Raw genomic sequence first — 72,089 nt, forward strand, 5'->3', positions numbered from 1 at the left:
TTGCTGAACAGAATAAAAGTGAAGCTCAGATGCAATTAAACTCTAACTGCTTCTTACTCACTCCTGAGTGTCACTTGTTGTCAACATGGAACAGAACCGTGTCTCCCCTTGCTTCTCCCATCAATGGTGTCTGCAGCCAGGGTGAATCTGTCCAGTCAGCACAGTGCTATGTAGGATGTGGGGAGCTCAGTCACTTCTGCTTTATGTGAACCTGGGGGCTGGCCAGTTGGAGTGGGGCCCCCAGGAGCACAGAGATCAACCTGCAGAGACAGCAGGAGACCTGCGCACACCCCCAGGCAGCAGCTCCTCCAGAGCCCAGGAGAGAGGACCTGGCCATGTGCCAGCATGGACAGCGGAACTGCTCTGCTGCACATGGCTGTAAGTCATTACTGAGAAGTGAGTAACACTGAAAAGATTGATGGTTCTCCCTGTGTGTTTTTATCTCTGTCCCCCTTTCCTCATTATGAATTAAGGGTGTTGGTATGGATCAGGTAACATCAAGGCTGGTGAGCAACTCTCAGTCACTCACCAACTTGTAAGTGGGAAACAGTTCACACTGTAGTTCAGCAGAAAAAATTCTTATCATTGACATGAAATTCACATGACATAAAGTTCACCTTTATGACAGTTCATGGTTATAAATGTAGTGATATTTACTACATTACCAAGTTGTAGAACATCCAACTACAACTTGTTCCCAGATACATTTATTGCTTCAGATGAACCATCTAATCTGTTACACATGGTCTTACAGACACTAGAAAACTCTAGTTATATTCTGTACCTCTGAAATTATATATTTGTGAAATTTCATATAAATAAAATCATTCAATTATGTTCTGGCTTGACTTTCCCTAACTTTTTCAAAATCAGTCCACCCTGTACAGGCATAGTTTGTACATTCCTTAGGATGAGGGACATTCTGTAACGTGTACATTCCACAGATCTTTAAATCAGCATGTCCATCTGTGAACTTATTTCTCCTCAGTCTGGTGATATAATGTGATTGATTTATTGTGTATCATAAGTTTGGCCATTTGGTCATCTCTGGTATACACTCTGCACTCTATGTGATTATGATGAAGAACTGTGTCAGATTTGCCTGGCTGTGACCAAAATACCTGGTTAAAAAACAAACAAACAAACAACAACAACAACAAAAAAACAAAACCCACAATAAACAAAACCAACCCAGATTTGGGAAAGCATATTTTGTCTCAGGGGTTCAGAGTTTTAGTCTATTTTTGGCCAATTTCATGACTTTGTGCCCATGGTGGGGGCACATTGAGGACGAACACAGCAGAGGGAAGATGCTCAGAAAATGGCTCCAGGAAAGCAAAGACAGGAAAGGATAATGAGGGTTAGAGTAGGGTTAGATGAAAGCTATCAGGGATTAATCCCAGTGGGCCACTTTTTCCAGCAATGTCCCAAATGCCTAAATCTACTACCCAGTAAATACATTCAAATTAAGGTGGATTGATTAGGTTGCTGCTCTCATAATCTTATCATTCTACCTTTGAAAATTCCTGCCTCAATCCAGGAACTTTTTGAGACACCTCACATCCCATCCATAATGTTTCAACCCAAGACCTTCAAAAGTCATGTCCATTTCACATTGCAAAATGAATTTAGCCCATCTCCAAATGTCTGTTTGTCTAAACAACTCCAGCTTTATCCTAAAGTTTGAGCCAAAAATATCACCTAAATCTGAAGGTGAAATCTTGGTTGTGAGCCCCCATAAAAATCAAAAGCAAGTTACATGCATCAATATCCACTGTAGAACATAAACCTTCTTTTTCCAAAAGGACTTAGTAGGGTTGTGGAAAGAATGGGTGGGGTAGAGGAAATACAAAACCAGCTGAGAAAACAACTCCATCTGTAATTCCTCATGTAGTAGCTAGGACTCTTGACTTAAGACAATATTTCCAAAATGTCTGGTAATTCCTGCCCTTTGGTCTTTCCAGTTGCAGAGCACAGGGTCTCTCTTTGCCTTTTCTTGGCAGAGAGTTTATGCTATTGGTAACTATTAATTTCTTGGGATTCCACGCCATCTTTGGCTTCACATTTACAGCTTCACCTATTCACCCTGTCAGGGGGAGCTTGCAGGGCCTCAGACTATGCTACAGTTTACTTGGGTTACCAAGCCTTTCTTTGAATTGATGGTGGAAGGCATTAATTTGAGCACCCTGCATTCCTGCAGAACTGGCACAATGTAAATGATGCTAAAGTCTAATGCCTCCTCACACCATAGTTGGGTGCCCAAAATTATTACAATGGTGGTTTCTGAATGTCTTCCTTGCTTAGCCTGGTAAAACAACTTTTTGTGCCCTCTGTGCAAACAGGGTGGCCACAAGACACTTCTCAAGGGAATATTCCTTTCTACATTCTTGAGTGTGCAATAGGTATGGTCCTACAAATTTATTAGATGCTCTCAGCTCCTTTCCTATTGAAGAGGTATGAAATACTTCACATCTCTTTAGGGCCTGCAGTCAGTTTACAACCACTCAGTTTTTGGATCCAACTTTTAAAATGATGTCTTTAGAATTCTGATCAAATCTAGCTTTTAACTCTACTGATACAAACAGTGATTCCTTGCAGTTGATATAATATTCTAAAGTCATTGATATAAGTATTCTAAAGGATTTATGAAGGTGGAAAAAGTCAGATGGTTCTGGCATAACTCTCAGTTGTGAATATTATCTTAAAAGTCTCTATAGAATAAGTTACTACATTGCCTTGTTGATTGCTAAACTTTCATTATACTTCTAACTCTATACTGGGCTCAGGCTCGGTCTTCTGCAACTTTCATCCCACAGACACTGACACTCATAACCATGGGAGATGGTGATGTGCATCAGGTTTGTGATTGTCTCATGGTGGTGGTGTGCTGCTTGCACTGGGAACTCCCTGAGCAAATACACAGTTGAAGATCCCCCTGTTGCTAGGGTGACACTCTGCCTATGAAAAATCAGGGCAAAGGCTCAGAGTTATCAGTCTGAACCTTGAAACTGAGATAATATCTCCCAGGGATAGGGGATTCTGAGCATAGATAACAACAACCACAATGTCTCATCGGTGCTGGGAGCCTCACACCTGCCTGCTTTGTTGAAACTTTCTCACAAATAACCTTTGGATGATAAAACCTATAAAATAAATGTGCTGAGCCAGCTCGGGGTCACTAATCTCAACCAGAAATGAGTGTCCCACCTGATCCTGGCATTCTCTCTAAAGGTTTTTGGGTGTTTTTAAAAAATCTCTGGTCATCCCTGTCTGGTATCTGAATTAATGGCCATGGAGGTGGCAGCACATAGTCACACAAAAAGCTCTAACAAGTACTCTTAAATATTGTGTCCTTATTAGAGTAAACCTAATATTTTATGAAAACTGGCTAAATAAATAGACCTAATATTTCAGAAAAGTTGGCTATCCAAAATATATCTGTGACATAATGATATTACTATAAAAATATGCTCCTTGGCTCATGACTAATACTCAAAGTAAATTTTTTTTTTACCAACTTCTGCATATATTCCATACCACACCAATTGATGGGACTTTGCATTATTTCACACACAATGTGAGCTATAATAAAGTCCTTTTATCAAAATTTCTTTCTTCATCTCCTTTGACTCAAGGTTTTTCAAATAAAATATAAGATAAATATCCAAAAATGTACCCCAGAGGACGTGTCTCAATAGGACTGGTGGTTGCAATTCAATTTCTTTTCAACTTTATCTGTTAAATTTAAACTTCATTTATGTGGCCACCTCAACTCATGAGAAACACATAAATTTAGATTCAGGAAGCCATAGTTGAAGAGGAAATGCATGTAAAGGTGGAGTTTGCAGAATTTATCTGGGGTTCTCTGAAGGTCTTTTCCTCTAGCAGGAGACATTGGAGCAGTGAGAACCAGAAGACATGGACATAGTGTGTTGGTGGAGCCTCAACTCTGGTGGATCATATCAGAGGATGTCAAGCCTTCCCGCATCAGGCAGCACTGAGGTGCTCGTTGGCGCCTGCTGCAAGTATTCCCTTGTCTGAAAATTTAAGAAATGCCTTTATTAATCAATAACATACATATAGGCTTTTATATTGTCATAGGTAATAAATTCATTTTTATTTTTAATCCACATTTTCCTATTAGTGTTTTGGTGAACAAAATTGATTGTTTAGAATTTGGAATTGAATATACTGATTGTTTTTTGGTATAAATATTTTATTCTCATTTTGTTATATCAGTACTCCTAGGTACCTTGATATTGAGCCTATATCAGTCATAATTAACGATTAACAAAGCACATGCCAATGAGCACACTAAAATGTTTGGAGTGAAATAACTCATGTGAGATTATGAGCTGCCACAAACTGGGCACAGGGGTGCACACCTGAAATCCCACACATGAGGAGGCTGATGAACAATGATCACAGGTTTGAAGCAAGCCTCTGAAACTCCTGGAGTCCCTAAGCAACTTAGCAACACCCTATTTTCTGTGATACATTTTGGCACATTAGAAAGAAATCACTGTGTGAGTCTTGAAGTAGGACTCTAAGTTTATTAAATGGAGGGTAGGAATGGCAGATAGAAAGGCAGCTCTGCATCCTTCAACCTTTTGCAGAAGGTAGGGTACATTTTTATAGCCCCAAAGTACAAGCTACCAGTAAGTCAAAACCATAGTAACATGGGGAGTGAGTCAGAATTACCCAGTTTAGGGTACAGTACACAGCCCAAGAAAAATAGGAACTAAAATGAGAACAACTTACATATGTATTTCCTAATAATATGCTGTGAAAGAATAATTGAAACTTTTTTAGTCTTATTTGTTGTCACACACGCTGTGCTTGGCAGGAGGTGGGTCACATAAGCAAGTTTTCTCATGTGAGAAGCATTTTTCATATGCAATGGAGTCTCAGGGTAAAATGGAGTTTGTCTGGTCACGGCATGTATAGTTTGTCCCACAATAAAAACAGAAAAAAGTCTAGGATGCAGCCTAAGTTCAGTCCTGCCGAGCACAACAACAGCTACAACAACCAAAATGATGGCCAGAAATGTATCTAGAGGTTTACTTTACAAATTCCAAAAAACAGAGAAATTTTCAAGTTTACATGGGTCAGACAGTGAGGCTAGACAATTCCTGGCCACTTTTTCATAATGATCAGGTATTACTCATTACCATAGTTATTATAGAAGTAAGATGTGTTGGAGGAAAACCCTTAGAAAAATTACCTGCAACTCAGCCCCGAGTTTGTGTCCCCCATACTAGACCATCGTAGACATAATAAAAGATTGGCAGCCATAACAGCCAGGGGAGCCCAAGGTGCTCTTCCCCAGTGGATGGATTTTACTATTGGTTCATAATGGATGTAACATTTGCTCTGTCTTTTCTTAATGGAAAAGGAGTATCTTCCTTTTTTTATATAAGTTAAATGGAAAAAAGTATCATTGTGGTTCTCTCTACATTTTTTATTACAAAGTTTTAAGGATTTGATTTATATATATTTTCAAAGTAATTAAATTGACACAATTTTGTATCACAGTTTGGCAGCAGATTATGTGACTGTACATTATCTTCATGTTTTATTTGTAAATATTTCCTCTGAGACAGAAATTGATGAAACTTTAATATATATCACCAGAAATTTTTTCAGAAAATATATTGGATCAATTTCATATACTAAAAAGGATTGATAAAATTAAACTTTTATGAAGGATCTGTGGCAATAATAAGGTAAATTTAAAAAATATGCTATAAAATAACTGAGATTTTAGTGAGGTGATAATAGGGTAGGCAAGGTAGAAGAGCATTTGATCTCATTTAACGCCACTCAATGAAATGAGGATAATGCTGAAAAAGCATCTTTATCATTTCCTTGAGAACAACTGTCTTTGCATCACTCTCTCACAGTTTCCTTTACCTGTTTGTACCTGAGACTTTATGTAAGATGCTTTAAGAAGAGAGAAACACTGGTGTCAAAGGCAGAGAACTGTGTCCTGGACTGTGTCAGAGGTCACTGAAGGCTATCTTTAGACAAATATGAAGGGACTGAGGAAAACTGAAAACACGAAGATGTGAGGGGTGCAGGTGGAGCAGGCCTCCCTGACTCTCTGGGGGGAAATTTCCGTACCGTAGAAAATATGAGAATATATGACATGGCAATAAAAGTAAAGCAACCACCACCAACTGCCATAGCAGAGACAAAAAGAAGGACCATGTTGCTGGTGGTGTCAGAGCAGGAGAGCCACAGCAGAGAGGGGACATCACAGAAGAACTGAGGGACCACATTTGATGGCAGAAGGACAGCCGGAATATGTTCCCAGTGTACACACCTGCATACAGCAGACAACTGAGCAGGGAAGCCAGGGTCCATGAGGACACAAATCTGAGGGTTCATAATAAGGGGGTACTGGAGGGGCTGGCAGATGGCCACCTAGCAGACCCAGGCCATGATGGTGAGAAACAGAAGTTCAACACAAGCACAGAAAATGACCGAGAAGATTGTGTTGCTCAGCCAGGCACTGAAATGGCCCTGTTGCCAGTGAGAGAGTTGACACAGGCATTGGGGACAGTGATCGAAATTTTTTCCCTAACAAGGTACCCAGGTAGGTCTGTGGGAATATTGTGAAATAAAGAAAACTCAGATTACAGCTATCAGGAGAGCCCTGTGGGAGAAATTCAGTAACCATGGTGGCATTCGATATTTAGTGGAAATTCTGGTTGTCTGTGAAGATAAAGAGAGAAGAAAGAGGAAGCAAAATTATGATTAACACCAGTACTTGGGCCTGGGTCTGTAGTTCAGTGGTAGAGCACTTGAATAGAACGTGTGAGCCACTGGGATCGAATCTTAGCACTGCATATAAATAAAATAATAAATAATATATAAATGTTCATAGACAACTGAAACATATTTGAAAAATAAAACAGTTAGTTTACACATTCATGTCCAACATGTTTTCTTGTACTTTTCAGTAGCTTTCCCTGCAGAGGAAGGTACTCTTGGTTTTCTGATGTGTTTACTCATTTCTGAGCAGAGTGCACCTCCCAGTTCAGGTGTGGAGGTCTGCAGCCCAGGGTCTGGGCCTGATCTGCAGAAATTGTCTTCAGCTCCCCATCAGGCCTCCATGACCTCCTGAGACTCCATGCAGAGCACTCCATGATTGACCCCTCCTCTTCCCCATGAACATGGGTGTCACCATGCATTCTTTTTGTTCTCAATTTTCGTCACCTCCATTTTATCTCATTAATATAATTGTGCAAGTTATTTTCTCATTTTTTCCACATGTAATAATTCTAATCATGTTTGTTTTATAATTTTTTTTAGGTAGGAAATGATTCATAATTTTGGAGTATTTATTCTCATGAACAAAAATAAAGTTCTCATGAGGAAAGTTCTCCACCACATTTTCCCATTCGAAGCTCACAGGTCTGGTGTTACAGTAAACTGAAGTGACCTGACTGCACCTGGCTTTTCTGCAGTCCTCTACTCTCCCTGCTGCTCCCCAGGACATGAGTGGTGCTGTCTCATGGTCACACACCATCAGACAGGCACCTGTTCCTGTTCGCACTGGGGCTCTCTTTTCTTCTCCAACAGATCAGAGTAAGGTCTTCAAAGACTCCTGCTGACATTTTCCTAAACTTCTACATTTACCCTGTTGTGTTTTTATTTCATGTTCAGCACCATGAAGTTAAAGATTCCTTTGTCTAAAAATTAATTTGCCTTAGTCTTGACACCTTATATTATATTTCTTTCTTCCTTTTTATTTTAAATAGCTTTATTTTGTTTATTCAATTTATTTATTTGTTTATTCAATGTATTTGTTCAATTTGTTTATTTATTTCAATATCTTTATTTTGTTTATTTTTTTATGTGTTGTTGAGGATTAAACCCAATTCCTCACATGTGCGAGGCAAGCACTCTGCCACTGAGCCACAACCCAGGTCTATATTGTTTCTTCACAATTTCATAATCATACAAAAATACTGACTCAATACAATGAAAGGAAGATTTCACTTATAGTTCAACACTTCTGTAACAGCTCAGACCACTTCAATCCCAGGTCACCTCCATCATCATCTCCTCAGGACTCTGCTATCCTGGGTCCTCCTCAGCACCTTGACAGGTTAAACACACTCACCCTTAGTAAAATGACCTTCCTGATAAGGCTGCCTGGACTTCTCTGGAAATGTGTGTGTCTCCCAGGATAGATGTTGCATGGCCAGACACAGGTAGGGTGCTGCTCTTGCACACTGTGGGTGAAGTTCAAGGGATCCTACTCAGCCTATGAAGTAGGACAAAATATATAATCTTGAAAAGGACACACAGTGATAAAGATAAGAAACCACAGCAGAACATTCAAGAAACATGAGATAGCATAAAAAGACCAAATTTAATAGTAATTGGGATTGAAGATGCATAGAGTTCCAAACCAAAGGAATAAATGATCTATTTAATGAAATAATGTTAGAAAGCTTTCCAAACATGAAGAATGAATTGGAAATCAAAATTCAAGAAGCCTACAGAATGCCAAATGTACAAAATCACAAAAGATCCACACCAAGTCACATTATAATAAAAATGCCCAACACACAGATTAAGGAGAGAATTTTAAAAGCCATGAGAATCAGATTACATATAGGGGGAAACCATTTAGGATAACTGCAGATTTTTAAACAGAAACCCTAAACGCTAGAAAATCCTGGAACAACATATATCAAGCTCTTAAAGAAAATGGATGTCAACGAAGAATCTTGTATCCAGCAATATTAAGCTTTGTATTTGATGAAGAAATAAAAACTTTCCATGATAAACAAAAATTAAAAGAATTTATAGTTAGAAAACTGGCCTACAAGATATCCTTCAAAACATTTTCCATGAAGAGGAAACAAACAAACAAACAAAAAAACAATGAAATCAGCAGAGGGAGATACTACCCTAAAGGAAAAACTAATCGAAGAAGAAACTCAAGTCAAGTTAAATTAAAAAAAAAAAAAAAAAAAAAAAAAAAAAAACAGATAAAGATGGCTGGGAATACAAAACATGTCTCAATAATAACCCTGAATGTCAATGGCTTAAACTCACCAATCAAAAGACATAGTCTAGAAAACTGGATTAAAAAAAAAAAAAAAAAAAAAAAAAAACCCAGCAATATGCTGCCTCTATGAGACTCATCTGATAGAAAAAGACATCCACAGACTGAAGATGAAAGGTTGGGAAAAATCATACCACTCAAATGGACTGCGGAAGCAAGCAGGGGTTTCTATCCTCATATCAAATAAAGTAGACTTCAAGCTTCAAAGTTAATCAAAAGGGAAAAAGATGGAAATTACTTACTGCTCAAGTGAACCATACCAACAAGCCATAACAATCATAAATATATATTCCCCAAACAATGGAGCAGCTATGTTCCTCAAACAAATTTTTCTCGAATTCAAGAGTCAAATTGACTGAAACATGATAATCTTGGGCAACTGTAACACACCTCTCTCATACCTGGATAGATCTTCCAAACAAAAAATGAATAAAAAACTATAGATCTCAATAATACAATTAATAACTTTGACTTAAGTGATATATATAGAATATTTCAACCCGCATCAAGTGGATAAACCTTCTTCTCAGCAGCACATGGATGCTTCTCTAAAATAGACCAAATAATATGCCACAAAGCAACTCTTAGCAAATACAAAAGTGTAGAGATACTACCCTGCATTTTATCAGATCATAATGGAATGAAATTGGAAATCAATGACAAAATAAAAATTCTTCCAACACCTGGACTGAACAATATGCTACTGAATGAACAATGGGTTGCAGAAGACATAAAGGAGGAAATTTAAAAATTTCTAGAGGTAGATGAGAACATAGACACAACATATTCAAATCTCTGGGAAACTATGAAGGCAGCACTAAGAGGAAAGTTCATTGCAAGGAGTTCATTCCTTAAAAGAAGAAAAAGTCAACAAATGAATGACCTCACACTACATCTCAAAGCCCTAGAAAAAGAAGAACAAATCAACACCAAAAGCAGTAGAAGAGAAGAAATAACCAAAATTAGAGCTGAAATCAATGAAATCAAAGCAAAAGAAACAACTAAAAAAACTGACAAAACAAAAAGTTGGTGCTTTGAAAAAATAAATAAAATTGACAGACCCTTAGTTATGCTAATGAGGAGAAGGAGAAAGAAAACTCAAATTACCAGCATATGTGATGAAAAAGGTAATATCACAACTGATACTACAGAAATACAAAGGATAATTAGAAATTATTTTGAAAACATATACTCCAATAAAGTAGAAGATATTGAAGGCATTGGCAAATTCCTTAAGTCATACAATCTGCCTAGAATGAACCAGGATGATATACACAATTTGAACAGACCAATATCAAGTGACGAAATGGAAGACACCATCAGAATTCTACTTCCAACCAAGAAAAGCCTAGGACTGCATGGATACATAGCAAAATTCTACAAGACCTTTAAGGAAGAAGTAACACCAATACTCTTCAATTTATTTCACTAAATAGAAGAAAGAGAGAGCACTCCCATACTGATTCTATTATGCCAATATCATCCTGATTACAAAACCAGGCAAAGATACATCATAGAAAGAAAACTGTAGACCAATATCTCTAATGAGCATAGATGCAAACATTTTCAATAAAATTCTGGCAAATAAAATACAAAAACGTGTCAAAAATATTGTACACCAAGATCAAGTGGGAATTCATCCCAGGGATACAATGTTGGTACAACATGTGAAAATCAATAAATGTAATTCATCACATCAATAGACTTAAAGATAAGAATCATATGATCATGTCATTAGATGTAGAAAAAGCATTTGACAAAATACAGCACCCCTTCATGTTCAAAATACCAGGGAAACTAGGGATAACAGGAACATATCCCAACATCATAAAGGCTATCTATGCTAAGCCCCAGGCCAACATCATTCTAAATGGAGAAAATTGAAGGCATTGCCTCTAAAAACTGAAACAAGACAGGGATGCCCTCTTTCACCACTTCTATTTAATATAGTTCTTGAAACATTGGCCAGAGCAATTAGACAGATGAAAACAATTAAAGAGTTACATGGGAAAACAAAAACTCAAATGGGCACTAATTGCTGAAAATATGATTTTATACCTAGAAGATCCAAAAAGCTCCACCAGAAAACTTCTAGAACTAGTAAATGAATTCAGCAAAGTAGCAGGATATAAAATCAACACTCATAAATTAAAGGCATTTCTGTATATCAGTGACAAATACTCTGAGAGGGAAGTAAGGAAAACTACCCCATTTACAATAGCCTCAAAAAACAAAAATACTTGGCAATCAATTTAAAGAACAAGGTGAAAGATCTATACAATGAAAACTATAGAACGCTAAAGAAAAAAATCAAAGAAGACCTTATTAGATGGAAAAATCTACCTTGCTCTTAGATAGGCAGAATTAATATTATCAAAATTACCATACTACCAAAAGCACTATACAGATTTAATGCAATTCCAATCAAAATCCCAATGGTATTCCTCATTAGAATAGAAAAAGCAATCATGAAATTCATTTGTACAAATAAGAGACCCAGAATAGCTAGAGCAATGCTTAGCAGGAAGAATGAAGCAGGTGGCATTGCTATATCAGACCTTTGACAAAATACAGCCTAAAACTATACTACAGAGCAATAGTAAAAAAAACAGCATAGTATTGGCACCAAAACAGATTGGTAGACCAATGGTACAGAATAGAGGACACAGAGACTAACCCACAAAATTACAACTATATTAGACAAAGGTGCCAAAAACATGCATTAGAGAAAAGATAGCCTCTTCAAAATATGGTGCTGGGAAAACTGAAAATTTATACACAACAAAAAGAAATTAAATCTCTATCTCTCACCATCAAAAAAAACTTTAAAAAAGTTCAAAACTTCAACTCAATGTGGATCAAGGACCTAGGAATTAAACCACAGACCCTGCGCCTTATAGAAGAAAAAGTAGGCCCTAATCTTCATCATGTGGGATTCGGCCCCAAATTCCTTAAGAAGACTCCTATAGTGCAAGAATTAAAACCAAGAAACAATAAATGGGATGGATTCAAACTAAAGAGTTTCTTCTCAGCAAAAGAAACAATCTTTGAGGTGAATAGAGAGCCTACATCTTGGGAGCAAATTTTTACCCCTCTTACATCAGATAGAGCACTAATCTCTAGGATATATAAAGAACTCAAAAAGCTAAACACGAAAAAGCAAATAATCTAATTAATAAAAGGGCCAAGGACCTGAGCAGATACTTGTCACAAAATGATATACAATTAATGAACACATTTATGAAAAAATGTTCATTACTGCTAGGAATTAGAGAAATGCAAATCAAAACTACTCTAAGATTTCAGCTCTCTCCTTTAATAATGGCAGCTATTATGCATACAAACAACAATAAGTGTTGGGGAGCATGTGGAGGAAAAGGCACACTCATACATTGATAGCGGGATTGCAAATTGGTGCAGCAGATATGGAAAGTAGTGTGGAGATTCCTTGGAAAACTTGGAATGGAACCGCCATTTAACCCAGCTATCCCTCTTTTCAGTCTATACCCACAGGTCTTAAAAATAGCCTACTACAGGGGCACAGTCATATCAATGTTTATAGCAGCACAATTTACAATAGCTAAACTGTGGAACCAGCCTAGATGCCCTTCAGTAGATGAATGTATAAAAAATGGAGCTTATGTACACAATGGAATATAACTCAGCAGTAAACGAGAATAAATTCATGACATTTGCAGATAAATGGAAGGCATTGGAGAAGATAATGGTAAGTGAAGTTAGTCAATTCCAAAAAAAACAAATGCCGAGTGTTTCCTCTGACATAAGGAGACTGACTCATAGTGGGTAGGGAGGGGAGCATGGGAGGAAAAGAAAAACTTTACATAGGACAGAGGGATGGGAGGGGAAGGGAGGGAGCAGGGTGTTAGCAAGGATGGCGGGATGTGATGGACATCATTATATAAAGTACATGTATGAAGACATGAATAGGCATGAACATACATTATATATTACCAGAGATATGAAAAAATGTGCTCTATATGTGTAATAAGAATTATAATGCATTCTGCTGTCATTTATATAAAAAATATAAAATGTGTTCTATATGTGCAGTAGAGATCGTAATGCATTCTGCTGTCATATATAACAAACTAAATTTAAAAAAAAAATAATAAAACACTACCAACAACAAAAACAACAAAATGACTATCACAAATAAAGATAGAGGTTTACATTACAAATTTGAGAAAAGTGAAGAAATGTAAGAGTTGGCATGGCCCAGACACATGTGCCAGACAACTATCGTTTATTTCTCCATGATTATTAGGATAAGTCATTAGCACAACACTACAGGAGTAAGATGTGTGGAAGACAAACCATCAGAAAGCTGACCTCAATTCATAGACATAATCAAAGACTGGCCCCTGTCATGGCCAAAGAAGCACAGGTTGCTGTTCCCTGTGGAAAGTTGTCAATGTTGGGACACAGGGTGCATTAACCATTGCCACTCTTTACTTCACAGAAAGGAGTCTCTTTTTTTTGCCTGGTTCAGATGGAGAAAATGTTACTGTGAAATTCTTTACATTTTGGCTATAACTTCTTTAAGATTTGATTTTTTATATATTTTAAAATAAGTAAATTGACAAATTATGTATCACAGTGTTTACAAGTAGGTTCTACACTATTCTGAATAAAAGCAAATTATATAAGAATAAGCAATCTCCAGATTTGATAGGTTTTCCTTGGTGACAGTATTTAATATAGGTAATTGACATATGGGATGATTCTTTAAAATATATAACCACAAATGATTTCAGCAAATATATTGAATTATATATAATCATTAAACGATGCATTGATGAAATTACACAATCTATGAAGGAAACCTTGAAATGATATGGTAAGTTACAGAAATATACTTTACAAAATAACTCAGCTTCTAATAATGCAATAGAAAGGTAGACAGACAGAGTAACTTGTAAAGTTCGAATATGAAGAGGATTGTATCCAATTAAGAACCATGATCAATGAAATTAGGATGATGCTGAATGGCATCTTTATAATTTCCCTGACAACAACTGTCGTTGCATTACTCTCCTCACAGCTTCCTTTACCTGTTTGTTTCTGAGACTGTGGAGGAGAGGATTCAGGAAGGGAGGAACTATGGTGTAAAAGGCACACAGAACCATGTCTTGGAGGGTGTCAGAGGTTGCTGAGGACCTCTGGAACACACCTGAGCCAGAACTGAGGAAAATGGACACCACGAGAATGTGATGGGTGCAGGTGGAGAAGACTTTCCCTGGGGCTCTGGTGGGAAATTTCAACACAGCAGAAAATATGTGAATGTATGACATGGCAATAAAAAGAAAGCAACCACCACAAATGACCACAGCAGAGACAAGAATAAGAAACTTGTTGCTGGTGGTGTCAGAGCAGGAGAACCTCAGCAGAGAGCGGATGTCACAGAAGAACTTATGGACCACATTTGACTGGCAGAAGGACAGCCAGAATGTGTTCCCAGTGTGCACACCTGAATACAGCACACCACTGAGCAGGGAAGCCAAGGTCATTCGGACACAAAACTGAGGGTTCACTGGAGGGGCTGGCAGATGGCCACATAGCAGTCCCAGGCCATGATGGAGAGAATCAAAATCTCTACCTATGCAAAAAAAGGACCAAGAAGATCTGTGTTGCACAAGCAGTCACTGAAATGACCCAGTTGATAGTGAGAGAGTTGACAAAGGCATTGGGGACAGTGATGGAAATGAAACCCATGTCCAATATGGACAGGTTCCTGAGGAAAAAGTACATGGGCATATGCAGATTCTGTTCAGCAGTGGTGACCATGATGATGAGAAGGTTCCCTAACAAGGTACCCAGGTAGGTCATTGGGAATACTGTGAAATAGAGGAAACTCAGATCCCAGCCCTCAGGAGAGCCCAGGAGGAGAAATTCAGTTACCATGGTGGCATTGGCCATTTGCTGGAAATTCTGGTTGCCTGGTAAGATAAATAGATGAGAGAGGAAGGAAAAAATAATTAATACAATTATTTTACATATAATATTTTACATATGTCCAGAGTGTTTTCTTGTATTTCTCATTAGCTTTCCCTGCAGAGGGAAGGTCACTCTTCTTTTTCTGATATTTTTAATCATTTTTAAGCATAGTGCATCTCCCAGTGCAGGTGTGGAGGCCTGCAGCCCATGGTCTACGTGTGGCCTTCAGGGCTTGTCTTCAGTTTCCCCATCAAGGCTCCTCTGACCTCCTGAGACTCTTAAGCAGAGCACTAGCAAGTATTGGTCACCTTCTCTCCTGTTTGATCACCTGTGTGACAATGCATTCTTTAATTCTCTGTAATTTTATTACCTCATTGTCTTCCATAAATGCATTTTCACCACTTTTTTGGCCTTTGTATCCACACTAAATAATTCAAATTATAATTTATAAATATTTTTGTAAGAATGGTGTCAGAGACTTTATCATCATGAACATGAAAACTCACACATGCTTAGCCAGACCTGTTTCAGCTCCCCCAGGGGCTATTTTTCTCTCCAGTAGATCAGTGTAAGGACTTTAGAGGCTGACATTCCACTAAACTTCTACTTTTTACCTTAATATGTTTTTACTCAGTGCTCAGCACCATGAAGTTGAAGATTCCTTTGTTTAGACAATCATTGTTCCTTTTCTTTTTGATACCTCCCCTTATATACCAATCTTCTTAAAGTTATCATAAGTGTACAGAAAGTTACTGACTGCATACCGTACAAGGAATGTTTTGCTCATAGTTATAGCACTCCTGCAGCATCTCAGACTGGTTCAATCCTTTGTCACCAAAATCATTATCTCCTCAGCCCTCTGCAACCTGAGTCCATCTCAGCACCTTGCCAGGGTAACCACACTCACCCTTAGAAAAGAGACCTTCCTGCTGAGCCTGCCTGGGCTCCTCTGAAAATGTATGTGTCCCCCAAGGTCATTGGTGGGTGGCCAGACATGTGAACATTATTGTTAATTTCACAGTGTGGGTGAAGTTAAGGTGTCCTACTTAATCTACTTGCAATCTTTTGCTAGCCCCATCCCCCATTATTCCCTGACACAAACCTGAACTCACACTTCAGTGACTTTCTTGTTCACACCATACCCTGGAACTTGTTGACAGAGCCCCTTTTCTACCAAGCCATAACTGATTTAATTGTCCCCATTAGTATATACTGCTCTTTAAAGAGACTAAAATGTAACTTTTCTCTGAAACCCTGTCTTAGTCTTTAATTTTTCTTATATTTTTCTGTTAGTGTTAGAAGTCGACATGTTATTTTACCTTTTAGTAAATCGATGCGTACTAATCACTCAAATCACTGGTATAAATTCCTTGATTTTGGACCTTGTATCATTCATCTTTTTATTGTCTTAGTAGCAAGTAAGTGACTTCATGCATAGTAGTTAATAAAAATGCAATGTAGCACAATTGACTAACTGCTAATATGAACTAAGTTTCTTGATTCCACTAATTTACAAGTGAGTACTTCTAAATCAGTGATGTCCTTTCTTCACTTCTGTAAGAAATACAGTATGTGTTCATTTGAAATAACATAGCCCCACTTCTGTGCAGAAAGAAGATTTTTTTCAAAGCAGGCAATCTTGACAAATATTTACTAATGGTTTATAATATGGCAAAATCTGCTGCAGATACTGAGTTTTAGTAAAAGATTGTCTTTTAAAAAACATGATTTGAGTACTGTGAAGGAAAAAACATAATATGGTACATATATAAAAATTCAAATTAATATGAAAAATTCTGTATGTGATATATGATGAGACTAACTAATAAGGAAATCTGCCAGACTTTTTACATTTTAAACTGGATTCCAGGAGCTATAGGAGCTCCTGTTGATCACCCCAGGACATCCTGTCACATACAGATGGGATGTCAACATGGGTTCAAATCTAGAAGTGCATAAAACTACAGAGACATTTTCTTTCTTTATTATTGTTTTCTACACTAAGCCAAATACTGCCTTTCCTTCTCCAATAGAACTCATCAAATTCTCCACAAACCAGTTTGAGGCTTAACTTACTCGATGTCCTCCTTTGTGTGATTTAGCTATGGTTTGATAAATTCTTCTGAATTTGTCTTTCTTTTTTTTTATATATCAATCTTCAAAAACTTCCATTTATGGAGCACCAATCCAAAGTCATGTAAAAATACAATAAAATAAATGCACAAAGCACCGCCTAATTTTTACAGAGAGCCTCAGATAATTTCAGTAGATTCTAAAGATAGGATGACTTTTTGAACCTGGATTTTTAAAATAAAATTATGGCTTAGATTGCATAGATTGGCCTTAATATTTTGGTGTGATTCAATTCTACATTCTCATTTAAGGAGCAAAAATGCCTATAGAGAATTCTCTCATAAAGACAATAAGATGCAGGTATAAATAACAGAAAGGGTTGGTAAAAGTGAGAGTCAGCACAATGTTTGTGAGGAGAACTAGCATTTTTTAACTCCAGGAACATGAAGAGGGACTGCCCAGGTGCTTTCTCTGTAAGTGGTAAAAGCTGAGAGTTTTCTCTTTTTAATTTCTCTTGATAGTGTTTCAAATAATGAATTACAAAATAAAAAGAGCACTTCAAAACTGCAAATATTATTTGGTTTGGAAGACACAAGAATAAATTATTTTATAAATTATATTTTCCATATTAGGAATTATTGATTAGTGTCTCTGATAAGTCATTAAAAATGCTGAGGTACATATATTCTGAAAATAAAAAATATGCTTCCAAATGTTACGCAACTTTATTTTTATATTTATACCACTGGACACACACACCCTCATAGTCATACGTAACATATATTTAGTATAAAAAATTAAGACTATAATTGAAAGCTTGGGTATGGTGGTGCATGCCTATAATCCCAGCAGCACAGGGAGCTGAGACAGGAAGATTTCAAGTTCAAAGCTAGCCTCAGCAACTTGTCAAGACCCTGTCTCAGAATAAATGTTCAAAAGGGCTGGGATGTTGCTCAATGATTAGGCAGCCCTGGGTTCAATCCCTGACACCAAACAAACAAAGAAATAATTGAAAACATGTATTTGTGAACAAAAGAAAGGAGTGAGATTAATGGTCAAAATATTTCAATGAATCTTGCCTACTACATTAAATATATTTCCCACAGTTATTGACTTATGTGCATGTGTATCAGCTATATAAAATCATTCCTCTCTACCTCTTTATCCTATACCATGTTTTGCATTTTATTCTTGTTGTCTTAATGTGAATATTTTTATTAGTCTTCTATGGAATTTCTATGCAAACTACTTTGGGTGTTATCTAAGTGTACTAAAAGTTAAAGTAATCCGAAGAAAAGAATTTTAAACCAACAAGAAGCAACACAAAGAACTATTACACACTTTACTTCCATACACCATGCAGATGTCCCCAAGGTCCCGGTGTTCCTATTGAAGCCATGGCAATCACAGCAAACACCATAATGCAGTTATAAGGACCTCTGTGCTTCCTGTGTTCTTCTCAGAATTCACCAAACCCTTCCTGGGCTAGCTGACTCTTTGGATGAAATTGCAATTTTCACAGCAGAATAATTATGAATCTTAGATGCATTTGGACTCTAAATGCCAAGTCCTCACTACTGAATGTCTCCTATTCTCCATGATGGTTCAGAACCACATCTCTCCTTGGCTTCTCCCATCCACTGTGTCTGCAGCCAGGGTGGATCTGTCCAGTCAGCCCACTGCCATGTAGGATGTTGGGAGCTTGGTCACCACTGCTTTTTGTGAGCATGGTGCCTAGCCAGTGGGAGCAGGGCTCCTGGGAACCCAGAGCTCAGCCTGCAGAGACAGCAGGAGGCCTGAGCACACCACCAGGCAGTGGAACCTGCAGAGCCCAGGAGAGAGGACCTGGCCATGTGCCAGCATGGACAGTGGATGACACACGGGAATTCCTCTGCTGGGCATTGACTTTAGTCGTTATTGAGAAACTAATGACACTGAGGAGAGACTGATGGTGCTCACTGTGTGTTTTCATCTCTGCCCTCCTTCACCTCAGTGTCAGTGGTAGGTCTTTGTATGGATTAGTTAACATTAAGTGTGGTGGACAGCTGTACCAACCTGTAAGAGGAAAACATCTAAAACTACCTCTAGTTCAGCAGCAAAAAAAAAATCATATCATTAAGATGAAATCCACATGATATAAAATTAACCTTTGTAACAGTTTATGGTTCTCAAGTCAGTGTGAGTTATCACACTGCATAATTGTATGATTTCCAGCTACATCTTTTTCCATAATACTTTTTACTTCAAATTGACCACCTAACATATTACACACATTTTCTATATTATCCCTAATTGCAATCACTGGAAAACCCTAAATGTATTCTGTATCTTTGAATTTACATATTTGTGAAATTTCATATAAATAAAGTCACTCAGTATATGATGTGTATTCTGGCTGAAGTGAGCATAACATCATTGAAATTAGTCGACCTTGTAGTATGCATCATTTGTTCATTTCTGGAAGATTAAGGACAAACGATTATTTGCATATGCCAGAAATATTTTAATCAACATATCTATTTGTGGACATATTTTTTATTCTCTAGTATAATTTGTCTGATTTGTTTGGTTATCTTATGTTTTGCCGTACTTGACTTCTCTGGTAAACACTCTACACTCTCTATGATTATGTTTAGAAACTGTTTCAGTGAGCTTTGCATTGCTGTGACAAAAGTACCTGAACAAAAACAAAATACCACCAGGAACTGTGGTGCATGCATATCATCCCAACAGCTGCTGAGGCAGGAGAATTGCAAGTTCAAGAGAGAAGATAAGAGGGGAGGGGAGGGGGGATAGTAGAGGATAGGAAAGGTAGCAGAATACAACAGTTACTAATAGGGCATTATGTAAAAATGTGGATGTGTAACCGATGTGATTCTGCAATCTGTATTTGGGGTAAAACTGGGAGTTCATAACAACTTGAATCTAATGTATGAAATATGATATGTCAAGAGCTTTGTAATGTTTTGAACAACCAATTTAAAAAAAGGCAGTCTCAGCAACAGCAAGGCACTAAGCAACTCAGTGAGGCCCTGTCTCCAACATATGCCTCAGTCGTTGAATGAGCCTCAGTTCAATCCCCAGTACTGCAAAAAGAAAGAAAAAATATCCTTAGATGATCTCAGCCACTTTCCTGCTGTCTCTGTGTGAATTGCTTAGCATGTCTTTACATGCTGGTATCTATTACAATTACAACTTCCTTGGCCCTAGTTTTTTAAACAATCCCTTTAAAACTCTGATCCAAATTGGTTTTTAACTCTACTAATATAAACAACTGCTTTTTTTTTTTTACAATGCAATATATCTCTGGTATTAATGTAAATATTCTAAAGTCTTTATAAAACTTAGAAAATTCTGAATATTCTGGCATAATAGTCTCAGTCAGGAATATTACCATAAAACACACTATAGAATAAGTTACTACATTTTCTTGTTGGTTGCTAAACTCTCATCAAATTTCTAACTATATGTTGTTCTAAGTCTTTTTTCTTCTGAAGTTTTGATTCTCAAAGCACTGAAAAAACATAATCACAATAAAGGCTCTAGCAAGTACTCTTAAATATTGTTTCCTTAAAGGGTAGAGTTAATATTTCAGAAGAGCTCTCTTTCCAATAGATATCTTTCACATAATTTGTATTACTATAAAAATCTATTTCTTTGTTCATGACTAATACACAAATAAAATATTTTTGCTCAATTCTGCAGAAATTTTATACCATTCTCATGCACCTGGAGGGTTTTGTGTTATTTGACACAAAATTTGAGATATCACAAAGTCCTTATACCAATGTTTCCTTTTATTTGTATATTTGCTACCAGATCTTATGATACAAAACATCTTAAAACAGGTGTTAAATATTCAATATCTTTCATCAAGAGGTATACATTTCAATAGAACAGTTGTTTGCTTCTTAGTTTGAATACATGCCACTTGTTGATTCTTAATTTTCCTTCTTGAGCTTTATGAGTCTTGTTAAGGAAGTCCAGTGCTAAGCTGACATGATAAAAATTTGGGCCAACTTTTAGAATGGAGTCAAACTTTATTTCTTTTCTCAGAAAAGAAATAAACAATAACATGAAAAGACATCCTACAGAATGAGAGAAAATCTTTACCACATTCAACTCAGGTAGAGCGCTAATCTCCAGGATATATAAAGAACTCAAAAAACTTAACTCAAAAAATGAGAGGAGAAACCCACAAATAATCCATTTAATCAATGGACTAAATAACTGAACATACACTGTACAAGAAGAAGAAATACAACTGATCAACAAATATATGAAAAATGTTCAACATCTGTAGCAATTAGAGAAAAAAAATTAAAACTACTCTAAGATTTTATCTCATTCCAATCAGAATGGCAATTATCAAGAATACAAATAAGCATTGGCAAGGAGATGGGTAAAAAGGTGCACTTATATATTGCAGGTGGGACTGAAAATTGGTGCAAACCCTCTAGAAAACAGTATGGAGATTCCACAGAAAATTTAGAATGGAACCACTGAAAAGAATCTCAAAAGAGACATAGAAACAAGGTGGAAGAGTTACTCTTTGTCCAAGTGGCCACATTTATCTATATCAATAGGTTACATTAGGTCGTTAGTACCACAACCACATTATTATTTGGAGTATCAGTAAGATTGCTTATTCTGCAGTTACATTTCATAGTTACAATATGCAATGTCAGGAGCTTTGTGCAGCTCTCCAGAAAGTCTGTTTTCTGAAGTTACTCTTAGGTGGGCAGTCCCACAAGCATGCTTGATAAAAAATTGTAGTTATCTAGCCAAGAAATTCTTCTATTCCCAGGAGCTATGTGCCTAAGATCAAGATGGAAACCCTCAGGGAAGAGCATTGCTATAGTGGTCAGGCATCCCCATGTCTATAACATAGAAGTTTTCCAGCAGCCAGGCATTCTGCACCTTTTCACAGAAACTTCCTAACCACCAAATGTGCCACAGTCATGAAGTTTATCAGAGACCCAATCTCAAATGTAAATCTCCTACAAACCACCACTTGACCCAGCTATCCCACTCTTTGGTTTATATTCAAAGGACAATGTCAGCAAACTTTGTGACACAACCACATCAATATTTTTGGCAGCTCAATTCACAATAGCTGAACTATGGAACCAACCTAACTGCCCTTCAACAGATGAATGGATAAAAGAAATATGGTATATATAAAGGGAATATTACTCAGCATTAAAGAAGAATGAAATTATGACATTTTCAGGTGAATGGACGAAGCTGCAGAATATCATGCTGATGGAAATACACCAATTCCTAAAAACCAAAAGCCCAATGTTTTCTCTGATACACAGATGCTGATCTGTAATGGTGGATGGGCTAGAGAAGAATTCAGAAACTTTAAATTGGACAGAGGGGAGTGAGGGTAGGGAAGTGTGGGCTGGGAAGACAGTGGAATGAGGACATTTTTATTATATATACATGTGTGATTGCACCACACATGACTCTGCCTCATGTACAGCCAGATGATGAGAAGTTGTGCTCCAATTATGCTCAATGTTTCAAAATGCCTTCTGCTGCCATGTGAAACTGATTAATTAGGACAAATAAAAAATACCATCTGTACAAAAAAGAACTGGTGTTTATAATTTAATTTCTTTCCAACTTTTTACATTAAATTTATAATTAATTTAAGTAGCCCTCTCATCTATGTAAAATGTCCAGTAACACTCACTAGGATTCAGTAAGCTATAGTTGTAGATGAAATGCATGTAAAGGTGGAGTGTACAGAATTTATCTGGGGTTCTTTGAAGATCTTTCTGTTCTAGCAGGGAACATTGGGGAAGTGAGAACCAAAATCCATGGGACACAGTGTGGGGATGGTTGGATCCTGTTAAGCAATTCAAGGCTTCCTGCAGCAGTCAGTGCTGGGGTGCTCATCTGCTCCTACCACAAGAATTCCCTTGCCTAAAAACTTTAATAAGTCTATTCATCAATTAATCATATATGTTTATTATTTTGTATTTTCTTAGGTAAAAGTACATTTATGTATTTCTCCATATATTCATATTAGTGTAATGGTGAACAAATTTTTTTCCAGAATTTGTAATTTAAAATCTTGAATGTGATATTATATAAATATTTTTTTCTCACTGTGTTATATAAGTAAACCTAAATAAAATTGTCCTTCAGCATATGTCATTTATTATTGATAATTTCAAAGTATATGCCAGTGAGGGCACTAGAATACTTGGGGAGAAATAACTTGTGGGAGGTGATGAAAGAGTGCCACAAGACAGGTGTGGTGGTGCAAGCCTGCAATCATAGTGCCTCAGGAGGCTAAGGCAGGAGGATCAGAGGTTCCAAGACAGCATTAACAAGGGAGCAAGATCTGAAACCACTTAGCAAGACCCCATTGTAAGTAAAACCCAAAAAAAGGACTGGGTATGAGACCTTAAGTACAATCTTTGGTTAAAACGAATAATCATCATCATCATCATCATCATCATCATCAGAGCAAATACACTTCCATAAGGTTTCAGGGAACAAGTACAGACAGATGTACTTTAAGAAAGAAGTACAGTAAACTGGGGGGAATTTTATAGTTGACCCAATCAGAAATTTAGGCCAAGAAATAATGGTCATTAGCATAATGGCACATTAGCATAGATGTCACAGAAGTAAGATGTGTGGGAGGTAAACCATAGAGCTGACCTGCAATTCATGCTGCATGCTTTGTCCCTCACACTGAGTCACTCATGGATATAATAAAAGACTGGCAGCTGCCACCACCAGGAAAGCACTAGGTGCTCTTTCTAGTGGATGGATTTGACTGTTGGAACACAGGGTGTGGTAAACAGGGCTCTCTGTTTATTCATGGACAAGGAATTACTCTTCTCATGTTCCAAATAGATTGGTTATAACCCCTTTAGTATTGAATTATTGCATATATTCAAAGTAGTTAAATTGATACAGTTAGGTACCACAGTGCTTAGAATTTTGCTTGACACTTCTCTGAATAATAGCATATTATGTGAGTGTAAGTTTTCTTCAGATTTGATTGGTAAGTTTTCCTCTGTGACAATACTTGATACAGGTACTGCAATGTATTTGATGAATCTTTAATGTATGCCTCCACAAATGATTTCAACAAATAAATTATATTTACTCATTAAAAGACACATTGATTAAATTACACATTTTATAAAGGATCCATATTCACACAAAGTGACATTAAAGTAGGCAATTTAACTTGTATCACCCAGATATGAAGAGCATTTGCCCTAATCTTGAACTTTACTCAGACAAATTAGGATGATGCTGAAATGCATCTTTATCACTTCCCTGAGAATAACTGTCTTTGTATTACTCTCCCCACAGCTTCCTTTACCTGCTTGTTCCTGAGACTGTAGATGAGAGGATTCAGGAAGGGAGGAACCATGGTGTAAAAAGCAGAGAGAACCATGTCCTGGAGGGTGTCAGAGGTTGCTGAGGACCTCAGGTACACAGCTGTGCCAGAACTGAGGAACACAGAAAACACGAGGATGTGAGGAGTGCAGGTGGAGAAGGCCTTCGCTGACTTCCCAGGGGGAAATTTCAGCACAGCAGAAAATATGCGAATATATGACATGGCAATAAATGTAAAGCAACCACCACAAATCAGCACAGCAGAGACAAGAAGGAGGACCAGGTTACTGGTGATGTCTGAGCAGGACAGCCTCAGCAGAGAGGGGACATCACAGAAGAATTGATGGACCACGTTTGACTCGCAGAAGGATAGCCGGAATGTGTTCCCAGTGTGCACACCTGCATACAGCAGACCACTGAGCAGGGAAGCCAGGACCAGGCGAACACAAAACTTGGGGTTCATGATGAGCGGGTACTGGAGGGGCTGGCAGATGGCCACGTAGCGGCCCCAGGCCATGATGGTGAGAAATAGCATCTCCACATATGCACAAAAAATGACCAAGAAGATCTGTGTTGCACAGCCAGCCACTGAAATGGCCCTATTGCCAGTGAGAGAGTTGACACAGGCATTGGGGACAGTGATGGAAATGAAGCCCATGTCCAAGATGGACAGATTCCTGAGAAAGAAGTACATGGGTGTGTGCAGGTTCAGGTCACCAGTGGTGACAGTGACAATGAGAAGGTTCCCTAACAAGGTACCCAGGTATGTCATTGGGAATACTGTGAAATAGAGGAAACTCAGATCCCAGCCCTCAGGAGAGCCCAGGAGGAGAAATTCAGTTACCATGGTTGCATTGGCCATTTGCTGGAAATTCTGGTTGTCTGAGAAGATAAAGAGATAAGAGAGAGGAAGGAAAAAAAAAACAACATGATGAATACAATTACTTGGGGCTGGTATTGTTGCTCAGTCATAGAGTACTTGTCTAGCATGTGTTAAAAAACATCCATTGATGATTTGAAAAAAATGCAATTACTTTGTATATTCTTTTTCATAGTATTTTTCATGTATTTGGCAATTGCTTTCCCTGTAGAGGAAGATCACTCTTGGTTTTCTGATATATTTACTCATTTTGAGCAGAGTGCACCTCCCAGTGCAGGTATGGAGGTCTGCAGCCCAGGGTCTGGACCTGACCTGCAGGGCTTGTCCACAGCTCCCCATAAGGCCTCCCCTGACCTTCTGAGATTCCTGTGTAAAGAATTTCTAGGGGTTTCCCTGTAGGGCATAATGTAATCTGGGGCATGTTGCATCAGAAAAGAGGAAACTTAACTTGCTGGCTGCACCCACTTCCCAGGCCTGGGGCCACATGTGGCTAAGAGAGTACCTAGCTATTAGCCAGAAGGCATTGCCCTGGGTTAGGATGAAGAATGGAACCACCTCTAGGATAGGCTCAGAACCCCTCTGCCCTCATGGATATTACTGCCTGTAGGATGGGTGTAGATGTAAATTCTCCCCACCTGTTGACCTTTATCCTGATTGGCTCCTGTACATTATATTAGCTGTGTATGTTTTCACATTAAAGGAGATCCTGCTTTGACAGTTCTCCCTGGTATGTCTGATTGTCCTCCAGAGAGGGAGGGCTGGTTGTGGGCGGCCAGTCAACCTTTACCTTTCTTGGCCTGTCCTGATCGGGGTGTGCACCCCCAATCTCTCCCACAGGTCAGGAGGGAATGGGGGGCTAAAAACCCCGACATTTCCCTCTTATCCTGCATGGCCACCTGTCTGATAGTGCATTCTTTAATATTCTCAGATTTATTTACCTTTAATTTATTCCAAAAATATAATTTCCACATTATTTTGCTATTGTATTCACACTTAATAATGCAAATAATAATTACTTTCTACTTTTTTTAATATATAGGAAACTGTTCATAATGGTGGAGAATATATCTCCATGAACAAGAAAAAATTGGGCTCATTTGGAAAGCATCTCAAGAATTCACTTTCCCACTCAGGCTCACAGGTCCAGTGTTGTGAAAACTGAGGTGACCTGACTGCACTTGGACTTGCCTGCAGTCCCCCACTCTCTCTGCTGCTCCCCCAGGACATGCATGGCTGTCTTATGGCCAAACGACCTCAGCCAGACCAGTCCCAGCCTCCCTGAGGCTCTTTCCTCTCCAACTGAGCAGCATAAGTTCTTTTCAACCTCTAGGTCCCAGCCCAGCTGACACTGACCTAAATTTCTACCTTTACCTTGTTCTGTTTTCATGTTCAGCACCATGAAGTTGAAGCGTCTTTTGTCCAAAACATAATTTGCCTTAGTCTTGGTGACACCTTCTATAATATTGCTTTCTTATCAATGTCACAATCCCACAAACTGAAACTGGCTGTAAACACTAAAAGGAAGGTTTGGCTCATAGTTTCAACATTTCTACAGCAGTCCAGTCCAATTCACTCCTGAGTCACCTACATCTTCATCTCCTCAGCCCTCTGCAAACCGGGTCCACCTCAGCACATTGCCAGGTTAACAACACAGGCTCTTAGAAAAAAGTCTTCCTTCTCATCCTGCCTGGGCTCCTCTGCAAGTCTGTGTGTCTCCCAGGGCAATAGGTGGGTGGTCAGACTCAGGTAGGTTGTTGTTAATTTGGTGGTGAGTGTGAAGTTCAAGGGGTCAGTCTACCTGCAATCTGTTCCTCCTGACACACACCTGACATTCAGCCTGAGGGACCCTCTTGTTCACTGCTGACTTTTTTTTACTGTGATGTATTAATTTCTTTTTTCCCCTTAGTAGGTATTGGGCTTTAAAGGAGACTCTACTGGAATCTTTCCTCTGAAACCTTCTTCAAAATCTCTAATATTTCTTCCAAATTTGTTGAGTGTTAGAAATCAACATGGTATACAACATTTCAGCTAATCAATATACATTCATCACCCCAAGTCTCTGGTGCAAATTCCTTGATTTGGGACCTTGTATTATCCATAATTTTACCTTTCAGTAGCAGTGCATGACTTCCTGCGCAGTGGTTAACTACCTAGCACGTGGTGGCATAGTTCAGACCACTCACTTAGACTAGTTTTCTTTATGCCACTGATTTACAGATGAAGAGCTCCCAAGCAGGCTCTGCTCCTTCTGCACTGCTGTGGCACACACAGTGCAAGGTAGTGTGATGTCAAGTTCACTTACAAATCGAGATGTCTTTAAAGCCGTACTCGCCCAACAAATATTACTAAGGACATAAATATGGTAACAGGTATTTCAGTCCTTGAGGATTTGAAAAGATGAAAAATATTGGTACTTTAAAATAAATTGATTACCATTAGAGGACAAATATAATAACACAATATATAAGGTGTAAATATATATGACAAATTGAGAATGTGATGGGTGATGAGATAATTCCATATTAAAAACCTAGCAACTTTTTCTCCTTCGGTACTGACTTCTGGGCACTTCATGGGTGATTGCTGACCAATCCCAGGAATTTGTGTAAAATATTAGTTGGAAAATCAACTATCTGTTAGGATTTGGAAGCTGGAGTAGAACCACTTGAGGCATTTTCTTTGTTTCACTTTTTTTATACTAAACCATTTACTGTCTTTGTTTTTGCAACAGAATTTAGTAATTTCTCTAGTAAGTAGTTTGAATTACTTCTACTTAATTGATGTCCTTTTTTGCTTATGTGGTTTAACTACAACTTGAAAACTTCTCTACGTTTAACTTAATTTTCTCATGGATGAATCTCCTAGAAAACTTCAGACTATGGATGTGATACAGTAAATACATGAATCATTACCTAACTCTGATAGGTCCTCAGAGTATTCCTGCAGATCTTAAAAATATGAATACTTTATGAACCCAGATTTTGTGAAATAAGAAATTGGCTTTAATTTTTGCAGTTTGACCTCCATAATTTTAGAGTGTTCAGAACTACATTCTCCTTTAATGGGTGAAAATTGCTTATTGAATATTCTCTTAGAAAATCCAAAAGGTGGGGCATAAAGAAAAACAAGATTAGATACTTTGAGGGTACAAAAATAAGTATAATGAAATATTAGCATATGCTTAATGCCAGAAGTATGTAGAGAGACTGTTCCAAGTGCTTCCCTCTGTAACTGGGGACAGCTGACATTTTTTTTTTCCTTTTGTTACCTCTCTTGATAGTGCTTAAAATAAAGAAGTGCACGGATTGCAAGTAAAAATGCAAAACATTTCTTTTATTTTTTGGCTCATAATATATTTTTTAAAATTTTTTAGTTTGTTCTAATTAGTTATACATGGCAGCAGAATGCATTTTGGCACATTATACACAAATTGAGCACAACTTCTCCTTCCTCTGGCTGAACATGGTGCAGAGTCATACTAGTAGTGTAATCATACATGTATAGTGGGTAATAATGTCTGTCTCATTCCACCATCCTTCTGATCCCCACATTGCCTCCCCTTCTTTCACTTTCCTGTGCACAATCCATTTATTTCTTGGGTTGTAAGAGACAGGAAATTATCATTTTCTAAATTACATTTTTCTGTATTAGCAGTTATGGATTAATGCTATTGATCAGCCATTGGGGAATGCTGAGAGGCACTTATCATATGCTGAGCTAGATAATGAGCTTCCAAAGGCTGCACCACTGTATTTTTATATTATTTACACTGGACACACAATCCTCATCACACCTGATATAACTTTAGTATAAAATGTGAAAAATTATTGAAAGGATATCATAATTGTCATCATGACAGAAAGGTGAATTTGGTGAATTCAAAATGCTTCAATGACAATTTCATAGTATATTAGAAGTTTTATTTTAAATGCTACTGAAAAATAAGAATGTCATTTGCTAAATGAATTCAACTATTTGGCAATTTTCTTTCCTGTCATGATACAAATGTTTTCCTGGTCATCTCTCTTATCTGTGCAGATAATTTTGTGCATTTTCTAAGTGTGTGGTCAGTAAAATAATTTGAAAAGAATAATTTTAAACCAACAAAAGGCAGTATGAAGAGCGATCACATTATATACTTGCAAACAGCATTCATAAGTCCACAGCACTCCAGTTACACTAATATGTACACAGCAAATAACTATAGTGTTTACAAGACTTCTCTGTGCCTGTTATTCTTGCACAATTAACCAAGCATTTATTGAGATACCTCAAAATATGCATGTGATTGTAATTTGCTGAGCAGAATCAAAATTAGGCTCAAATGAGCTTGGACTCTAACTTCCAAGTACTCACTCTTGAGTGTCGCCCGTTCTCCACCTGGGATCAGAACCCTGTCTCTCCTTGGCATCTCCCATCCACTGTGTCTGCAGCCAGATGGACAAGTCCAGCCAGTTCTGTACCATGTGGGATGTGGGAACCTCAGTCATCTCTGCTTTATGTGAACTTGGTGCCTGGCCAGTGGTAGCAGGACCCTTGGGAGCCTAGAGCTAAGCCTGCAGAGACAGCAGGAGGCCTGAGCACACCACCAGGCAACAGCACCTACAGAGCCCAGGATAGAGGACCTGGCCATGTGCCAAGGTGGACAGTGGATGACACAGTGGAACTCCTCTGCTGAGCATCACCCTAAGTCATTATTGAAAATTGAGTAACACTGAGGAGATACTGATGGTGTTCACTGTGTGTTTTAATCTCTGCCCTCATCAATGTGAGGGAGGGGTGTTTACAGGGATCAGTTAACATTAAGGGTGGTGGGCAACTCTCACTCATCAACCTGTAAGTGGGAAACCTCTAACAGTGTCTGCATTTCAGCAGCAACATTTCTTATCCTTGAGATAAAATTCACATGATTTAAAGTTAACTTTGGCAAGAGTTAATGGTTATCAATTCAGTGTTATATACTATATTTAAAAATTGCACAATACCCAACTCCATCTTGTTACAAAATATTTGTATTTCTTCAAATGAACCATCTAATCCATTACACACAATATCTCTGCTTATCATTAATTAGAGTCACTGGAAACCACTGTGTATAATCTCCATTTTTTAATTTATATGTCCCAGACATTTTGTTTGACTCAAATAATTCAATATGTCCTGTTTTTATGATGTGGATTCAGCCTGATGTTTTCAAAATTAATTTACATTGTAGCATTTATCACTATTTCATTTTTAAGGAATGAATAACCGTCCACTATATGTATATACCAGCATTTTAAAAATCCATGCATCCACTGATAGATGTTTTGCCCTTCACTGTGGTAACATGAGGTGGGATTTGTTGGTAATCTTCTATAGGGGCTTCTTTGTATCCTGGGAGAGATTCCACATGAAGGTGTTCTATAATCCATCTGATATGCTGCTGGATTGGCTTTGCTAGGTTTTGTAGAGAATGTTGGCCTATGTTCTGATCAGAGTTATTATCTTGTGGTCTTCTCATTTCAATATGGCCTTTTCCATATTGTCTTTAGCTACTCATCCCCCACCTTGTACCTGTCCTAAAGGAAAAATAAGGAAGAAAATAAATCTGTATTGATCCAGAAAAAGAGAGAACAAACAAAGACCCTGTATCTACAGGCATTAGGAATGATGGCCACCTTGGTCTTTAGGCCACTAGGTCTGTGAGATTGAAAGACCCAATGAGGAGGGATGTCACTGTATGGTCCCAGGGGGCTCCAAGACTAGGAAAAGAGTACAATGTAAATGGCTTCATCTGCAGTAGAGACAACATTATTTATTACGTCTATGCACCTTATTTGACTTTGAGTCTCATGGACAATGAAAGGAAGGAAAATGTCCAAGAACAGGATTCAGTATTTGACTTGGTCACCATTGTACAGCTAGAGGGTGATCCTACATTCTTGAAAATTCAAAAGTTACAAAGTAATCTTTAACCTTTTGTACTCATATTGGTACAGACCAAACTAAGGCCCAGAGCCCAGCACAGGGAAGGAACACTGATTATGATGAGCCACAGAGGGAAGCATGCTGAAGGAGGGTCACAGAGTGAATCATGAGCATCGTCCCCTTGTCTCACTCATGATCTTCAGCAGACCCTGGCCAAGGCCAGCAGGCTCCACTCCTTTATGAACATTTTACCTGAGACTAGTGAACAGGACCTGGTATTGGTCATCAGAACAATGTAGCTTCTAAAATAAGACCAATCTCAGGTGTACTGGTGATCAGTGTAGTTTTCACAAGTTAACTATCATTTCTAGTATAACCTTTCCTACATCTAGGAAGAAAGTACAGAATATAAAAACCATTATGAAAGAATACCAAGTCATATGCCTAGAAACAAGTTTAATGGAGAAAGAATGATGTGGATGAACAAACTTCTCTTCAATCCATCAGCAGTGTTCCACAGGTGAGGGATCCCAGATAAAAAGGACTCCTCTGTTTTTATATTTATAAGAAGGAATGATCAAGAAATCAGGAAAGAAAGTTAAGACTAATGAAGAAGAAAAATAGGCTTCTTGGAGGCCCAGAGGGGTCTAGGGGTCACAGTGCTGACCTCCCTGCAGGCCATGGGGTGAGAGGAGCACTCCTGCCATGGAATCCTGTTCATCTTGTCCTTGGACTGTCCATGGACTATTGGAATTGTGTTTCCTCCCGTCCCTCAGGACCTCGGAGAGGTCAGCAGCATCGTTCAGGGCAGAGCCAGCCACAGACTCCTCATGAGCTCAACATTCATCAAGCACTCTCCAGAGTGGGGCAAGTGAGGTGGAGACCTGCCCCTTCTAGGCATGGTGGCCTCTGTGGAGGTGGGAGGTCTGTGCTTAGGGCTGGAGCAAATCCAGTTGTCTTGTGGGCTGTTTCCTTAGAGGGGTGCATTGAGTCTCTAATCTACAGCAAGCACAGTGTGAAAACAGGGTTTTCTGCAGCAGAGGCTGGAGCAATACTGAACCTGGTAGCCAATGGCAGCCTGTCTGCTCCATGCACCTCCCTGAGCATGCTCAGAATCATGTCTACCATGCACTGCATGCATGGTCAATGGTTTGTGTGTCAAGTTTTTGAGTCCTCAAGAGACCTCCTGGCTGCTCTCCCAAGAGTTTCTATTTGAATTTATAAAAATTTATTTATTATTTATATTTTTGCCTGGGATAAAATGTATTATTGCAAAAATGTGGATGTTGTTTTCATAGCTCAGAAGGTAGTCTCATATATGTAGTAATTCTTAAATATGTTACTGCTTTCTCTTTTTCTATAGTTCAACCTAATGTCATTTTATTTAGGATGAATAGAAATAATAGTGTAGATCACAAAATTATTATATTAAAGCATTCATGGGTCTTAATTGATACCAGGGTAGGCAGTGTAACCTGTAAAGGCCAGATTTGAAGACTTCATCTAATTATAAATCTTAACAGTAAAATTAGGCTAATGCTAAAATGCATCTTTATCGTCTCCCTGAGAACAACTGTCTTTGCATTACTATCCCCACAGCTTCCTTTACCTGCTTGTTCCTGATTCTGTAGATGAGAGGATTCAGGAAGGGAGGAACCATGGTGTAAAAGGCAGAGATAACCATGTCCTGGAGGTTGTCAGAGGTTGCTGAAAGCCTCAGGTACATACCTGTGATGGAATTGAGTAAGACGGACACCATGAGGATGTGAGGGGTGCAGGTGGAGAAGGCCTTCCCTGGGGCTCTGGTGGGAAATTTCACCACAGCAGAAAATATGCAAATGTATGACATGATTTTTATTTCAAAGTAGCCACCACCAATGATTATAATAGAGACAAGAAAAAGGACCATGTTGCTGGTGGTGTCTGAGCAGGAGAGCCTCAGCAGAGAGGGGACATCACAAAAGAACTGATGGACCATGTTTGACTGTCAGAAGGACAGCCATAATGTGTTCCCAGTGTGCACACCTGCATACAGCAGACCACTGAATGGGGAAGCTAGCATCATGCAGACACAAATCTGAGGTTCATGATGAGGGGGTACTGGAGGGGCTGGCAGATGGCCACTTTTGCTCTCCTATATCATCCTTTAATGCACAAAAAATTTAATTATGTATATCCTGAACTTTGTCTCTGGCATTTTTTCTGCTGTGCTGGTCATGGATTCTAATAATTTATTATCTTGGTTTGTTTAGAGCACTTTCTTCCCTTGTTTGTTCTTGGTGTTTGGGTGTCTTCCCTTCTATCACTGTAGATCCGAGGTATTACAGTTTTTACCCTGTAGGCTTATGGTGTCCCTGCAGGATTCCAATACCTCCCCTTTAGTGGGGAGAATAACATTAACACATTGCAATACAAACAACATTCAGCCTTAAACCAAATAGTTGATATTAAGATGTTTATGGTTTTGTCACGATATACAAAAATGGTGAGTTCAATTCTCATCTTCAACACCATAAGGAGGTTTGCCAAAGGGTCTATAATTTCTGGTGGACAATGAGAAAGCCAGAGCTGAGGTGTAGGATAAAGAGTTAAGGAGGTAGGAGGTGAGGATACAGAGTTTTGGGCTCTTAGGAAGAGTGGAAAAGGAATCTAAAGTTAGCTTGTAGGAGTAGAAAAGAGAGAAAGTTATTTTGGGGAGACAAGCAACTGTAAAGACAATACAGAGTACAAAAAACAAACATAATTTTTTAAATGTAAAAATAGGCAATAAAAGAATATGCAACACAACTGTAATACACTATTCAGACATCCCAGACCTCAGTAGCATAATGCACGAAAAGTACTTGGTTCCACCAATGTTGGGGATGTGAGGTTGGGAGATAAGAGAGAGAGAGAAAAGAAGAAAAAAATCTCCAAAGAAAATAGAAGGATTGTTTTTGTTGGGGGTCAGTATCTTTCCTGCTTCCCTTCTCATCTGATAGGTGGGCTTGTCTGTTGTTTCCTGGTGTCTCCACCCTCAGGAGGGTGAAAGTTTTTAGAGTGGGAGGGTTGATCTTGGAGGCAGAGGTCCTCAAGTTGGGGTATAGTATCTGCTGGTCCCCAGTGGAGACTGCACCTCAAGGATCTCCTTTGGAGCCTGCTCCTGTGATGTGGGCACTTGGTCTTATCTCCTTGTATCACATGTACCCCTCACAGTTTCTGGTCTCTAAGTCTCTAAACTGTATCTCCATCATCCCCTCCCTTTTTACTTTCCAATCAGGAACCTCTCTCTGTAGGTATGTGGGAAGCACTCTGGGGGACGTAAACCTGTTACGGAGAGCTGTTTTGTAGCTGGCAGAGCAGGACCAGGCTTTGGGGGATATGGACCAGCCGTGTAGCCTCAAGCCCTATGCCAGGTTAGTGGTGGCAGGGGAAGAGGGGTAGTTGGGGACTATAGGTACCTTGATCTTGCTTCTAGTCCCCAGCCTGTGTCCCAAGCTGGGATTTCCCCCAAGTAAATATGGTGACAAAGGTGTCCCATGATGGAGGCAGCTGCTGTCACAGATGGGGTGTCGGGTTGGGTTGGGTTGAGTGGTGTAGTTGGGTGGCATTTTCAGAGACGCAGCTCTGTGGCCTGCAGTGTTGTTGCTGATGGCTATCCCCAGAACTAGTCCTGTGTCTCCAGGCTTCGTCCTTTACCCCCAGGTGCAGGCTACTGCATGAAGGGGACTATGGCAGTGGTTGCAGTGTCCCAAGATGGAGACTACCAGGGGAGCCCCATATTGGTAGATGGGGGTCCACATAGGAGTGCCTCTGGAGGCCCTATGTGTGGGCAGTGGCTGGGTATCCTGTGTGAGTGGGCAGCCAGGGATCCTGTGTGCGTGCTGATGCCAGTGGTCCCACCTGTGCACAGCAGCTGGAGGTCCTGTGTGGGTGAGCAGCTGGGAGTCCTGCACTGAACTAAGGCCTGGAGACCTGCGCGGGAACAGTGGCCAGGATTGCTGCACAAGCAGCTTTTGGAGGTCCTCTAATAACTAGCAGAGAAACTGTATACCACTACTAGAATTGCAGGTCACAGAGCAACACAGACTGCAGCCTCCCTCTAACTCGCCATCTTGGGTCCCCCTCCCTTGTCGTGTGGGCTGTGCAGGGCTTGCTTACCTGCTGTTGAGGTGTTCTGTTAGATCTAATGACATTTCTCCATGTTTCTCTATCATTTGTTTTCCTGGAGAGGAGAAATGTGTTTTCATTTAAAAACATGCATATAGTTTAAAAAAATTCATCCCTTATCTTCTGCCTTTTGCAAGTAAGTGTGCCCAGGCTGGTACCTGCTAGAGAAGCCAAACTAAAGACTAGAGTTAGGAATTGCTTCCATGTGGGCTTTATTCTTATCCAATTTCTTTTCTTTTTTTCTCGCTACTTCTATAGCAGTTCTGAGAGGTGAAGTAGGTGTTACCAGTTCACCCATCATTCCTCTAGGGACTGAAGTAGGCCTGAGATGGTGGGGTACATGCTATGTGATAGGGACATGCTGCATTGTTACCTACACAGATCTTTTTATTGTGGAAATTTTCAAATATACATAAAATTAGAAAGGCTAGTTTAATAGACTCCCACACATCTACCACCTAGCTTCAACAATTGACATCTGCCACCTTGTATTTTGGGTGTAACTTTTCTATGTTTCAATACACAAATATTTGTCATTGTGTTACAATTTTCTACAGTATTTATTATGGTTACATGATATATATGTGTGTAGCCTAGGAACAATGGGCTGTATCCAAGTAGCCTAGGCATGAAGTAGACTATACTATCTAAGTTTATGTAAGTACTTTCCGTGATGTTTACACAATGATAAAATGTCTAACAATGGATCCATTAGAATGTATCCCCATGGTTAATCAATGTATGACTGTATTTAGAAACATGCATAAATAAATGTATAAGTAATATATAAAAAAAAGCATGCATATAGCACTTATTTATTGCAACATCTTAAGTAATGTGTTTTTATTTCAGATTATTCATGGACATAGGAGTATATATTCCTTCTTATGCTTCAGATGGTGGTAGGAAGCTGCATTAGATGTCCCAAGTCTGCAACGTTGCAGAGGAAGGAGGACTGTCCTTGCTTCACATGGGGGTCAATTATGGGGTCACAGCAATGATGACCAGATCTGAGCTGTCCATGGCAGAGGGAGGACACTGTGTTCCAAGGGCACTGAGGTGCTCTGCTGCACCTGGGGGGAAATGGCCCTCTCTGGAGTCACTTGTGTAATGTTAGGCAGAGACCCTGAGGCCATGGATTGTCAGTCTGTACTAGGAGGAAATAAGAAGAGTAGGATCTCAGAGGCTCTAGGGAAGGCAGAGCATGGTCAGCAATTCCTGGGTGCTGCTGGCAAATAAAGTGGCTGTGTGTTTCTCTATCAGCACTAATAACAATTCTCCATGTTAAACATTCACCAGGTTCTTCCTATGAAGCTCAAGCAACTGCCTAAAGAAGGTGCTGTGTATGGTGCAGACCATGTTCTCACATTTACATCTTAAATCATTTAGAGTTGATTTTTGAGTACCATGAAAGACAGAGGCCTGGTTTAATTCTTTTGTAAATGTGAATTTCTAATTTTGGTCCTTTGCCCAATGTGTGTTATTGGCAACATTGTTAAAAATAATTTAGTTGTAATTTCATGGATTTATTTCTATGGATTTGTGGTAGATTTGAAAGTCAGACAGAATGAATATCTCTAATTTTGCTCCTTTTTCTCAGGATTAGGTTTGGTATTGAGGATATTCTGCAATCCCATTCTAGTTTTAGAATTTTTTTCTATTTATGAAGAAGATCTTGAGTTTTGATGAGGTTTGCATTGAGTAGTAAGAATATTTTAACAATATTCACTATTTCAATTCATGAACATAGTATAACTTTCATTTATTTTTGTGATTTCTTTATGAATATTTTATACTTTTCAATCTAGATTTTTTAACCTCCTGATTAAATTTATTTCTAGATATCTTTTGAAGCCACTAAAATATATTGACTTCTTTATTTGTTTTGTAGAAATTTTGCTATTACTCTGTAGAGATGATACTTGTTTTGTGTATTTATTTTGTATCATATTACTTCTTGAATTTGTTTATTATTTCCAACAGTTTTTGGTGGAGTTTTTAGATCTTTTTCTCTATAAAATGATATCATCATTATCATATGATAATAACTGATCTTCTTCTCCTCAATTTGCATGCTTCTTATTTCTTTCTAATATCGAATTCTCTGGATAGATCTTAAAGTAGTGTACTAAAGAAAATTCATGAGAGTGGTCATCCTGGTCTTCTTCTATGTCTTAGAGTAAAGCTTTCAGATTTCCCCATTCAGTATGATGTTAGTTGAAGGTTTGTCACATATGACCCTTATTGTGTTGAAATACGTACTCTCTACCCTTAATTTGTGAGCTTTATTTTTATCATGAAGAGATGTTGAGTTTGTCAAGTAATTTTATATGCTGTTGAAATAATTATATAACTTTTATCTTTTCTTTTAATGTGACATATCACATTCATTGTGTAAATGTGTAGATGTGTTGAACACAATAGTAAATGATATTCCCTGGGACAAATTCCATTTGATCATAGTGTACAATATTTTAAGTGTGTTCTTGAGTTTGGTTTGTCAGTATTTTATTGAGGAATTTTGCATCTCTGTAATTTTGCATTTCTGTAATTTTATTTCTATTTTTGTTGTATTCAATGTTAGAATAATAAACATTTATATTATGTTCAAAATTTTCTGACTTTCTGTGTCTCCATGGTTGCTTTTTTTGACCAGTGTTAAATGAGAAAGATGCTGAGGTTCAATTTTTCCAGTCCTACAAGCTAACTTGTGAATTCCACAAGCTGAGTTCCTGCCCTGGTGTTCCACTTAAACATTGGGGGAAGGCTGGGCAGGTTGGCACGTGCCTGTAATTTCAGTGTGAGGATGAGGCAGGAGGATCACAAGTTCATGGCAAATCTGGGCAACTAAGCATGGACCTGAGCAACTTAGCAAGACCCTGTCTCAAGAGTACCAGTGGCAGGAGGTCCATAGCACCTGGGGGAGCTGTTCTTGTGCCTCAGGACCTCTGGCAGGATCTAAAGCCAAAGAGTGATAGACATCTACTAAATGTCCCAAATCTCAATGAAATCCAAACCAAGATTCAGCAAGAATTTCATTCAGTTTGGCATGGTTTACTACAAAGAACTCTAATGTGAGCTCACAAACTGTGGCCTGCCAATGTATCCTGAGGCAAGCTGTGTGGTTTAGAATTTTGAAAAATACTTTTGACTGAATTTCTTTCTATTCACTTATATTTTCAAATTTATTAATTATATTTTACCTTAAATTTTTTTGTCTTACAAATTAATTATTTATCTTTTAATATTTTGAATTTTGTCTTATTTTACTCAATATTTTAAGTGTCTTTTTCAAATTATTAAACATCTGCAGCAGTTTATACATTTAAGTTATTCTTGATATAATTTTCTTTTTTATTTGAAACCCCAAGTTTTCAGACTTACAATGTTAGCTTCAATTTTTGTTTTATATTTCTCCTTGGATACCTTATACATAACATTTGAGTTCTATTTCACAATAATATCATCAAATATTACATTTTTCTTTAAAGAAAATTATTTTTGTTATCAATTCTGATTATAATATTCTATCATGTGTGGTTTTTGTCCCAGGGGCTTAAGCACTTAAACCTTTTGATCCACACAGGGATATCAATTGCTGGGTTTTGTTTGTGACTAAATCACTCATGGGTCACTCTAGGGGAACTGGGCTAACTGAGCTGTGCGAAATAACCACACAAGAGCACAAATACCTTTTTCACTGGGGTCACTGTGATGGCTCCTCTGACCTTAAGGGTCCACAGAAGGAGAGAGAGAGAGAGAGAGAGAGAGAGAGAGCACTCTGACCACTTTTATTGAGAAGAAGCTATTCAAATGAGGCAAGGGGTCAAGTTTCATAGGGCTGAGTCTAGCTTCATGATGTCCACTGTCAGCAGGTTGACTGACACCTGGGTAGGCCACACCCAAGGGCATAGTAAGATAAGGGGGCACACAAAGGCACTTCCATGGAACATTCTGTCCCAAACAGGGCAAGGGCTTATATTGCAAAGAAACAGGTGAGCATAACTCCACCCATGGGGCTGTAGGAAGACACCATCCCTTGAACCCAAAAGGGTGGGGTGTTCTGGCATGGCTGCTGCTGGACACCTCAATTACCCAGCAAGGGAGTGATCAATCACATGCAAGGTTGGTCTCTCACAATCATGCTGTTGTTGACTTTATCCTCACATTTCCTTCAACTTTTTAAAATTTGATTATGATGTTGCCTACACTGAAATGTCTTATACTTAAAATGAGAATTTTTTTTTTATTCCAAGCCATCAAGGTCTATATTCAGAATTGTTTTTTTTGAAATCAGTTTGTGCCTCCTACATCTGCTATGTTATGGATGATTCCCAGGATAATTGATGGACTCCACCAAAAACTTTTAGAAATATTAAATGAATTCAATAAGAAATAGGATACAAAATAAACATGTAAAACAAGTATCATCTCTACAGAATAATAACAAAATTTCCACGAAACAAATCAAGAAGTCAATATATTTTAATGGCTTCAAAAGATATCTAAAAGTAAATTTAACTGTCTGGGTAGATTGTCCACTATTTACCTAGGATGAACTTCTTTGTCTTTATCTTCTACCTTGTCATTAAGCATCCCAAGCCTCATATTAAAATGTGTTTCTGTCTCATGTAACTTTTCTTTGAATTGTCCAATATCTCTGTTTTTAGTTTTGGAATAATACTTGCAATTGAGGTCAGACAGGCAACAGAGCTGTTTTGCTTTTTTTGACTTTCTCCTGTCTCTGTTCTTGTTGAGAGCCACAGCCCAGTCAGAATGATGCCTGGCATTTGCCAGAGGGAATGGTTGTAAGTTGATGCCAGTGAACCATTGAGATGATGATTTGAGTTAAGCTATATATAATTGCTGTGATGCTGGATTGATTGAATTGTATATTTGACCTTTACTGTCAGCAATAGGGTGGCTCTTGATGCTTCTGGCACCTGCTACTTTGGAGTTCCCGTGAGTTCTCCAGGGGTTCGGGTAGATTGGAGGGAGCCCAGTGGAGGGAGTGTGTCCCCATGTGGTGTGTGCAGTGACAGTGAGAGTTGGGGAATAAAGAGTTGCTGTTTGAATCTACAAGGCTTTGTGGCGGCTTGGTTATTTGGGCCCAGCCAGACTGCGGCATGTTCTGTCTTCACAGCTGTTGCAGGGTGGGTTACAGCAGGCACTCAGTGAACCTGATGTCATGAGTAAAAACCATGCCCTCTTGCAAACTTTAGAACATATAATCACTAAACCAAATGATCAGTGTTCATGGCAATGAATTTAAACAGTCAAGTGAAAACAGTTAAAGAAGTAGGGAATTTATTCACTGAACACAAGGGAAACATTTAATTCATTTTATTTTATTTTTGTTCTTTCAACTTTGCCACATCTTGAGACTGGCCATTAATTACTGTGAGGAACAATGCCCTAGAGACAGTTTCTTCTAATAAGTTTCTTTATTTATGGAAAAAAAAGTTGTTGTCCATTTTCTTCCCAGCTGCTATTGTCTGTGCAATCCTTCTATTTAAATACAGAGTTACTCAGGGCTGAGAAAAGTCCCAAGACAGGTAGGTCTGCAGGTGATGCCTGGCCTGGACCCTACTTTTCCCAGCTCTGTTGATGACCTGCTTCCTAACTGGTAAGCTGCTGATTTTGTTAGATAGAAATAGATATGAAAATAGAATAAATAAAACTAGAAAAGGCTCAGAAGGAATAACAGGTCTCAGACTTGAATGGGATAGAAGGTATGTGCAACTGTGGAGCAGAATATATTAAAAACACACAAATTACCAACCTCAAGAATATCATGTTTGTGTTGTAGAATTTTCATGCTACAGCACACACACACACACACACACAAAAAAAAAAAAAAAAAAAAAAAAAAACCTGTTTTCACTAATGTTGCAGAAATCTCTTAGCACATTTTCATTTCCCACACCACAGCAGTGAACTTAAAACACCTCATATTGAGAGGTATGAAGTGAGGTGGAGGATCATTTAGTGAAGCATCACTGTCAAGCAAGCCTAGTGATTAACCATCACACATTTCTTCCCTTTACATGTGCTCATAAAAATCACAATTAGTCGTAGTAAAACTATAGCTAGTTAGAACTGAAATGCACATGTTTTTTTAATGTAGTATAAATTGATGTAACAGCTGAGGTGTTCTTGAGCCCAAATGTGATAATTCCAGAGGGAGGCAGGAGCAGGGCAGATTCTCCCTCAGCAGATGAGGTAGTCTGGGGACTTAACCTGGACAATGGTGGCTTTTGGAAAATACCTGTGCAAAATGGCCATTGTTTCAGTGAGATGAGAGAGGGGTCTCAGTGAAGTACTCTGAACACTTAATAAGTTAGGAATTGCATTTACATTTTATTTTCAACATTTCAAAATCCAGTTGATTTAAGCTTTAGTGCAGAAAATAATATAAGAAAACAAGGACACAAATGTCTTAGTAAAAATTTACCTAAAGTATAAAAAAGGTAATGAATGAAATACCAATAAAAATGAAGAAAGAAAAAAATCACATAGAAGAAGAAAGAATGGTAAACAATATTAAATGCTTTTAATTGGGGATTTGTGTTGTTCATATAAAAACCCAAGGCTAAACATGAAGGCTAAAATATCAAATAAGCTAAAGCATGTTTAAATATAGGTATAAGCTCAAAAGTTAATTCCTATTATCAGGGAAGGAGTACTATTAACTTACATAGTCTTTAGAAAAATAAAACTACATAAATTTAAATAGAATCTTAAATATTTTATTTTAGTGAGGAAGAATTTCCAGATGATCATGAATACAAAATAATAGATTTGTGATGACAATGTAAATCACATGCACACTAGGGCCTTACTATCTTAGTTCTGAATTACAGAGAGGAGATACAGAGGTTATTTATTAGTGGTGTGATGAGTTAGGTAAAAATCAGCCCTGCACATGGGGGGTGGGGAGGGCAACCCCCATCCATGCTTGGAAGCTCTGTAAATATAGGGTTTGGAAAGAGATGGGTTGTTCTCATAAAAATGCACTCATGGCAAGAATGGGGGAATTATTTACACAGATATTTTTCTCAGTGCCTAGATAAGAAAAACATGAATAGAAAACACATCCAAAATAGGATTAAAATCATTACACATAGTCTGGCACTAAGGTCAAGTAGTATAAAGCCCTGAATCACACTCAAGGATTGACACTTATGAAGGAGTTTAAAGACCTGAGGCTGCATACACAATGTAATACTCATGAACTCGGGATTCTAATCCATATCTGGCATCCTTTATGAAAAACAGCAATGTGTATTTACACATCACATCTAATAAAATGTATTATGAAAATAAGAAATCAAGCCTCCATAGTATATATTTTATTGAAGTTACAGTGGGATTTCAGTTGATTTTATTGCTTCTTTTTATTGTGTCTTTATTTGTAGTATTCACAAAATTTATTTATACAAAAAGCATATAATCTTTTGTGAATGTAACTCAATAAAAATTTAAAAAGTAAACACATAATATCATTGACCTGAACTTTTTTTTCCTTTTGTATGAAGAACCAGAACCTGTAGGTGTCATTTGAAAAGACAAATCCAAGCAGATAACCTGCAAGCTCTTGTCCAGTGCCAGAGTTAGCCTAAATAAGTGGTCACTTAAGACTCGGGGGATGGGTAACAAGGAGGAGGCGGGGAACTCCTAATGCAACTTGGTGTGGGTCAGTCCTGGGACTTGATGGGCGCCCCAGTAGAGGGGTGAGTTCAGCTGTGGGCCTGGGGCCTCTGCTCCTGCCCCCTTGCCCTCCCTGGTGGGCTCTCAGGCTGCGCCCTGCTCAGTGCTTGGCTTCCAGTCCTCCCTGCAGCAGCACTTGGCCATCTCCGCTTCTCAACCCCTTCACCACCATCTGCAGTTATGACAGCCAGACTTGTTTGCTATTGTAGAACACATTGTTTGAAAAAATGGGACCTTTACAATTTATTTGTTCATCAATGTACTTACTTTCTCCATGGACTTCTGTGCTGCACCAAAGCAAGTATTTCATCTTTTGTTCACAGTATGTCCACAGATTAGAGCAAAGCACCAGGCTCATGAGAATCAATTACTGAAGAACAGTGATAGGTTTCTAGAATGTTCCATAAGATTTTACACTATTTGGCAACATTTGAAGGCTAATTTCCAAATGAACAATGCCAATTCCCTTTCATGTAACACAATTTTTGTGTCCTGTGCCTATCATGTTCCTGATTTCTTTGGAAGATATTTACATTTCTGGGAAGACAAAAAAAAAAATCAGTATTCTGGTGCTTAGTTCTGTGTCCCAGTTAGTGTATTTAACCAATGCCTCTGCCAAACCTTTTCCACCTTTCCAAGTAGAAAATGTTTAAACAATACCAATTTCATAAACCTCTCACTTGGTTCATTCCCCCTCCCCATTAATATCTCTTTCTCTCTCTGTCTCTCTCTCTGTTTTGGTACTGGGGATTGGACCCAGGTGCACTTAACCACTGAACCACATTCCCAACCCTTTTTTATTTTTTGTTTGGAGACAGGGACTCACTGGATTGCTTAGCCCTCAAAAATTTGCTGAGGCTGGATTTGAACTCACCATCATCCTGCCTCAGCCCGCTGAGCTCTGGGATTACAGGCATGTGTCCATGCCTCTGGTCCATCTCTATTTTTCAGGAATGGTAATATCTTTATATTTATACTTTATTCCTAGTTGATTTTTGAGAATTATGATGATAGACATATATGGGGTAAAATCAAGCAGCAGTTATAGTGATTTCAATTTCACCAGTTCTGGGAATGTCAGCTCTTGGTTCTGGAAGGACCCTGGCACCATCTTTCTTCTGCAGTGGTTGTTGTAGCCAGTCATCAGGTAAGAACAGTGATGGGGTTGCTAAGCTTGGTTCCTTAAGTTACTTGAGGCCAAGGAAGTGGTGCCCCACCCACTTTACCATCATGTCTGTCATCTTCACCATGGTTCCTGTGGGGCTGATCCTGGCTTCCTATGGCTGCATTGCTCAGGCTGTCAGGAACATGAAGTCAGAGGAGGGAAGGATGAGAGTCATTTCCACCAGCTGCTCCCACCTCCTCATGGTCTTCATGTTTTATTGGACAGTGACCATGGTGTACACTGACCCTAAGAGCAACTTTGCTTCAAAGAACGGCAAGTTTTTCACCTTTTACTACACTGTGGTCACACCCCTGTTGAACCCTCTCATCTACACAGTGAAGAACAAACAGGTACAGGATGCTTGGATGAGACAGCTGGGAAAGTGTGTGAGCCCAAGGAAAAGCAAACAGTGGAGGATTTGAATCAAAAGGGAAGTTTATTAATGACATTCACACAGTCTCATAAACAGAGTCTCTCTGCTAATGAGGTGTAAACCATTTTGCAAATATACTTTTTATATTGTAAACTACAATTGATCACACCATTTCTGTTTATTGTGACAAATCTGTAGCCATTTATTAAGAGCTATTAGGTTTAAGCCTAGATAGTGCTTGTATTGGGTGCTGTTAATATTGATCTCCTTCTTAAAGATGAGATACTAAAAACTTTAGGGGATAATGTAAGTTATAGGGTCAAAACTGTGCTGCCTCACATCCACATTACAGTATGAGAATCCACATGAACCACATGAAAAAACAAGTGAACAAAGTGTCCCAGAGAAAGAAGGATGCTAGAAAAACAGAATCCATTGACGACACAGTGGAAGAAATATCAGAGAAGAAGTTCAGAATGTGTTCAGTTAAGCTGATGTCAGATGAAGTATGATGGAAAGAGTGAAATTAGAGACAGATTCCAGGAGGTAAAATATCACTTCAATAAAGAGAGATTATGAAATGAAATCAAACAGAAATTCTATAATCTTGAAAATAGAGTTGGCCACAAAGAGATGGTGGTAAGAAACCATAAACAGAAATTCCAACAATTATGGGACAATGTGAAAAAAACAAAATGTAAGATTTACAAGTATAAAAGAAGGCATAGATATACAAATCAAAGGAATGCATGATCTTTTCAGTGAAATAATACCAGAAAATTTCCCCAAACTGAGAAATGAAATGGAAAGTAAAATACTAGAGTCTTTCAGGATCCCCAAATGAATAAAATTACAACAGACCCACATGAATGCACAAATACCTAATATGGAGAATTGGGATGAAATTTTAAAGGCCATAAGAGAAAATTATGAGATTACCTATGGGGGAAACAATTTTGGATCTCATTTGATTTCTCAACCCACAGCCTCAGTGCTAGGAGTTCCTGGAACCACATATACCAACTCCAAAAGAAAATGGGTGCCAACCATGAATCTTATATCCACAAACATTAAGCTTCAGATTTGAATATAAAATAAAAACCTCCCATGATAAACAAAAACTAAAATAATACACAACTAGAAAGCCTGCATTACAGAATATTCTTAGCAAAAAATACCATGAGGATGAAATTTTAAAAAGTGAAAACCAGCATAGGGCAGAAATACACTAAAGAAAAAGCCAATCAAAGGAGAAACTAAATCAAGTTAAAAACTGGTAATATATTGTTCCAGGATCTCCTGGCTTTGAGGATCTGGGTTGAAAAATCTGCTGAGATCTGAATTGGTCTTCCTTATATGTAATTTCATTTTTTTTTCCTCTTGCAGCCTTTAAAATTATTTCCTTATTCTGTAGGCTGGGCATTTTCATTGTAATGGTCTTAGTGTAGATATGTTGTAATTTTGTACATTTGGTCAATTGTATTTGATTTTCCAATTCATTTTTATGCTTGGGAAATTTTCTGATATTATTTCATTGAAGAGATTGTGCATTCCTTTTATTTGAATCTCTGAACCTTCCTCTCTCAATAAATCTTAAATTTGGTCTTTAGATGGTATCTCATAATTCTTGGATATTCTGTTCATGATTTTTCTACCATCTTCACTGTGAGGCCAACTTTTCAAGATTGTATATTTTTTCTTTATTGTCTGAGGTTCTGTCTTCCAAGTGATCTAGTCTGTTGTTGATGCTCTCTATTGAGTTTTTTTTTTTTTTTTTTTAATTTGGCTTATTGTTTTTTTTTTTTTAAATTTCAAGGGTTTCTGTTTATTTGTTTGTTTGTTTTTCAGAATCTCTATCTCTTTCTTGAAGTAATCTCTGGCTACCTTATTTTCTCTCTTATCTCTTTGTTGGTGTGATTGATGGTTGCATGTATTTGCGCTCTTATCTCTTTGCTGGAGTAATCGATGTTTGCCTATATCTGCTCACTTGGTTGTTCTTTAATTCCCAGATCAATTTAGTTATGTATATTCCAAGTTTCTTCTCTTATACATCATCTATGGTGCTACCTATGGATTCTATTGTTGTAGTCTCTTGGTTTGTTTGAGGCACTTTCCTCCCTTGTTTTTTCATGATGTCTATGTGACTTCCTCTCTTGCAGTATAGATCTGATATATTACAGCTTCTGCCCTATTGTCTTATGTCTCTATTTGTTACCAATACCCCACCTTTAAGGGGGAGATCAATATTACAGTGCTCAATGTACCCAATGTGCAGCCATAGATCAGTAAGCTTCTATTTTTATATTAACAGTTTTGTCACTATAATCATAAATGATGAGTTTGGTTATCTTATACCATATATTCAATAGGTTTGTGGAATTGTTTACAGTTTCTAATGGTAGAAGATAGGGTGGGGTTTGGCTGAGATGTTTATGAGGTAGGATGTGATAATATAGAGGTATTAGATTATATGACTATTGAAAGGGCAATCATAAGAAGTTGATCACCCACAATAATACTGGGTGACTCCAACACATCTCTTTCACCACTGGATAGATCTTTCAAACAAAAGCTGAAAAAAGAAACTATAGAATTCAATAATATAATAAATAACTTAGACTTAATTAACATATATAGAACATATTATTCATCAAGGAGCGAATACACTTTGTTCTCAGAAGCACACAGATCCTTTTCTAAAATAGACTATATATTATGCCACAGAGCAACTGTTAGCACATCCAAAAAAGTGGATATATGACTCTAAATTCTATCAGCTCACAATGGAATAAAATTAGAAATCAATGACAAAATATAAAATAAAAGCTACTTCAACACATGGATACTAAATAATATGCTATTGAATGAACAATGGGTTGCAAAAGATATCAAGGAGTGTGGGAGGCCATCCTCGCACATGACTTGAGTTACCACCCTGGCTGGGTGAGAGGCATTTAGGCACAGCTCTGTCAGAATTTTCCCCATCCTTCTCCAAGTCTGAGGGCTTGTCTGTGCAAAGGCGTGTTGGGCCACTGCCCCAAAGACCCATTCGTTGCCCCTGACCTTGGGATGCTGAAGTAGATTGAATTATATCATCTTAATTGATGTCCTTCTTTGCTTATGTGATTTAATTACATCTTAAAAACTTCTTTGAATTAAACTTACTGTTTTCATGGATCAGTCTCATAGAAAAGTTAAGATTATGGATGTGATACAATAAATTTATGCATCACTACCTAACATTCATAGGCACTCAAAGTATTCCTGTAGGACTACAAAATATGAGTACTTTAGAACCTAGATTCTTTAACATTAGAAATAAACTTTAGTTTGTGTACCTTGACCTCAATAATTTTAGAGTGTTCAGAACTACATCTTCCTTTAAGGGGTGAAATGATTATTAAAAATTTTCTAATAAAATCCAAAATATGGGGACATAAATGAAGCAAATGCCAGGTAGCCTGAGCATCAGGAACAGAAGTAGGGGAAGTTAGCATGGGTTTAATGCCAGAAGTATAAGAGGGATGGCTTCAAGTGTTTTTCTCCTAAAGTAGGGACAGCTGGGAGCTTTCCCTTTTGGTAATTCTCTTGAATTAACATGAGGAAAGGCATGGCACACAGATTGCATGTAAATATGCAAGAATTTCTTGAGTTGTAAGATACAGGAATTTATTATTTTTTAAATTATATCTTTCTATATTAGTAATTATGGTAGTGCTATTGATAAGCCACTGAGGAATGCAGAGGAGTACTTTATTATATCCTGACCTTCTTAATGTACTTGCAAAGACTGCACAACTGTCTTTTTTATATTTCTACCAATGGACACACATACTCATCACATCTGATATACCTTTAGTATAAAGTGTGAAAATTGTTGAAAAAGAGAATGGATTTGTGATCAGGACAAAAAGGTAAGGTTGATAAATTAAAAAGGTTTCAAAGAAAATTGTATACAATATTAGATATTTTTATTTCCCACAGCTACTGAAAAACATGTAAATATGTACTTTGTATAAATGAATTCATTCATCTACCTCCCTGTCACCTGCAATATGTTTGGAACTTGGTCCCTGTTGCCTTAATCTGGATATATTTCTCTGTCATCTCTCAAATTTGTCCAGATAAGTTTGTGCATTTGTGTGTGTGGTAAGTAAATGTGAATTGAAAAAAAGAATTTTAACGCACAAAAGGCAGCATGAAGAACTATCACATGTGGTACTTGCAAACACTGTGCAGATCTACACCACACTCCAAGTACACTATCAGTGAAGAAAAGAAATCATCTCAAAAACTACAGTGTTTACAAGACTTCTGTGTGCCAGTTATTCTATGCAGAATTAACTTTCTGGGCTAGATGATAATCTGAATGAGATTGCAGATTGCTGAGCAGGATAAAGATGAGGCTCAGATGCCTTTGGAGTATAATGCCAAGAATTCACTCCTGAGTGTATCCTGTTCTCCACAAGGAAGCAGAACTGAGTCTCTCCTTGGCTTCTCCCTTCCACTGTGTCTGCAGTCAGGGTGCATCTGGGAAGTCAGCACATGGTATGTAGGATGTGGGGAGCTCTGTCACCTCTGCTTTATGTGAACCTGGTGCCTGGCCAGTGGGAACAGGGCCCCAGGGAGCCCAGAGCTCAGCCTGCAGAGACAGCAGGAGGCCTGAGCACACCACCAGGCAGCAGCCCTCCTGAGCCCAGGAGAGAGGACTTGGCCATGTACCAGCATGGACAGTGCATGACACTTAGAAACTCCTCTGCTGGACATCACTCTAAGTCATTATTGAGGAATGAGTAACACTGGGGAGAGACTGATGTTTCTCTGTGTGTTTTCATCTCTGCCCTCCTTGACCTCAGTGTGAGTTAGGGGTGTTTATGGGGATCAGTTTACATCAAGAGTGGTGGGCAATTCTCACTCCCCAACCTGTTAAGTGGGAAATATCTAACACTATCTTCAGTTTAGTTGCAAAATTTCTTGTCATGGAGATGCAAGGCACTTGTTATGAATTTAGCCTTTGTAACGATTTGTAATTATCAATTCAGTTTTATGTACAAAAATATGCTCTTGTACAACATCCAACTACATCTTATTCCCAAGTATTTGTTTCAGTCTTAATGAAACATCTATCTATTGTCCCAATTTATCTTTACTTACTGTCATATGAAGCCACTAAGTATAATCTCCATGTTTGAATTTATGTCAGGGAGATTTTGTATAAGTACATCATTCAGTGTGCGATCGTTTTTATGACTTCACTCAGCCTGATATTTTCACAATTGGTTCACATTATAGCATTTATTACTATTTTACTCTTTTAGTGAATGAATAAGTTTCCATTATATATTTATATCAGCATTTTTAAAAGTCCATATATCAACCTATAGCCATCTTGGTCCTTTGTTCTATTAAATAGTGTGTGATTTTTCAATCATTCTCTGTTGGGTTTTGTTGGATCCTGGGGTAGATTCCATATATTTCATGTGCCATTGGATTTGGTTTTCTAGGTGTTGCTGATTATGCTTGTATATGTCTTGTTCAAGGATATGGGTCTATAATCCTCTTTTTTGTGGTTTTTGTGTAGTTTTCTGGATCTTATATTAGGAAAATGATGGTTTTGTGGAACGTGACTTGAGGAGTTGAAGTTCATTTCAGTTCCCTGGAGTGGTTTCAGAAGACGTGGTGTCTCTGCTTTTTGAAGGTTTTGTAAAAGAGTAGTGAAGGCATGATCTGCTGGAGGTTTCTTTGCGGGGAATCTTTTATTCTGATTCAAATTTATTGGTCATATTGATGTCTGAGTCTTTTATGTTCTCATAATTCAGTTCTGGTGTGTTACATCTGTCCCAAATTAATTCCTTTTGTGTAGATTTTCCAGTATATTGGTATGTGTTTGTTTATACGAGTTGCTAATAGGTCTTAGCATTTCTGTACCATTAGTGAAAAGATCTTCTTTTTATTCTTTGATATTTTATTCATTTGGGTCTTTTTTATTGTTAGCATAGCTAAAGATTTGCTAATTTTGTTTTTATTTTTACAAACAACTTATAGTTTCTTGATATTTTCTGTTGACATTTAGTGTTAATTGCTTATTTCTGATTTAATGTTTATCATTTCTTTCTCCAACTGCTTTTTACACGTGTGGGTGCCTGTTTTCTATTGTCATGGTAGGGTCTGCACTTAGTTTTTCTGCTTCTTTGATGCAGGCATTTAGTGCAACACCTTCTGCCTTAGTAGTGCTTCATGAATGACTAGTCAATATCATTTTACTCTCTATTTAAAAATTTGTTTTATCCACTTTTAACACAACCCACACTTTCAATCACAAACTTAAGGGGACATTCCCTTCTCACAGTGGTTCAGATGCTCCCCTTACAGTAGGTATGAAGGTAGGAAAATCCAATCTATTGTGTATCATGTGTTCTGGGCTCTGATCTCCTCCATTGTCTCTTTTGCTCTTTACACATCTCTTCTCTGCCTGGCTCAGTGACCCCAAAAAGACCAGGGGAGCTGCAACTCCAGCCTGGGTGGCCCTTTGCCCTCAGTGCCTGGTCCAGCTGTGTGCACTCAGGTCCAGAGGCCTGAGTCCATTTTTTTTTTGTCTCAATTTCACTCGTTAACACTTTGTAATTTTAAGTGCACAGATTGTTCACTTCTTAGGTTACATTTACTCTTAAGTAGGTTATATTTTTAAAAAATTTGTTCTTTTTAATTATCAATGACAGTAGAGTGTTTTTGACAGATGTATACAGACATAGAGTGCATCTTATTCTAATGAGAGTCCCAGTCTTTTGAAGCATATACATAGTTTGATACTATTGTAAATTTGATGTTTTTTTTTTCTTAATTGATGTTTTTGGTAGTACACTAAAATGAACAGAAAAGCCACTGGTGACAAATTTATGAAAATTAAATTTTTTTCTATCTCTCAACGTGTTCTGTAGTTCAAATAAATCCTCTGTAGTTGTTCCTCATTAATTTATGAGAATTTTTTTTACAGTTTCCTCTGTGTGTAATTAGCAGTAGTTAATACCAGTCACTGGGTCCTTCTGTTTTATCACAGGTCATATTCAGAACCGGATTCACTGAACTCCTCAGGGATACCTGCTTTGGCCAGGCAGAGATTCCTACCAGAAGTCCATATCCTGGCACTGTGAGATCCAGCTCAGAACCCCCAATACCAAGAGCACTAGCAGATCCTCCTTTCAGAGGTCTCTTCTGCAGCTTTCAGAAGTCATCTCTCCCCTAGTCCCCAGCATTTACCTGATGTGCTACATTTCCAATGGCAATAACTGTTTATCTCTGAATTTATTTATGTATTTTTTACTTACTTTGCCTTTATTGGTGATTTCTAATTGTACATAAAGATTCACTTTAATATAATTATACACACAGAGAACTTAATTTACTTGATTACAATCCCTGGATCCCCTCTCTCCCCTCCTCATTTCCCTGATTCCCCTGTTCTATTCTACTAGTCTACCTTATACTCATCTGTTTATTTATTTATTTATTAAATTTATGTATTCTTTGTAGTTGCACACAATACCTTTTTTGCATTTATTTATTTTTATTTGGTGCTGAGGATCAAACCCAGGGCCTCACATGGGCTAGGTGAACAATCTACCACTGAGCCCCAACCCCAGCATCTCTTTATTTATTTTGAATTGGAGTTTTATAGATGTACATAGAGGTGGAATCCACTGTAGTACATTTCCACACACTCATGACCCTTTCCTATCCCTTCTCCCTTTCTCTGGATCTTTTTCTTCTATTCCACATATCTTCCCTATGTCTTTATAATATCCAACCCAATTTCCCCCATTACTTTCCTCTAGATTCTGCATATGAGAGAAATCATTTGACTCTTGAATTTCTGAGACTGTCTTATTTCACTTAGCATGATGTTTTTTCCTACACCCATTAACCAGAAAATGTCACAATTTAATTATTTCTTTTAAATGAATAAAACTTTATTGTGTACATATATCACATTTTCCTTATTCATTCATCTGTTTACATCATCTGGGCTAGTTTCATAACTGCATATAGTGAATTGTGCTTTCATAAACTTTGATATGGCTGTATCACTGTAGTGTACTGATTTTAGTTCTTTTGCATAAATACCAAGGAATGGGATAGCTGGGTCATAGGATGATTCCACTAATATGAAAATGGCAATACTACCAGCAGCATTAAACAGATTTAATGCTATTCCAATTAAAATCCCAATGCCATTCTTTATAGAACTGGAAAAAGCAATTATAAAATTTATTTGGAAAAAATAAAAGACACAGAATAGCCAAAGCAATTCTTAGCAAGAAGAGTGAAGCAGGAGACTTTGCAATAGCAGACCTTAAACTATACTACAGAGATATAGTAATTAAAATGGCATGGTCTTGGCACCAAAGGAGAATGTAAACCAATGGTACAGAATAGAAGACACAGAGACAAATGACAAAAACTTATGCTTCAACAGAGGAACTACTGGGAGACACCTCACATCCCATCCATAACATTTACTGCTGGCCCCTCAAACACCATGTCCATTTCACATGCAAAATTAATTTAGTCCATTTCCAAGTGTTTCATAGTCTTAATAATTCCAGCATTGCCCCAAAGTGAAAGTTCAAAATCTTTCCTGAAACTGTAGGTTAACTATTGGCTGTGAACCCCTATAAAACATCAAAAGAAGTTACATGCATCCAGTATTCACTAGCAGAGAGTAAATTTCCATTAGCAAAAGGCAGTAATAGGGGAATATAAAGAATGGATTAGGGATGAGGAAATGTGAAACCCAGTTGAACAAATATGACCCTCAATGCCACCTGTAATTCCTCATGTAGCATTGAAAACCCTTGACTATTTCCAAAATGCTTAGGTATTTCTGCTCTTTGGCTTTGCCATTTGCAGAGCACAGGCAAATGCTCTCTTTTCCTTTGGCTATCTCTGTAGCCAGCAGCTTTTCTTGGCCAGCAGTTCATGCTTTTGGTAACTACTAATTTCTGAGAATTCCATTTGAACTTTGGCTTCACCTTCAGAGCTTCACCTATCACCTGGTAAGGGGCAGTCTGCAGAGCCTCAGACCCTGCTCCAGTTTGATTGGCATATGAGGCCTTTTATTGAGATGATGGTGAAAGGCAGCATAACCTCTTAACTAGAGCACCCTGCATTCCTGCAGAGCCAGCACAATGTAAATAATGCCAAAGTCTGTTGACAGCTTATGCTACAGTTGGTCCCTGAAATTACTGCTGTGATGATTTCTGAATATCTTCCTTGCTAAGCAGGGTAAACTCACTTCCTGGGCCCCTGTGCTAGTGGGGTGGCCCCAAGACAGTTTGGAAGGGAATTTGTCTTCTACATCCTTGAGTGTACAATGGAGGTGGTCTTCCAAATTCCTTACATGCTCTCAGCCTCTTCTATATAGTATCAGTTTGAAATAGTTGACATCTCTTAAGGGACTGCAATGTCTTTACCACCACACCTTCCTTGGCCCGTTTATTCTCAGTGATCATGTTAAAACTCTTATCAAATATGGTTTTTAACTCTACTAAAATAATTCACTGCTTTCTTACAATGCTATATGTCTATGGTATTGATATAAATATTTTAAAGGCTATTTAAAACATGGAAAATGTAATGGATATAGTATAATATTGTTAGTCATGAATATTACCTGAAAGCTCTCAGTGGATTATGTTACCATAATGTCTTTTTGGTGGATCTCTTTACAATAGATATTACCACACAATTTATCTTACTATAAAAATGTGTTTCTTTGTACCAACCTAGCACACAAAGTAAAGTTTTTCTAAATTCTGAAGAAGTTTCATATTACACCCACACACCTACAGTGTTTTTTATGTAATTTGACACAAGCTGTGAAATATCATGAAGTTCTTATATCAATATTATCTTTTTTGGTTTCCTTCATCACCAATTCTTTCAATATAAAACATCTTATAATGTAAGGTAAACATCCAAAGTCTTTGTCAAGAGAGATACATATCATTAGGGATGGTTTTGCAGTTTAATTTCATTCTTAATTCATCTATTAAGTGTAAACCTTACCTACCTAACTCAAAAATTGTTGATACAAGTCACCCATAGAGGTTCAATAACCTATAGTTCTGGAGGAAATGCATGTAAATGTGGAGTTTGCAGAATTCATCTGAGATACTCTAAAGGTCTTTCTGCTCTAGCAGGGAACATTGGAGCACTGGGAACCAGAAACCATAGACACAGTGTGTGGATGGAGCTTGTGTTCTGTTTGGATCCTGTTAAGCAAGTCAAGGCTTTCTGTAGCAGCCAGTATTGGGGTGCTCACTGGTTCCTATTACAAGCATTCCCCTATCTGCAAACTTTAAGAAATGCCTTTACTAATCAATCAAATATGTTCAGGCTTTTAAATTTACCTAGGTAATAAGTACATTGTTTTTTTTTTTTTCATTTTTTTTCCTATTACTGTACTAGTGAATAAAATTATTTCTCAAAAGTTAGCATTTGATGTAATATTTTCATATTATATATTTTTTTTATCTTTTTGTTATATAAGTATTCCTAGGTAACTTGATATGAGCATATGTCATTTATAATTCATAGTTGGCAAAGCATATGTCAATGAGGACACTAGAATATTTGGAGAAAAATAACATTTGTGAGATGATGAAAGATTGCTACAAGACTTGGAAGTGGCACAACCCTGCAATTCCAGTGCATCAGGAGCTAAGGCAGGAGAATAAGAGTTTCCAAGCCAGCATTAGCAACTTAGTGAGACAGTAAACAACTTACTAAGATCCTGTTTCTATATTAAACACATGAAAGGCTGCGGAGCTTTCCTGGATTCAATCCCTGCTCAGGAAAAAAATAAATAAACTGCCACGAGGTTTTAGGAAACAAGTACAGATAGATGTTTAAAAGTTCAGTAAATTGAGAGAAATTTAAGTGCTCACATCATCAGACACTGTGGCCAGATAATTACAGTGTGGGAGGAAAAGAGTCCAAAAGATGACCTGCATTTCGGCCTTGGGGTTTGGTTCCTGACACTGGGTGACTCATGAACAGCTAAGGAAGGTGGGGTCTCTTCCCCAGCAGTTTGGTTTATTGTCAGGACACAAGGGGTGGTAAAAATGGCCCTCTGTTTACTTCGTGGACAAAGAAATTCTTCTTTTTTTCATGTTCTAGATGGAGAGGGATATTATTGTGTTTCTCTCTGTATTTTTGGTCACAATTCTTTAGAATTTGATTGTTGTATATTTTCAATAATTAATTGACAAAATTATATATCACAGTTCTTGCATATTTGACACTGGCTCTGAGTAAGAATAGATTATGGAGTGTAAGTTATCTCTAGATTAAAGTTGGTAAAATTATCCTCTATCACAGTATTTGATCACATCAATGTTTATAGGAGCTCAAGTCACAGTAGCTAAACTATAGAACCAAACTAGATGCCCTTAATATAAGTAAGAGGACATATTGGATGAATTTTCAATATATATAACCTCAAAGAATTTCAGCAATTATGTTGAATTATATTTATTCACTAAATTATGCATTGATACAAATAAGTGGGAACCAATGTAACAAAAGAAGTAAAAAACCTCCAAAATAAAAATAACAAAACAAAGAAGGAATTTGAAGATGACCTTAGAAAATGGAAAACCTCCCATGATCTTGGATAGGCAGAATTATTGTTGTCAAAATGACCACATAACCAAAATCATTATACAGATTTAATGTGATTCCTATCAAATCCCACTGTAATTCTTCATAGAAATAGAAAAAAGCAATTTTGAAATGCATTTGGAAAAATAAGAGATCCAGAATAGTGAAAGAAATCATTAGCAAGAAGAGTAAAGCAGGAAGCCTCACAATAGAGAAATTTAAACTATACTAAAGAGTCATAGTAACACAAATGGCATGGTTTTGGCACCAAAATATACTTGTAGACCAATGGTACAGAATACAAGACATAGAGACCAACCCACATAAATACAGTTATCACATACTTAACAATGGTGCCAAAAATACATCAGAGAAAAAAATACCTTCTTTAACAAATAGAGCTGGAAAAACTGGAAATCCTTATGTAGCAAAATGAAACTAAAACCCTGTCTCTCACCCTGCACAAAACTCAACTTAAAATGGATCAAAGACCTAGGCATTAGATCCAAGACATTGTGCCTACTAGAAGGAAAAGTAGAACCACATCTTCATCATGTTGGCTTAGGACATATTTCCTTAAAAAGTTTCCTACAGCACAAGAAATAAAATCAAAGATCAATAAATGGGATGATGTCAACTAAAAAACTTCTTCACAACAAAGGAAAAAATCAAGAACATAAAGAGAGAGCCTACAGAATAGGAGAAAGTCTTTACCACATGTACATGAAAGAACACTAACCTCCAGGATATATATATATATATATATATATATATATATATATATATATATATATATATATATATATATATAAACTTAACACCTAACACGAAAGAAACAAATAACCCAATCAATAAATAGGCTTAGAAACTGAACAGACACTTCAAAGAGGATGATATACTATTGATCAACAAATATACAAAAAAATTTTCAACATCTCTAGCAATTAGAGAAATGCAAATCAAAACTACTTTAATATTTCATCTCACTCCAGTCAGCATGGAAATTATCAACAATAAAAGCAACAATACCTGTTGGTGAGGATGTGGGGGGAAAGGTACACTCATACATTGCTGGTGGGACAAAAAAGTGGTGCAACCACTCTGGAAAGCAGTATGGATATTTCTTAGAAAACTTGGAATGGAACCACCATATAGGCCCAGCTCTCTCACTTCTTGGTTTATACCTAAAGAACTTAAAGACAACATACTATATGACACAGCCACATCAATATTTATAGCAGCTCAAGTAACAATGCTAAACTATAGACCCAAACTAGGTGTCCTTCAACAGATGAATGATGAAGAAAATGTAGTATATGTACACAATGGAGTATTACTGAGCCTTAAAAAATAAAATTATGGGATTTTTGGGTAACAGAGTTGGAGAATATCCTTCTAAGTGAAATAAGCCATTCCCCAACACCAAAGGTAAAATGTTTTCTCTGATATGCAGTTTTGATCCATAAATGGGGGGAACATAGGGAAGTATGGAGGAACTTTAGATTGTGCAAAAGGGAGTAAGGGGAAGGAAAGATGTGTGTGGAAAAGGCTGGCAAAATGAGGCAGTCATGATTACCCTATGTACATACACGTATGGTTGCACAAACCATAAAAATCTGTATCATATACCGCCAGAGAAATAAGAAATTATACTCCATTTAGAATAATGAGTTAAAATGCATTCTGCTGTTATGTATAAGAAATTAGAACAAATAATTAAAAATTAAAAATATATACAATGATAAAATTACACATTTTATGAAGTATCCATGGAAAAATATGGTAAATCACAAAAGATACCTTATAAAATAAATCAGCTCCTAATGATGTGATCTCAGTGTAGGCAGGGTAAGATGGAAAGCCCAGATGTGAAGAGCTTTATCTAAGAACCACAAACAGGGAAATGACGATAATCCTGAAATGCAACTTTATCATTTTCCCTGAGAACAACTCTCTTTGCATTACTCTCCTCACAGCTTCCTTTACCTGCTTGTTCCTGAGACTGTAGATGAGAGGATTCAGGAAGGGAGGAACCATGGTGTAAAAGGCAGAGAGAACCATGTCCTGCAGGGTGTCAGAGGTTGCTGAAGGTCTCAGGTACACACTTGTGATGAAACTGAGGAAGACGGACACCACGAGGATGTGAGGGGTGCAGGTGGAGAAGGCCTTCCCTGGGGCTCTGGTGGGAAATTTCAGCACAGCAGCAAATATGCAAATATATGACATTATTATTATTATAGCAAAGCAGCCACCACCAATGATTATAATAGAGACAAGAAGAAGGACCATGTTGCTGGTGATGTCAGAGCAGGAGAGCCTCAGCAGAGAGGGGATGTCACAGAGGAACTGATGGACCACGTTTGACTGGCAGAAGGACAGCTGGAATGTGTTCTCAGTGTGCACACCTGCATACAGCAGACCACTGAGCAGGGAAGACAGGGTCATGCGGACACAAATCTGGGGGTTCATGATGAAGAGGTACTGAAGGGGCTGGCAGATGGCCACATAGCAGTCCCAGGCCATGATGGTGAGAAATAGCATGTCCACATATGCACAAAAAATGACCAAGAAGATCTGTATTGCACAACCAGCTACTGAAGTGGCCCTGTTGCCAGTAAGAGATTTGACACAGGCATTGGGGACAGTGACAGAAATGAAGCACATGTCCAAGATGGACAGATTTCTGAGGAAGAAGTACATGGGTGTGTGCAGACGCTGGTCAGCAGTGGTGAGAGTGACGATGAGAAGGTTCCCTAACAGGGTACCCAGGTAGGTCATTGGGAATACTGTGAAATAGAGGAAACTCAGATTCCAGCCATCAGGAGAGCCCAGGAGGAGAAAATCAGTTACCATGGTGGCATTGTCCGTTTGCTGGAAATTCTGGTTATTTGAGAAGATGAAGAGTTAAAAAGAGGAAGTAAAAAACATCATTAATGCAATTAGTTTACACATTCATGTCCAAATAGTTTTCTTATATTTTTGTCACTTTCCCTGCAGAGGAAGGTACTCTTGGTTTTCTGATATGTTTAATCATTTCTGAGCAGTGTGAACCTCCTAGCGCAGGTGTGGAGGTCTGCAGCCTAGCATCTGGGTGTGACCTGCAGGGCTTGTCCTCAGCTCCCCATCAGACCTCCCCTGACCTCCTGAGACTCTATGCAGAGCACTTCCAGGGTTACCCATCTCCTCACCTGCATGACCACCTGTGTGACAGTTCATTGTTTAATGCTCCATAGTTTACTTACCTTCATCCTCCTCCATAAATAAATTCAATATTATTTTGCCAAAACCTCCACACCTAATAATGCAAATTATAAAACATATTGTAATATTTTTACATTTTTATGTAAGGATCAATATATATCATGTTGGAGTACTGATCACTAGGAACATGAAAACATTTTACTCATGAGAAAACCATCTCAAGAATTCAAATTTTCCCATTCCAGCATCACAGGCCCAGTGTTGTGGAATACTGAGGTGACCTGAGTGCCCCTGAAATCTGCTGAAGTCTCCCACTCTCCCTGGTGCTCCTCAGGATGGGGGTGGTGCTGTCTCATGGACACACACCCTCAGCCAGCCTGTCCCAGGTCCTGCTGGGCTCTCTATTCCTCTCCAGGTTATCAGGGTAAGGTCTTCAGAGCCTCAGCCTCCAAGCAGCTGACACTCTCCTCAACTTCTACTTTGTACCTTTAAATGTTCTCATTCTGTGTTCACCAACATGAAGTTGAAGTTCGCATTGTCTAGACAATAATTTATATTTTCCTTGTGGACACCTTCCATTATTTTTCTTTCTTCTTAATCTCATCATAATTATACAAAAAGATACTGAATATATATGCTAAAAGAATATTTTTCCCATGGTTACAACACTTCTACAGCAGCTCAAACCACCTATAGGTGACTCAATCCAGAATCACCCATATTGTCATTTCCTCTGCCCTCTGCAAACTTGGTCCTTCTCAGCACCTTCTAGGTTAACCATACTTACCCTTAGAAAAAAATGATCTTTCTTGTGAGCCTCCCTGGGTTCCTCTGGAACTGTGTGTCCCCCAGGGTCAGGGGTTTGTAGCCAGACACAGGTAGGTTGGTGTTAATTTCACAGTGAGGGTGAAGTTCAAGGGGTCCTACTCTGTCTACCTGAACACTGTCTTGCCCCATCCCCAATTCCTCCTCATACAAACCTGAGGCTCATTCCCAAGTGACCCCCTTGTTTATAGCATACTCTGGAACTTGCTGACAGAAGCCTTTTCTAACTGTGAATTAGTGATATAATTTTCTCCATTACTGTGTATTGGGCTTTAAAGAAGGCTCAAGTGAAACTTTTCCTCTGCAAACTGCTTTACAATCTTAAACTTTTCCCCCTTCTGTGTAGTGTTAGAAATGGACATATTGTATTGCCTTTGATTAAATCAGTATGTATTCATCACTCAGATCACTGGTGCAAATTCTTTGATTTGGGACCTTGTATTGTTCATCTTTTTAGTAGCAAGTGCATGACTTCCTTCACAGTGGTAATGAACTAATGCCTGGTGGCTTTGTTGACTGATCACTCCCCTGGACTGGATTTCTTTACGCTACTGAATTACAGATGAAGAGCTCTCAAGCAGGCTCTGCCCCTTCCACACTGCTATAGCACACACAGCGCAGGATGCTGGGAGGTCATGCAAGTGCAGGTGCCCTGTGCACTTGCAAATGTGCACATTTCCACTTTATAGCAGTAATTGCCCAACAAGCATAACCAATGTAACAACTATGGCTAAAACTATTACTGATGGTTAAGTTTTGGAAAGAAGAAAAATTTTGGTATTTTCAAGTAAATTGATTACCATGAGAGAAGTAATACAATAATACATTATGTAAAAATATAAATGCATATGACAAATTCAGAAAGTGATGGGTGATGAGACAAATGCATGTTAAAAATTTTGCAGGTTTTCAACTTTTTATACTGACTTCCAGGCACTACAGGAGTCCTTGCTCACCACCCCTAGACATTTGTGTCAAATATAAGATAAACAAATATGTGCACAGGATCTGGAATTTGGCACAGAACTACAGAGAATTTTTTTGTTTCCACTTTTAATATTAAACCATGTACTATTTTTATTTTTCCAATAAAACTTAGTAAATTTTCCAGTAAGCAGTTTGAATCATATGAATTTAATTGATGTCCTTCATTGCTTATGTGTTTAACTACTTTTTGAAAAATTCTTCTCTATATTTGACTTACTTTTTTCATGGATCAGTCTCACAGGAATCTTTAGATTATGGATATGACAAAATAAATATAGGACCACTACTTGATTTCCTGTGGCCTCCAAGTATTCTTGTAGATCTCAAAAATGTGATTAATTTCTTCACCTAGATTTTTTTAAAAATAAGAATTAAGCCTTCAAATTTTCTAATTTGACCTCACAATTTTAGCAATGTAGACAACTACATTGTCCTCTAATGAAAATGCTTATTGAAAATTCATATAAACACCAAAAGTTGGTTTTATAAATAAAACAAAGGTCAGGTAACAAGAAGGTCAAGAATAGAATCATAAAGAGAAATTAGCATATTTATTTTATTTTTATTTTTTTTTATTGGTTGTTCAAAACATTATAAAGCTCTTGACATATCATATTTCATACATTAGATTCAAGTTGGTTATGAACTCCCAATTTTACCCCAAATACAGATTGCAGAATCACATTGGTTACACATCCACATTTTTACATAATGCCCTATTAGTAACTGTTGTATTCTGCTATTTAATGCCAGTAATTTGAAGAAGGGCTTCTGCAAATACTTTCGTCTGTTAGTGGAGAAAGCTGGGAGTTTTCCCTTTTGGTATTTCTCTGACAGTTCTTTACTATCAACTAAGTAGATTGCATTAAAAAAATGCAGTGGATTGTTTGTGTTGTAAAATACAGGTTTTAATTATTTTCTAAATTACACTTTTCATATTAGCAATTATGGTTTAGTGTTATTGATCAGTCATTGAGGGATGCTGAGGAGCACTTTAGCACATCTGACTCTCATTATGTGCTTCTAAAGGCTGCATGACCCTATTATTATATTTTTACCACTAGACACACATCCTCATTACACGTGATATGCTTTTAGTCTAAAATGTGAACAATTATTGAAAATGCGAACATATTTGTGATTAGGACAAAAGGTGATGTTGATGAATTGAAAATACTTCAATGAAAATTGAATGCCATATTGGATTTTTTTATTTCCAACAGCTACTGAAAAATATGAATGAATGTAGTTTGCATAAACGAATTCATATCTATCTCCCTGTCACCTGCAACGTATTTGGCATTTTGTCCCTGTTGCCTTAATCTGAAGATATTTCTTTGTCAGCCATCAAAACTGTGCAGATAATTTTGTGCATTTTCTAAATGGGTGATAAGTAAAAGCTATTTGAATAGAAGAATTTTAAACCAATAAGTGGTAACATGAAGAACAATCACATGTATTAGTTGCAAACCCTGTGCAGATGTCCACCACGCTCCAGGTATAATACTACTGAAGCACTGGAAATCAGAAAATAGTACCGTGTTTACAAGTCTTCATTGTTCCTATAATTCTTTGAAGAGTTAACCATTTTTTTCCTGGGGTGCCTGACAATCAGGATGAAACTGCAGTTTGTTGAGCAGAATAAAAATGAGGCTCAGAAGTGCCTGGACTCTAACTGCCAAGTACTCACTCCTGAGTGTCTCCTGTTCTCCAAGTGGGAGCAGAAATGCATCTCTCCTTGATTTTTCCCATCCACTCTCTTGCAGTCAGAGTGCCTCTGTGCAGTCAGCACAGTGCTATGTGGGATGTGGGAAGCTCAGTCACCTCTGCTTTATGTGAACCTGGTGCCTGGCCAGTGGGAGCAGGACCCCAGGGAGCCCAGAGCTCAGCCTGCAGAGACAGCAAGAGGCCTGAGCATACTACCAGGCAGCAGCACCTCAAAAGCCCAGGAGAGAGGACCTGGCCACATGCCAGCATGGACAGTGGATGAAGCAGTGGAATTCCTTTGCTGGACATAAGTAGAGAAATGAGTAACACTGAGGAGAGACTGATGGTTCTGACTGTGTGTTTCCGTCTCTGCCCTCCTTCACTTCAGTGTGAATTAGGAGTATTTGGGAATCAGATAATATTGAGGGTGGTGGGCAACTCTCACTCACTCACCAACCTGTAAATGGGAAACCTCTAGCATTAACTGCAGTTTTGCTGCAAAAATTTCTTACCATTGAAAAAAAAATCACATGATATCATGTTAACCTTTGTAACAATTCATGGTTTTCAATTTAGTGTTATCTACCACATTAAAAAATTGTGCAACTTCCAAATACATCTTGTTCCCAGATAGTTTTATCACTTTCAGTGAAACACTATCCATTGTCCCTATGTATCCTTACTTGCAGTCACTTGAATACATTAAGTATAATCTCCATGTTTAAATTTATGTCTTCCAGGTTTGGTTGAGTAGAGTCATTCATTATGGGTTCTTTTTTATGACTTGAGTCAGTCACATGTTTTTCAAATTAGTCCACATTGTAGTATTTATCACAATTTTATTCTTTTAGAGAATGAACCCTATTCCATTATATATGTATACCAGCAACTTAAAAAGTCTATATATCCTTCTATGAGCATTATGGTCCTTTGTTCTGTTAGCATAGTGTGGGATTGCTGGTCACTGTCTTTGGGCTTCTCCCCTTCTGGGATAGATTCCATATGTACACAGGGTGCTGTCTTTTTGATGTGCTGTTGGATTTCATTTTCTAGGTGTTGCTGAGAATACTTGCATGTGTCTTGATCAAGGATATGGGTCTGTAATCCTCTTCTTTGGTGGTTTTTGTGTAATTTTCTGGATCTTATACTAGGGAAATGATGGTTTTTGTGGAATGTACCTTGAGGAGTTGAAGTTCATTTCAGTTCCCTGGAGTGGTTTCAGGAGACGTGGTCTCACCTGTCTTTGAACATTTGGTAGAACAGTAGTGAAGCCATGAGCTGCTGGAGATTTTTATGTTTTTGTTTTTTGTTTGTTTGTTTGTTTTACTCGGAAGTATTTTATTAATGATTCAAATTTCTTGGTCATTATGGATGTCCAGGTCATGTATTTTCTCATAATTCAGATGTGGAATGTTATATTTGTCCCATATTTATCCCATTCTTGTATATTTTTCAATATGTTGAGATGTGGTTGTTCGTAAGAGTTGCTAATGCATTTCTGTAACATCAGTTATAAGGTTTCTTTTATTCTCTGATATTTCATTTACCTTGGGCTTTTTTATTGTTAGTGTGGCTAAAGGTCTGTTGATTTTGTTTGTATTTTCATAAACAACTTTTACTTTCATTGATACTTTTTGTATTGTTATTTAGTGTTAATTTATTTCTTCTCCAATATCTATCACTGCTTTTTCAACTGCTTACTTTAAGTGTGGTTTGTGTTTGCTTTTCTACTGTCATTGTAGAATCTGTTCTTAGACTTTCTGCTTTTTTGATGTAGGCATTTAGTGTTACACCTTTTTCCTTAGTAGTGCTTCATGAATGTCTAGGTTTTGCTATGTTATGGTTCCATTTTCATTAATAGTCTTAGTAAAAGTGATGTTTTGTAGTGTCTTCTAATGTCTCTCATTTAAAGTTAGTTTACTTTTTATTTTTGCAAAGGAATTTGATCATCAGGAAAAAGTTCATAAACCAAAATTTTCCCAGCTTTAGAAGTATGGAAGAATGATCAATCAATAGTCTATGACCACATATAAAATGGCACACATTTTCCCACATACCAAATACATACAAAGTACCCAGTTCAGGCAGCATTTATGTGGGTTGTTTTCAGGATGCACTTATGCCAATATTTGGTGGACAAGTTTGTGCATATTATGTTGAACTCATTTTTTTTCTTGTCAGTAATATGTGAGTACTCGGATTTCTCTCAACTATAGCTACAAGAATTTCACCAACTGACCTAAGTATATGGCTAGTCAATATCATTTTACTGTCTTTTGTTTTTTATTTGATGTGTCCCACAACTTCAGTCACAAACCTTGAGGGGATGTTCCTCTCTCCTCACAGTGGCTCAGAGACTCCACTTACACTGGGAGTCCTCACAATGGGTATGAAGGCGGGAATACCCAATCTACTATGTTTCCTGTCTTCTGGGATCTGATCTCCTCCACTGTCTCTTTTGATCTGTCTTCAACTTTTCTCTGCCTGGCTTAGTATCCCTAAACAGACATGGGTGCTGCCGCTCAAGCCTGGGTGGCCCTTTGCCCTCACGGCCTGGCCAAGCTGTGCACACAGCAGCTCACACCACCTGGTCCAGAGGCCTGAGTCCATTTATTTATTTTTTTTTCAATTTCACTCATCAATATTGTGTAGTTTTAGGACCACAGATAGTTCACTCTTAGGTTAAATTTTGCCCTAAAGAGTTGATATATAATTTAATTATTTTTAAATTATACATGTCAGTAGAGTATATTTTGACATACTTATACAAACATGGAGTACATCTTATTCTAATAAGGATCACAATATTTTGAAGTGTCTACATAGTTTTGATGCGAATGTAAATATGATTTTTTTCTTAATTGATTTTTGATAGTACAGTATAATGAACAGAAATGCCACTGTAGGCAAATTCACCAGCATAAAAGTTTCTCCTCTATCTCAACCTCTTATGTAATTTAATGAGTATCAATCCTCTATAGGTTTCCCCATTAATTTCTGAGAAGTGAGTGTATTAGAGATTCTCTTTTTACAATTTTCCCTGTGCATTACATTTCTTGATTTCCCCTATTTTCTCTCCTCTTCTTCTCCTCTGATTTCCCCTTCTTCTACTTGACTTGTCTGCCTTATATTTATTTATTTTTAATTAGTGCTTTATAGATCCACATACAGTTGGAATCCAGTGTTATATATTTATACATGCACATAACAATTTCCCATCCCTCTCCCTTTCTCTGGATCTCCTTCCTCAATTCCACTGGTCTTCCATATATCTTTATGATATCTGACTCCATTTCCCCCCTTACTTTACTCTAGATTCTGCATTTGAGAGAAAACTTTTGATCCTTGACTTTCTGAGTCTTATTTTACTTAGCATGGTGTTTTATTCTTCCATCCATTAACCAGAAAATGCCACAATTTAATTATTCCTTTTGAATGTATAAAATTTACTGTGTACATATATCACAGTTTCTTTATCCATGCATCTGTTGACAACCATCTGGGCTACTTTCATAACTGCTTATTGTGAACTGTGCTTTCATAAACATTGATATGGCTGTTATCTCTATAGTATATTGATTTTAGTTCTTTTGGATAAATACCAAGAAATGGTAAAGCTGGGTCATATGATGATCCCATTCCTAGAATTTCCATACTGCTTTCTAGAATGTTTGTATTAATTTGCAGTATCACCAACAATTTACTAGTGTCCTTTCCTCCCCATATACCTTCCCACATTCATTATTTGTATTCTTGAAAGTTGCCATTCTGACTAGTGTGAGATAAAATCTGTATGTAATTTTGACTTGCATTTTCTTGATTGCTAGATATGTTGAACACTTTTTCATATATTTGCTGGCCATTTGTATTTATTTTTTTAAAATAAATATATGGTTAGTTCTTTTAATTTTTATTGGGTTATTTGATTTCTTGGTGTTCAGATTGTTTACTTCTTTATATATTCTAGATATAAATTTCTTGTCAGAAGAATAGCTGACAAGGATTTTCTCTCACTCTGAAGGTTCTCTCTTCACCCTCTTTATCATTTCCTTGGCTATGCAGAAGCTTTTTAATTTAATGCTACCTCACTGATCATTGCTTTCATTTCTTGAGCTTCAGGGGTCTTGCTAAGGAAATCAGTGACTGCACCAATACATGCTGACCCTATGCTTTCTTCTAGCAGTTGCACGTTTCTGGCTGGATTTCTACATCTTCAATCCATTTTGATCTGACTGTTGTGCAGGGTGGGATATAAGGACCTAATTTTATTCTTCTAAATGTGAATATTCAGTTTTTCCAGCAGCATGTGTTTCAAAGAAATTATTTCTCCAACATATATTTTTGGCCCCTTTGTCAAGAGTCAGATGACTGTGCATGGGTTTGTCTCTGTACCTACTTTCAATTCCATTTGACTTCATGTCTATTTTAATGCCATCACCATGCCCTTTTTGTTACTATAGCTCTAAATCTATTTATTCTATTCATGTGGTGTATTGCATTTACTAATTTGCATTTGTTAAACCACCCATGTATCACTGGGATAAAATAACTTGATCATGGTGTATTATCATCTTCATGTATTCTTAAATGTGTTTTGCTGAAAAATAATTAGGAATTTTTGCATCTATGTTCATCAGTGACATTGGTCTATAGATTCCCTTCCTTGATATATCTTTGTCTGGTTTTGGAATCAGGGTTATACTGGTTTAATAGAATGTAATTGGGAGTATTCCTACTCTTCAATTTCATGAAATTATTTGAAAAAGACTAATCCTTGTTCTTCTTTAAAGGCCTAAATGGTCTTTTTAGCTCAAATGTGCTCTCCTAATTCCTGTGATCTTCTTTTAGTTTATTGAATATTTTAATAATCAGATATTTATAATCTTTCTCTGGAAGTCCATTAACTTCTTTATCTGTGGGATCCTTTGTTGGTATGTTGTAAGTTTGAGGGAAGGTTCTTTTGCACGTTTCCTCAAGTTTTTGAAGGTCTGGAATGTGCACTTCAGTTGAAATGGACTCCTTCCTCTGTTAAATGTGTGTCCTTCTGGATGTAGTTATCATTTTGGTTCTAGGGACTTCTCTTTGTCTTTGCTGAAGTAGTCAATGTCCAGGATTTGGACATATGTTTCCTGTCTGTTTCTTTGTGCCCAGACTCTTGTTGTTGTTGTTTTATCCTTATTCAATGTATGGAAGCATTTCTGAGGCTGTGGAGGTCTAGTTCATGTGTGGAGTGAGGTTTGCTGTTTTGAGTATTGCTTGGCAGCAAGACCTCTTTGTTGTGAACTTGAAGTGTCCCAACCACTTCCAGCCCCTAATATTCTCCCTGTCAGGGTCCAGCATTTTCCACATGGATCTTCCAGCACAACAAAGAAACCTGGGCTTCCTGAGCACAGTAGAGGAGCCTGGAAGTGTAGCTGAAGAATGTCCAGGGACTCCTTCAATTGTTTGCAATCCTTATCCACCTGGAAACAAGTCTCCATATTAAATTATCTTGGATAAAATGCCTAACCGTCCACTTCTCTCTTCCTGACCAGATACAAATGGATACACAGCTCTGTCAATCAAAATCAAGCTCCCCACTTCCCCTCCTCCCAGCTTTTCAGAATGAACTCAGGCTACTCCTCCCTATGCAAATTCCTCCCTTCAGGTTTACTCATCCTAACTCCTCTGGATTGGATTTATCTCCTATTGACCCATAATGTGAGTTCCTGTCAGTCACTATCTTCCTAGCAATCCCATTTCGGCATGAGTTCACAGTCTCAGCCAAGCCCTCACTTACATAACCAGAAGTCTGTTGTGGATCAGTCATTGAAAGAAACTGTAAAATTCCATTTCTCAGTACAAGAATCCTTATTGGGCTGCACCTGGGTAGAGTCCTGCTTGCTGGCTACTGAACACAACTTCACGTGGCTCAGGTGGGTCTGAGTCCTAACCCTGCATCTGTAGCAGTTAGACCAGCCAACTCAGGGCGTGAGTGGGGCCTGAAGGGCGGGAAAGGGGGGGGAGTGAGGGGTGTGGCCCCAGCCAGGCCACATTGGATTGGCGTGGAGGAGGGAAGGAAGCCCAGTCTCCCCTTCCAGCTATTCCAAAAGCTCTGGTGTCTTCCTTCCTGTTCCACCTGGTGACCGGGGCTAATGAACATGGACTCACAAATGCTCCTGTAGATCGGGAAATTTAGCAGTGCAAACCCTCATGCCACTCTTTTCAGAGCCCCAAAGTCCTCCCAAATTTTGATTCTAACCATAAATGAAGTCACATTAGGGTAAGGATGGTTCCTTGGGCATGGAGAGCCAGAGCCATCTGATCACTAACCAATGATGGTGTTTGTAACTAACAGACTCTGAGTTACCTGTTGAAACACATCAGCAACAAGGAAGACAAGGAGAAAAAACAAAAGAGCTCACAAGCGACACAACAGACCCAGGCAGCCCTCTGCAGGTGAGGAGAGTGTCCAGGGAAGTTTGTCTGGTCTTTGTTCAGAGTTTGTCAAATGGTAAATCACTGAAGCTGGGTGCATGTCTGTCAGTTGCTTCTGCTGGAGTTTTCTGAGTGTTTTGTTTAAAGGCCTCAGAGCTTCTGCCCCTCCATGGGCTATGGATAATGCAATAGGGGAGGGTAGATGGGCAGCCAAGAGCAGCTGCCTGGTGCAAAGCTGCTGGGGCCATAAACTGTGGCACACTTACAGGACAATGCTGATGAATTTCTGAAGACTAAGTGTGGAAGAGAGATCCTGAGCCTTAAACCTGAGAGGAGCTCCAGGGGCCTGGTTGGCCAGTACAGTTGACATCAAGCAACCGTCCTGCTGTGGAAGCAAATTTCTTTTTTTTCTCCTATTGGAATGATATTTTTGATGCCAGTTTTCTTCCTTTTTAGAGAAGTTTAACATTGAAACAGGAAAAGGCTTTAGTGAAAAGGTATTTGAAAATTGACAGGCTTGCATCCTGGAGACTCCCCTTAATAAGGAAGTGTGAATTTTTCAGTCTTTTTTCTCTGGATATTGGGTTGTGTTGTAGTCACCCAGAGGTGTTGAACACCTGGAGGCAGACATCTCTCATGTGTCATGGTGCTATTGTGACTGGCATAATAAAAGAGAGCATAACAGTCACCTAAATGGAATGCCATTGTGAGATAACCTGCACAGGCATCAGGCAGCTTGCCTGTGATGGTGGCAGGAGGCGCTGTCACTGCCCACATCTGTAGTTTTGTTAAACTCTCATAATTTGAGGGGATGACCAAAAACTGGTGGGTTAGTCAGTTTTTCATTGCTGTGACAAAAATACCCAACAAGAATAAGTTAGGGTAATGTTCAGTTTGGTCACTGGTTTTAGAGGTTCAGAACATGGTGTCCAGTTCCATGCTCTGGGCCATGGTCATAGGATGTGGAGGAGAAAACCTGCTCAGCTCATGGTAGCCAGATAGCAGAGGGAGGGAGAGGGAAGGGTCTGCAGGGAAGATGCATCTTTCCAGAATATGCCTCCAGTGACCCATCTCCTCCAGCCTCCCCCACCTGTCTACATTAGTCATCTAGTCAGTCCATTCAAACTAGGATGATCTGATTAGGTCTCAGCTCTCCTGATCCAATCATATCCACAGCTTCCTGCTCAAACATGGGAGTTTGCGGGGAATCCCTCCCATTCAGAACTGGAGATCTGTGTTCATGGTGAGTGAGCATGTACCAGTCTCCATACATAGTGAACTACCACCTAGCTGGGTACCTAGCTGGGTTCCTAGCAGGGTATACATGACCCATCAGTGTGTTCTTGTATCTAAGCAACTGAGCCTCAGCCAATCCTAGGCCAAAGCCTGTCCGGTGATGCTGAAATGTAGCCAATGCCAGGCCTCATCCACTGGGGACTCCCTGCATGCCATTTCCTGTCTTCCTGGTTGTGAGGGCTGGGGCACGTTAGCAATGTCCTTCTGTGTGGAATGCTGGTCAGTGCTAGGACCTTTTTCTCACTGAAATAAACTTTGTTACATTATACTTGTCTCAATTTTCCTTTAACAATTTTGATGTGGCCAACAGGACTTGACATAGAGCTTCCAGTGAATGCAGGAGCCCTAGATGACAACACCAGCAACCTCCAGGGTCCATCAGGTCCAGAGATCTCTCACAACAGCTGGAAAGATAACACAAAGTTCAGGTGAACATTGCACTACCCAAGGAGCCATTTGATTATCTGTAGAAGGGTTGCATTAGAATGTTACTGGAGTTTTCAGTACTTCCATTTCCATGTCTGGAAAGTCTGTGTACAAATATCATGTAATATTTTGGTCTAATTAAATAGCTATATGAGAGTGAAAGTATACAGGTAGTCTGGGGGAGCTTCTGCTTGTTGGTGACATTGTTTCTTCAGCTTGCTTAGTTCATGCCTGTGCCTTCAGAGTAGAAGAATCTGATGAACAACACACTTAACATGTAGATTCTATAGATATTATTACTAAATTAATAGTAAGCAGCATTCTTACTTGTCTGTCCTAGTAAATAGTCAGTTGATTCATAAATGTAGAATGAACAGGAATTAGGATGTACTAAAACATGGACGTTATTATTTTTTTCATCATTGTGTTCTACATTTTTACTTCATAATGAAAAAAAAAACATTTTTTTTCAATTGAAATTCAATTAATACGAAGATTATTGAGGATTTATTATATCATGAAATTAACAATCCATGTCATATTAGTTAGAACACAAGTTGGCACGATTTTTAAGAAGTCAAGCAACATGAGTAAGTAGGTTATCGCAATATTAATTAAAATTCCACTTTTAGAAAGTTAGAAAATAACCAACAAGTATAAAGAGTGGGACTTGTTAATTGCAGTTATCATAGTGAAATCTGAACGTAATTTTTATAGCAATCAACAATGGAGGAATTTGATAAGTTAGGATCCAGTAAAATATACAATTGTTCCAATGAGCAATGACCAAAGAAACTCCAATTTACCTCGGGACTCCACGTCATGTAAGAAATTGTTCTCCCATGGGAACACTCTGCCTCTATACCTATCAGTAGTTGCTTAGCATAGCATGTTT

General features: G+C 38.0%; 2 protein-coding genes and 1 pseudogene across 2 annotated transcripts; all 3 read right to left on the bottom strand.

The window, feature by feature from the left end:
* Positions 1-14,100: 14,100 nt before the first annotated feature.
* On the bottom strand, positions 14,101-15,022 carry LOC114081443 (olfactory receptor 14C36-like; annotated as a pseudogene).
* A 9,394-nt stretch (positions 15,023-24,416) lies between these two features.
* Positions 24,417-25,349, bottom strand: LOC114081449 (olfactory receptor 14C36-like). Its single transcript, XM_027922941.2, has one exon. The coding sequence runs from the start codon at positions 25,347-25,349 to the stop codon at positions 24,417-24,419; it is 933 nt and encodes a 310-aa protein (XP_027778742.2).
* A 30,841-nt stretch (positions 25,350-56,190) lies between these two features.
* LOC114084606 (olfactory receptor 14C36-like) lies at positions 56,191-59,583 on the bottom strand. The gene is made up of 3 exons (XM_071607126.1): positions 59,578-59,583; positions 58,301-59,215; positions 56,191-56,316 (listed from the first exon to the last, which is right to left on the bottom strand). Exons 1-3 carry the CDS (start codon positions 59,581-59,583, stop codon positions 56,191-56,193), a joined length of 1,047 nt encoding a protein of 348 aa, XP_071463227.1.
* Between the last annotated feature and the right edge of the window lie 12,506 nt (positions 59,584-72,089).

The sequence above is a fragment of the Marmota flaviventris genome (genome assembly GCF_047511675.1).
Source record: "Marmota flaviventris isolate mMarFla1 chromosome 5 unlocalized genomic scaffold, mMarFla1.hap1 SUPER_5_unloc_1, whole genome shotgun sequence".
NCBI classification, from domain to species: Eukaryota; Metazoa; Chordata; class Mammalia; order Rodentia; family Sciuridae; genus Marmota; species Marmota flaviventris.

Bases quoted from the DNA above. Each gene is read 5' to 3' on its own strand.
- LOC114081449 (XM_027922941.2), bottom strand. From the start codon at position 25,349: ATGGCCAATGCAACCATGGTAACTGAATTTCTCCTCCTGGGCTCTCCT.
- LOC114084606 (XM_071607126.1), bottom strand. The intron at 56,317-58,300 runs GTAATGCAAAGA...CCATTTTCTAAG, and splicing joins TAAAGGAAGCTGTGAGGAGA to GTCATCTTCAAATTCCTTCT.